This window comes from Camellia sinensis, chromosome 13, assembly GCF_055761805.1.
Source record: "Camellia sinensis isolate YWXY chromosome 13, ASM5576180v1, whole genome shotgun sequence".
NCBI classification, from domain to species: Eukaryota; Viridiplantae; Streptophyta; class Magnoliopsida; order Ericales; family Theaceae; genus Camellia; species Camellia sinensis.
Window position 1 is genome coordinate 55,591,311 of NC_138973.1, and position 60,948 is coordinate 55,652,258.

Genomic DNA, 60,948 nt, shown 5'->3' on the forward strand with positions numbered 1-60,948 from the left:
TGCTCGGTCGAGGCCCAAGTCCCACGTTTGGGCTGAGCTAACTTGGGCATGTCCAGGTTAGGTTTGCTCGATCGAGTCCCAGCTTCCAAGTTTGGGCCGAGCTAACTTGGCCGAGGTGATTGTCGGCTAACCCGGGTTACGTAGTTCACACATTTAGCTCGGTGGGAAGAGTCTTCTGAATGCTGGCTTAATCTGTTTGGAGCTCAGTCGTATCGGAATGCTACTGAGCTCGGTTGTGATAGAGCTCGGTGAATGGCGTTGTCGGGCTCGTTACATAGCACGGTCATAGGAGGCCGAGGTGAGGTCGCTGGCCTGCCTCATTCTCGCTAATGTTGTCTGGCGGTTTGAGTAGATGGTGTTTAGCTGGATTTGCGCTGACGGATGGGAGAGTAGCTCCACGTGTCAATAAGCGAATAGATGCAGAGATGAGCGCAGAAAGTATATAAGCATGACTGCACCCCCCATGCTGGGGATGGAACATCACTTGGTGAGAGAAAACTTAGCATTCATTCAGCTCTCTCTCTCTCCCTCTCTCTGTGTGTGTGCTAACTAGACCGTCGAAGGGGTTTTTCGGCGACACACCGCCGGGTAACTCACCACCGTTGTGTTTTCAGGTTGATCGGATAGACTCGGAGCTTGGACGAAAGGAGTACGGATAGCGACGAATATCTCCTCCCCATACATGTATATTTCCAACAAATATACCAATTTATATTTTTTTTTGCTTCCACAAATTACCAGATTGTTGTGCATGTTCCTTATTAGGGATAGGAATGGCAACGGGGCGGGGCGGGGTCGGGGATCACCCTCCTCGTCCCCGATCCCCGAAGGCACAAAAGTCCCCGATCCCCGTCCCCGATCCCCGGCGGGGAATCCATAATCCTCCCCACCCCCGCTCCCAACGGGGATCGGGGATCCCCGATCCCGAAAAATCCCCGTAAAAAATAACATCCACAACAAACAACCCTCCCAACAGAACAGATCAGCAAAACAACATTACAACCAAAAAAATATAGACAGATCTGATACACACACACATACATGTATACATATACAATAAATGAACCAAAAAAAAAATGATACTGATACACAACACACACACACATACATGTATACATATACACAGATCTGTGTGGATCGCGCACGGATCCATGTCGATCGACTCAGATTTACGCCGAAACATGGCTGAAACCGCGGTGCTACGGCGAGAGAGAAGAGAGAGAGGGGGTGCTACGGCCTACGGCGGTGCTGCGAATCTGCGATGGAGGATGGTAGAGGAAGTGTGGCGACGGAGAACGGCGGAGCGGCTGTTCTTGAGACTGGATCTGGTCTAGATCGACATGGCTTTGAGAGTTGACAGAGAGAGAAGAACCAGAGAGTGAGAGAGTGAGAGAGAGATGAGAGTCAGTTGAGAGAGTGAGTTGAGAGATGAGAGTATGAGAGAGAGAGAGAGAAAGAGTTATATAAATATAATAATACAACAATAATATAACTAAATATATAAATAGGATATGTAGGGATCTTTCGGGGAAATGTCGGGCCGGGGCCGGGGCCGGGCCAGGGCCGAGAAATTTATCCCCGTCCCCGGCCCGAAAATCATCGGGGATGCATTTTTTAATACTAGCCCCGGCCCTACGGGGAATAATTTTCGGGGAAAAACCTATTTATCGGGACGGGGTGGTCCGAGTCCCCGTCGGGCCGGGTTCATATTGCCATCCCTAATTAGGGATACATACAAATTGATACAAAGACTTTTTCGAAAGTAATGAGGAGGAAGTTTGGGCAAACACATGTTTGAAAATATGTTATTGACACATCTTCTGTAAAGCATACATATTCTGGAAAGCTTCAACCCACTTTTTTTTTTTATTTATAAAGATTTAACCCACTCTTTTGGTGTATGACAATATGATGTTTATTTTTTTTTATGTAGTTATAATTTGATTGGCAGCAGTAACACTAACTGGTGTGCATTATTTGATATATATATATATATATATATTTATATTTGATTTGTTTGGAATTGTAAAGTATAGTCATATTAAATATATTTTTATAATTACATTTTAATCTTAAATTTAAATAGTGTTCGATTATAATTATATTATAATCCTAACATTATTTACACCGTACCGTCAGGTACGGACATACGCTAGTAAATAAATAAACTACAACAAAACATTATTTACACATTACTCTTGTCACATTTTTTGCTCTAAAATTGCTAATTAAGTTTACATATTCTACCATATATTTTTTAAAATAGCTAATTCATTCAAACTTTTTTACAATGTGATTGACTGAAGACAAAGATTTGAATAGTTTCAATTTTGAAATGATTATTTCTCTCAAGCTAACTGCAATTGACATAATCAATAATATTCTAAAAACTAGTCACGTATTTACGAAATAATCATCCATTCCTTTCAAATATATTACCACTTCAATTGGCATTTTTGTTTTCTTTCAGTAAAATTTCTTCTAAGACTTTTTGTGGGGATATATTTTCTGAATACCAACACGTGGCATGGTGACGCTGACGTGTCAGCCTAGGTGCCACGTGTCCTGGTCGTGACGCCGAGATGATCTCGGCGAGGCCGAGGTTAACTCCGAAGATATCGAAATCCGAGATAAACGAATAATGGACAAGAGTCCTAAGACGAAGAGGGGACTTAACCAAGATAAGGATAAAGCTCTTAGGGAGTTTATCTTTATGAGTCCAAAGTAAGCACTAAATTGGAGTTCATAGAAGTCATACTTCTAGTAGGACTTGGATTGAGTATATTATAAAAGAGAGGCACCCCCGTGGGTCTAAGGTATGCAATTTATGTTTTGAGTATTAAGTTTTGCACTTGATTATCTTTGAGAGATATACTGACTTGATCGTCGGAGTGCCCCCGGGTGGAAGAACCACCGCCGGAGCCTTTTTTTTCTGTCACAGGTTACTGAAGCCATCTATTCTGCCTGTGCTCTCCAGCTGGTTACTAAGCAGGCAGTGTGGTTAGATTTTCACCCACACAATTTGGCGCCGTCTGTGGGAACGAAGGAAGAATAAATGGCTAGTAACGGACAGCAGGAAAATATTGGGGATGACGCTCCCGCTGGGAGTGGCAGACCAATTGACCTTGACATTGAAGGAGACAACCACAATACAGAAGCCCGTGACCAGGGTCACAGAGAGAAAGACGTCATCCAGGAAGGCGACACGTCAAAAAGGACAGACCAAGGAAAGTACTACAATGAAGATAACCTCCAGATATGGAGGGACAGATGCCTACGGAGGGATGAGGAAGTAAAAGAATTGGCGAACAAGTTGGCAGACCTTCAGTCAGTCGTCAACTTCATGATGCAGAATAATGTTATGCAGCCACCATACCCGCTGCAAGATACGCCGATGCCAGCAACCAACGCCCAGAAGAATGGAAGAAAAACAATCCCCAACGTCCCTCAGCGTACCAGGAGCGGAAGGCATTCTCACCGGCCTTCCAGGGAAGTCGGACGAGAAGAACCGAGGCAAGAAGAGTCCCGAAGGACGCACCACATGAAGAATCCAGAGCCCAAAGAACATCGGCATGTTCAAAGGCAAGCACTCTGCTTTGACACAACCCATGGAGAAAGATCCAAACGGGCCCACCACGAGGACGAAAGCAGTGTACCAAAAAGACTAAAATCCATAGACAGCCGAGCTCCAAGAAGGAGCAAAGAAGACCTGAGGGACTACCTCAAAAGGAGGCAGCAGAATGTTGAAGCCGAGGTAAACTCCCCAGTAAAGCCGAAGACAGCCTTCTCGGTGGAACTGGACAAATTCGAACCACCAAAAAGATTCAGTATGCCGAGGTTTCAAATTTATGATGGCAAGTCAAATCCAAACTTTCATGTTGGACTATACTTGAATTCAATGGCGTTATATAGCGGGAACGAGCCGTTGCTCTGCAAAGTATTCCCCTCATCCTTTGGGGAAATTGCATCTGATTGGTTCCATAAATTACTAAAGGGAAGCATAAAGACATGGGAAGGCCTGGCCGAGATGTTTGTGGCCAGGTTCGTGACCAACAAGCTGCAACCCCTGAGGGTTGATGCTTTGATGGCTCTAAGAATCACCAAGGAAGAAGGCCTTAGGGCCTATGCGAAGAGGTACTACGAGGTGTTCAACCGAATACCCGAATGCAACCAAGAGGTAGCAGTCGTGTCTTTCAAGAACGGCTTGAAAGATGACTGCCCACTACGGAAGTCTTTGGCAAAAACATTGCCAAAAAGCATGGAAGAACTCATGGCAAGAATTGAGAAGTATGCCAGAGCCGAAGAAGATACATCGGGAAACAAAGAGGTAAAGCAAGAAAAGGGCAATGGCTCGCCGAAGCGAGGCCGAGGCAACAATGGACCGACCAAACAAGAAACAGAGTTGAGAAGTAAACAGGCGGTAACGACGGTATTCCGAATCCTAATCCATAAAGTCCTAGATCAAATTCGAAACCAACCTTATTTGAGGGCTCCGGCAAGAGCACCAGGGGAATTCATGGGAAGAAACGTTGGTAGACGTTGTGCCTACCACAATGAAGAAGGACACCCAACTCAAGGTTGCAGAGCCTTGAAAGCACACTTGGAGGACCTGGTGAGACAAGGCCTACTGAGGGACCTGGTCGATGAAGCCCGGACAAGGGAAGAACAGGCAGGGTTGCCTTAAGCACCAGCAGCGCCGCCTCCCCCAGCACAGCCACCACAAGCAGGAGGACCGAGGGTGGTTAATGTGATCCACTCAAGGGTCAACGAAAACGAAGTCAGAGGGGAGACCCAGAAGGTAAGACATTTACAGCATGTCTACCAAGTCGGGGAGAAGAGACATCGGCCAGAAGAATGCCAAGGGCCGATGATAGCCTTTACTGAAGCCAACCTGGAATTGGTCCAACATCCGCATAATGATGCCTTGGTAGTATCCCTCCAGGTTGGGGAGGGCCAAGTGAAACGCATCCTAATAGATCAAGGCAGCTCCTGTGACATCATGTATGTCAGATGTTACAAGGAGCTAGGCCTTCACCCTGATGACTTAGAACAATCCAGCGGCCCGATGGTCGGCTTTAATGGAACGCCGACATGGCCACTGGGCGCAACAAGCTTGGAAGTACAAGCCGGCACTAAGAAGATCCAGACGGAATTTCTGGTAATTGACACGCCCTCACCATACAACATCATCTTGGGAAGGCCGTGGTTGCATGCAATGGGGGCAGTTCCCTCAACGTTGCATCAACTACTGCGGTTCCCAACAGAGCATGGGATTGAAGAAGTCAGAGGGGATCAACTGCAAGCAAAAAACTGCTCCATGACAGTAATAAAGTCCACCTGTAGTATACGAGAGCCAAGGAACGTACAAGTTGAAGATGAGGACATGGAGGTGCTAGAAGACGTCGGGAAAGAGCCAGCCGAAAAAAGCAAAGAGGCGCTAAAAAAAATCTTCGTCCAGGAGGACGACGAAGAGCGTTTCTTTCTTCTCAGCTCAGGCTTAGCTAGAGAAGAAGAGAAAGAACTAGAAGATTTTTTAAGGGCAAACATAGAGGCGTTCGCCTGGACACCTTATGAAATGCCAGGCATTGACCCCGAGGTCACTTGCCACAGACTGAATGTCGACAGATCGGCAAAACCTGTGATTCAACGAGCCAGAAGACCGACGTTGATGCACATCGAAGCAGTAGAAGAAGAGGTAGACAGACTCCTGGAGGCCAGGGCCATCCGAGAAGTTCATTACCCAACATGGCTGTCCAACACAGTAGTAGTAAAAAAGAAGAATGACAAATGGAGGGTTTGTGTAGACTTTACCAGCCTCAACAAAGCTTGCCCCAAAGACAGCTTTCCTCTGCCCAAAATCGACCAACTGGTAGACGCCACTCCAGGACATGAAAGGATGAGTTTTTTGGATGCATATAGAGGGTACCACCAGATTGCCATGTACCCTCCAGACGAGGAGAAGACCGCGTTCATCACCCCTAAAGGCCTGTACTGTTACAAGGTAATGCCTTTTGGGTTGAAAAACGCAGGAGCAACCTATTAGAGGTTAGTGACAAAGATGTTTAAGCACCTGATTGGCAAAACAGTAGAAGTCTACATCGACGACATGGTCGTGAAGACCAAGGAATCAAAGGGTCATCTTGCCGACCTAAAAGAGGTCTTTGACATACTCAAAAGATATCGGCTCCGACTCAACGCCTCGAAGTGCGCCTTTGGAGTTGGATCAGGTAAATTTTTAGGATATCTGGTAACAAGAAAGGGCATTGAGGCCAGCCCAGACCAAATCAAGGCCATCTTGGACTTACAGAGCCCGACATCGGCAAAGCAAGTTCAAGTGCTTACTGGAAGGGCCGCAGCCCTAAACAGATTCATCAGCAGAAGCTCAGATAAGTGCAGACCCTTCTTCAACCTGGTAAAAAAAGCCACAGACTTCCTATGGACAGAAGAATGTGAAGCCGCCTTAACCGACCTAAAAAAGTACTTGACCACAACTCCGGTTCTTTCCAACCCAGTACCAGGGGAGGAACTGTTTTTGTACTTAACGGTCTCAGAACACGCAGTCAGTGCAGTGCTAATCCGAGAGGAAAAAGGAGAACAAAAGGCTGTTTATTATGTAAGTAAAACTTTGGCCGACGCAGAAACAAGATACCTACCACTGGAAAAATTAATGCTGGCCTTAGTAATGGCTTCAAAGAAGTTGAGCCATTACTTTTAGGCACACAAGATTGTGGTCCTAACAGAGCACCCACTGAAGTCCTTGTTGCAACAAGGAGACTTAACAGGAAGGATAGCAAAATGGGCAGTAACCCTGGGCCAGTTTGACCTGGAGTTTAGGCCGAGAACAGCAATAAAGGGCCAAGTTTTGGCCGACTTCGTCACAAAACTCACACCTGAAGCCATCGCACATCGGGCTCCGTCGAGCCAAGATGAGCATTGTCCCAACAAGCAAAAAGAATCCCAGCCAAAGATAAAAAAGTAAGAGAAAGAGAAGCTCAGACCCTGCAGCATCTACATCGGCGATTCATTCAGACTATTCGTCGATGGAAGTTCAAACCGCCAGGGAGCAGGGGCAGGAGTACTGCTGATATCTCTAGATGGAGAAATAGTAGAACAGTCCATCCATTTGGGGTTCAAAGCCTCCAACAATGAAGCAGAATATGAAGCATTAATTGCAGGGCTAAAGCTGACAGCAGCAGCAGAGGCAGATGAGGTAATTGTTTTTTGTGATTCACAACTCATTGTTAACCAGTCAACAAGAGAATTTGCAGCCAGAGACGAAAGAATGTCGGCATATGCAAAGGAAGTCATCAGATTGGCAGCCATATTTCAGAACTGCAGATTACTCCAAGTTAGCCGAGATGACAACACCCACGCCGACGCATTGGCTAACCTGGCCAGTTCAATTCAAACTGGAAGAACAAGGGCAATTATGATCGACTACATGTCGGCCCCGAGCATAGATAAACAGAGCACCGAACAAGAAGCAATGTGCGTGGACTTGGGACCAAGCTGGATGGATGCAATCATTGCATTCCTAAAAGAGGGGAAGCTGCCAGAAAACCATAAGGAAGCACATAAAATCAGACTGAAGTCGGCCAGATTCAGTCTAACAGCAGAAGGCCATCTCTACAAAAGGTCCTTCACTGGGCCACTTTTAAGGTGCGTACACCCTTTGCAGGTTGAAGATTTTCTTTACGAAATTCATGAAGGAATTTGTGGAAGCCATGCTGGGGGCAGATCATTAGCCCACAGGGCCATTACCCAGGGGTATTGGTGGCCCTACATGCAAAAGGATGCCGAAGCCTATGTGAAGAAGTGTGAACAATGCCAAAGGTTTGTACCTTTGATACATCAGCCAGCTGCCGACCTAAACCCAGTATCCAGCCCTTGGCCATTTGCCCAATGGGGGATGGATCTGGTTGGACAACTTCCCAGGCAACTGGGCAAAGAAAATACTTGCTGGTAACGACAAACTACTTTACAAAATGGATAGAGGCAGAACCTCTTGCCAAAATCCGAGATGTGGACGTCAAGAATTTTATATGGAGAAACATTATCACCAGATTTGGGATTCCAAGAGCAATAGTTGCCGACAACGGAACACAGTTTGACAGCAAACTCATCAAGAACTTTTGTGCAAAATTCAAGATCAAGCATTATTTCTCAACACCAAGTTTTCCTCAAAGCAATGGGCAAGCAGAGGCATCCAACAAAGTAATTCTGGATGGAATAAAGAAGAGGCTGCAGGCAGCAAAAGGAAAGTGGGTAGACGAGTTGCCCAACGTACTTTGGGCATATCGGACTACGCCGAGAAGATCAACAGGAGAATCCCCCTTTGCCATGACTTATGGCACAGAAGCAGTCATCCCATTGGAGATCGGCATCCAGGGATCAGAACCCAGGGAGTAGAGAATGGCACAAATGGCATACTCTTAGCCCAAAATCTGGATTTGTTGGAAGAACGAAGAGAGAAAGCTGCAATTCAGCTTGCAGTATACCAGCAACAGCTTGCCAGAGCTTACAACAAGAAGGTCAATCCAAGAGATTTTCAAGTCGGTGACCTAGTCCTGAGAAAGGTCGTCGGGAACAAGAAGGATCCCAAGGAAGGCAAGCTTGGCCCAAACTGGGAAGGACCCTACAGAATTACTTCAGTATTAGGCAATGGAGCTTATCGGCTTGAGGACAATGAGGGCAAAGCATTACCCAGACCTTGGAATACTTGTAATTTGAAATTTTTCTATCATTAGATATACATCATTTTTTGGCCGATATCATCAATAAAGTCTTTTCAGAATTCTTTCAACACATATGATTGATAAAGTTATACATTGATGTTTATTGAAGACATAATTAATGTGAACCCAAGTCAAACTCAGGTTCACATTGGGGGCAAAGAAAAAGCCGAGATTATTCCTTAATTCACTTGTTGAAATTTGTAGCAATTTACAAGTTGGAATTAAGTTGATTCCTTATCTTCACTTGTTGAAATTTGTAGCAATTTACAAGTTGTAGTTAAGCCGAGATTATTCCTTAATTCACTTGTTGAAATTTGTAGCAATTTACAAGTTGGAATTAAGCTGATTCCTTATCTTCACTTGTTGAAATTTGTAGCAATTTACAAGTTGAAGTTAAGCTGAGATTATTCCTTAATTCACTTGTTGAAATTTGTAGCAATTTACAAGTTGGAATTAAGCTGATTCCTTATCTTCACTTGTTGAAATTTGTAGCAATTTACAAGTTGAAGTTAAGCTGAGATTATTCCTTAATTCACTTGTTGAAATTTGTAGCAATTTACAAGTTGGAATTAAGCTGATTCCTTATCTTCACTTGTTGAAATTTGTAGCAATTTACAAGTTGAAGTTAAGCTGAGATTATTCCTTAATTCACTTGTTGAAATTTGTAGCAATTTACAAGTTGGAATTAAGCTGATTCCTTATCTTCACTTGTTGAAATTTGTAGCAATTTACAAGTTGAAGTTAAGCCGAGATTATTCCTTAATTCACTTGTTGAAATTTGTAGCAATTTACAAGTTGAAGTTAAGCCGAGGTTATTACTTAAGTTCTCATAGCAATATATGGGTTGCTTAAACCTAAGGAAGATGCTTAACACTTGTTGAAATTTGTAGCAATTTACAAGTTTATGTTAAGCCGACATATGATCACCCGCTGAGGTATACAGAAATTTACAGGTCAGTATCTTGCCGAAGTAAAAGTTTTGTAGTTATACCCGAGGTATGTAACCCCGAGAAGATTGCACAAAGGAAGCAAAATGGAAAAGCATGCAAAAATTTCTAAGTATAGGATTACGCAGAAGCAATCAACGGAACATCACAAGATTAAAAAACATCTATAGAAAGAGTAGTTGCAGTTACATAGAGAAAAAGCTACGTCAGCCATAAGAAGGAGATTTTCATTGTCCAGAAATTAAAAGAGAGTACAAATTGCAAAGTGCAGAAAAAGAAGAAAAAAGTTCAAAAGACATTTTTTCAAGACTCTTCAGTGTTAGCCGCTGCAGGGACTGGGACCTCGGACGATTCTGGTGGAACCTCCTCGGCAACCTTTTCTGCTTCAATCTCAGCATCAATCTCAGCCAGCGTATTGTCTAGATTTCTTTCAGCCAAAAGAAGGTCGGATGATAGTTTCCCGATGGCAATTTCCTTGGGTGCCCCCCCAACCTCATCACCCTCCTCATCCAAGGTTAAATCCATCACTTGCTCAGCAGGAGGAGGGGACTTAGCTTCAGCAGCATCCTTGGGTTTTCTCACCAAGGCCTCATCATCATTTTTTCCTTCATCCTCATCTTCGGCATCAGCCTCAGTCTCTGATTCAACCTGACTTGGAGGAGGAAATGGTAAAGGAATGGCATCGGCCTTACGAAAGGGCGAGTCAACAGGAAGATCAAGTTTTTTTATCAGGGACATCCAACCAAGGGAAAATCCCCTGTTGCATGCCTGCCTGACTTGAAGTTTATAATCCTCTGCGACGTCGGCCATACCCTGGGCATAGGCCTTTTCATCGGCCTCTTTGACTTCGGCCTCTTTGGTGGCAGAGCTTGCTGGAGCTCTTTCTCCGCTTGGGCCTTCTTAGCCTCGGCCTCTCTTTTCTCAGCCTCAGCAACTTTTTTAACGGCCTCAGCGGATTCGGCCTTCTCAAGAGCTAAAGTTTGGGCCTTAGTAGCCGCCTCGGCCTGATCTTCCAATTTTTTCATCCTTGATTCAAGAGATTTGATCTCTTTCTTCATGGAAGATGCTTCCCTCTTCATATCAACCAACCTTTGCCGATTTTCAAAAGATTGCATTGAAAATGAATGGGCGTGTTGGATGGCCTGAAGAAAAAACAGAAGTATTAGAAAATATTCTCAGTAAGAAACAAAAAGGAAGAATCACAAGTACAAACAGGAACACTTACTTGAACGGAGTGTTGAAGCATAAGAGCGTAATTCTCATACTCACTAAGCTCAGCATTTCGGTTCAAATCCTTCGGAAGAAGAAGAGCAGTACTGAGGGCGACACCAACGTTAATATCGTCGGCACTTTCACTGGCCATGATAGGCCTATCCTCCAGAGTTAGTTCAGGAGCCCATGGAACGTCGGGCTTCTTTGACGCCGAGGTCGTCGCAGACGATGACCTTGGCCTCTTTGATTGTGTGGACCCCGAGGGTTGGGTCTCGGCGGATCTTTTTGTAGAAGCAGAGGTAGCCTTTTTGCTCTGAGCCAGTTGAGAGATAGGCAAAGCATCCTCAGCCTCGGCGTCAGTGGCCTTGGCTTTGGGCTGAGCCTTTTTTACTCTCTTCGGCTTTGGTGGGGGCATCGCATGCGATGATACAACATCAGCGTCAGTTGGAAGGTCAGCAAGAAGATCTTGAACGACAGGCCTTGGATGAACCATCTCGGCAGTCTTCACAAGTCTTCGTCGACGTTTACGTTCTGGAATTGGTATTAAGTAGGGGGCCGAAGTGGATGGAAGATTGGCTGGGTCAGAGGTGGATCCTTGATCTGTTCGGGATGAAGAAGCGGTTACAATTGTAGCAGTAGGTGGAGAGAGACTCTTTTTCTTCCTTTTTGGGATGTCGGGTAAAATGGATTTATATGTAGGGATGAAGTTTAGTAACAGTGGGGCTTTTCGTTTATGGACTAGAAGGTCAAGGAGTTTTTTCAGATCTACTCCTGGGAAGAAGGATTGACGGAAGTTTTTCGGTGGCTGATGAAGATCTGCAGGACAAAGAAACAGACGTCAGAAACAGAAAGTATTAAAGACTTAAATAAAAACAACTAAGTGTTGGCTCAGGGCTCTTACCCTTGCCCTCTTTTACTGTTCGAGGAAGAGGGTAGAGGTGGACATCTTCATCTGGGCCAAATTCCCAATTTCCCGAAGCGATAATAAAGTCATCCCCAGCCCCCTTGTTGGAGTCTGGGAGGTCGGCTACAATTTTGTACTTGGTAGACCTCGGCTTAAGGTAATAAACAAAGCCCCTTTCCTTCAGGTTGAGGGGGCACATTGTATAACAGTACTGAAGGTCGGCCAGGGTGATCCTAAGATTCTCCTGCCTAGCTAAAGCTATAATACCGTTAATCACCCTATAGGAGTTGATGGTAAGTTGCATGGGGTTCTGCTTGTAGAAATAAAGAACTTCACGAAACAAGGGATCAAGTGGAAGGCGAAGTCCACATTCAGTAAAGGCAACTATAGGAAAGGGCATCGTATGGTCTGTGGGCATAATGGTATCATCGTCCCCAGCTAGCTTAAGGTGAACATCGGCTGGGATAGAGAATTCCTGCTTAAAGTATTCAAGTTTTGTTGGGGTATTTACCCTATGCCTCCACATACCCATTACGTCGGTTTAAACAAAAAGGAGTGTGTTTTAGAAGATGGGCGTTTTAGAAGGATTGCAAAAACCTCGCCAAAGGCCTAGGAAAGGACTGATAAGGCTTGTTTCGGTTTTTCCTAAAATTTGAAGGTTCTACACACAAATCCCAAGCTTAAGAACTATAAAGATCAAGATCGAAGGCACAGATCTGGGACAGATACAAAAAAGAGAAAACAAAGACGAAGTTTCAGATTCAAGAACAAAGATGGACTATCAGAAACGCGAAGAATACAAAGGGATAAAGGTCAAGAATTATGGCAAGAAAAATGTTGAAACAGTGCAAATGTTCAAAATATGAGAGAAATCGAGCAACAAAGTAGTAATGGTAAAAACACATAAAAAATTGGGAGTAAAGGAAACAGGGCCTTACCAGAACAAATGAAGTCGGAAAGAACGACGCCGAGAAATAGTAACGATTGCAGGCACAACGAAACAAAGGAAACTTTGCTAAGGTGAAGGGACAAAAAATCGCAAAACTTCGAGTTAGAACAATGGCAGATTCGAAAGAGCTTCTTCAGAGAGAAAGAGCAAGAAATCAGAATGAAAAAGTGAAGAAAGAAAGAGGCAAGGAAAAGTTTTGACAAAAACGTGAAACGGCGGCAAAAATAGGGCATTTATTACGCCTAGAGCAACGCACGCGTCAGACGGCACAGACAAATGACAGACGGCTTTCAGGCGCGTCACAGACACGCTCCAATGAAGACAATACACGTGAAAAGAACGGTTAGATATGCATGACAGCTCATGCGCGTGAGAGAGTACGTTCGAAACCTTGTCCTCCGAAGAGAATACATCGGCTCGAAGTGGATTATCTCGGCTAAACGGTTTTTTTAGCCATTACTCAGAAAAGAAACGTCGAAATATCGATATAGGTTCCATCACCTCAGAATGCCGAGGTAATAGAACCTAGGGGGCAGTTGTGGGCATATATTTTCTGAATACCAACACGTGGCATGGTGACGCCGACGTGTCAGCCGAGGTGCCACGTGTCCTGGTCGTGACGCCAAGATGATCTCGGCGAGGCCGAGGTTAACTCCGAAGATATCGGAATCCGAGATAAACGAATAATGGACAAGAGTCCTAAGACGAAGAGGGGACTTAACCAAGATAAGGATAAAGCTCTTAGGGAGTTTATCTTTATAAGTCCAAAGTAAGCACTAAATTGGAGTTCATAGAAGTCATACTTCTAGTAGGACTTGGATTGAGTATATTATAAAAGAGAGGCACCCCCCTGGGTCTAAGGTATGCAATTTATGTTTTGAGTATTAAGTTTTGCACTTGATTATCTTTGAGAGATATACTGACTTGATCGTCGGAGTGCCCCCGGGTGGAAGAACCACCGCCGGAGCCTTTTCTTTCTGTTATAGGTTACTGAAGCCATCTATTCTGCCTGTGCTCTCCAGCTGGTTACTAAGCAGGCAGTGTGGTCAGATTTTCACCCACACACTTTTAACTCCAGAGATCATATATTTGTTAACATAGCTAATCTATTCAAATTTTATTGTGACATGGTTAACTAAAGGTAAGGTTATTGAAAACCTTTTTTCCCAAGACAATTGCAACCATTATATTCAACAAATTTTTATAAACAATCTATGTTACTTTCAAGTAATTACCACTTCAATTGGTCTTTTGATTAATTTCAATACAACTTTTTTCAAAGACGTTAACTCAAAAAATAAATCACTCTCATAAACATAAGAAAGTCCTCCATGCTTTAGAAAATCTTCTTCCAAATTAGCATAGCAACTCTTCAAACAATCATCAACATATGAAAGTCCTCCATGTTTATAAAATCTTCTTCCAAATTAGTATATCAAGTCTTCAAACATTCATCACTACAAAATTTTCATCTTTATTATACTATAACGGTTTTACTAATTTGGGGCTTTATTTTTTTTCCCCTCAAATTTAGGAGCCTAAGGTGACTGTTGTCATGGTTTTCTCTCAAGGCAGAGCTTAAAATTCATAAATTTTTTGAAACAAACATAAACATACTACTCAACTTATTTAGTACCTACTTTGTATCCTTTTTTCCCTATGGGTGTCCCCAAGTTTGGTTCAAGTTGAGTGCTAAGTGTGTAGGATTGGGTTCCCACATTAATAGCTTCGCACCACTAACGCTGTGTTTGGTTTGAGAATTTAGGGAGGGATTTGGAAAGGGAAAGAAAAAAGGTGTATAAAACTAGGTGAAATATATATATGTTTTATTCACATTTCATCTACCATTTCCATTTCTCTTTCCAAATCCCTTAACCAAACACAACATAAGTGATTGGTTCAGTAGGTAAGTACTCAACTTTTCTCGCTAACTTTGGTTCTGATATAAATACGATAAATTGTTATAATACTTACAAGTATTATTTTATAAAAATTTATGTAACTTGGCCTGATGACATGGCTAATAGGACTTGTTGATGGTCCAAGAATACTATAGGGTAAAGTGGACATGTGTCTTGGTGCAAAATTGCATTAAATGGGACAGTGTGTGACGAAGAGGTAGTTGCAGATAGTTAAAATAAATGCGCAATTGGTCAAAGCAATGAAAGGAGAGCACTTGTAGAGATTAAGAAGGTATGTGTGGCTGCAACAACTCTGGCCAAGTGAAGGAACAAAACAAGGAGATCGAAGGAGAGGACATCATCAAACCCATTCACAGCCTTCTTGAAAAATATGAGTAGCAATTAGTTGTTGGGGAGTAGTATTTGTAGTAACTTAGTTTAGCAATTGGTTCCTTGTTTCTTGTTTTTATGCTTTTATGCTTATAACAAGTAACAATTTTAGTTGATGTTTATTTATTTCAATCGATTCACCCTAAAAAAGTTTTTTGAAATCTGATAAGGCATAGAACTTAGGCCACGTTTGAGATGAGTGTTTGGGCTAAAATGCTCATATAGGACAAAATAAGTTATTTTAGTCAAATATGACAAAATATTACATCAATCCCTTAATCATTTCGTTTTTCTATCACAAAAGTCAAAAAGCCTATTCCAAACGAGATTTTTTAGCCCTAGGCTAAAAGGAAAAAGTGTAGGACAATCTTCACTGTATTTAAAAAGATTAAATTCTGTTGTGTACAAAACAACAACAAGAATAAAAGAAATAGAGAAAATGAGAGAATTTGTTTGATTACAAAAATCAAACTCGAAATAAAAATAAATAAATAAAACCACAGATTTTATTTTGTTACAAAAACAAAAATAAAATCTGATTAAATAAACATAATAAAAAACAGAATAAAATTAAATAACTTACTTGGTTAATTTATTTGAATAACTTTTCTGATCAAGTCCAGTGTTTAACACTGTGTCCTTAAGACAGATTCGTTCTCTCCACGGTGCTTTTAGAATTTGGACGTCTATCTCCCAGGATGAAATGATCTTACCACAAACAATAGCAGCACTACAAATTGTTTACCTTACGAACACACTAAGTGTTTACACTCTTTCTTTCGGAAATAAAATGCAGCAAGATGAAGAATATAATTTGCAGAGGATGGAGTACGAAAAATTTGAGTAAAATCCAAATGGGAGGCTAGTCTATTTATAGATGTAAAGGTGGGTTTTGGTTTTGAATTGAACAGGTATGAAACCTGTTAGATTCAAATTTAAACAGATTTGAATCTGTTTATTCAAACAGATAGAAACGGGAAGGGCTCTGTTTGGATGTGCAATAAATCCAAAACAGTTTAATTCTGTTTGAAAACGGGAAGGGCTCTGTTTGGATGTGAAATAAATCCAAAACAGTTTAATTCTGTTTGAAAACGGGAAGGGCTCTGTTTGGATGAGTAATAAATCCAAAACAGTTTAATTCTGTTCCCAAAAAGATTAGAAGCCCAACCCCAGCCCAGCCCAGCCCGCCCGACCGGACGGCGGCGCGCGCGTGTGTGGTGATTTTTGGGTCCAATGGGTCTAGCCCATTTTGCCCATAACCTCTCCCTCTAAAACACTTGGGTACCCCTTGGGGCACACCCCAAGTATCTCACCCTAAGCCTTATAAACCCTTTCAAAACTTCCCACCAAATCAATGTGGGACAAGCCAATTTACAACTTTCAGGAATTTTCACCATAACTCCATTTCCATGGAGCACACTTTGGCTTCAATTTCCCATTCACTCGGTAATGGTTTTGAGCAACCAAATATACCACGTGAATCACAACGCGGCATAGAACGCGTTACCACTTTGACCCGAGTAAATCGACACTCGGGGCCCACCTAAAAAATAGACCGAACTTAGGAAAAAATTCTGGTTTTACCAAGAATTTATAGCCATTTCCAACAGTCCCCCACATGAATGGAATTTGATGACAACGGAAATGCAACAATATGCAGACTTTAACGAAAGAGTATAAGTCGAAAATATCTTGCATCAGGATAGGTAGTTTTCGGTCTTGAACCTTCCCTAGTGATAACCTATCGGACTTACTAGCTAACCAATGGACGCGATGCCTTGAATTGTTCAGCCGTTTGTGTAAGCCAAGACAATAGATTTCACACAAAATATCTTCTAACACATCGTGGTTCTCACTGTTGTGTTCATTTTGGCCTTGAACGCGCCTGGTTTTCATAAGTGTGTCTAGAAAATTTTAGCCTCTTCATTCTCATAGAACCGGCCCCAGTTCGACACTCATATAGGTGATTCTTATTGTGAGTATCTCCTTATACTCGTCTTGATTTTATACCTTAATCAAGATATAAGTAATCATTCAAAGCAAGGCTTATCCTTATACCCCTGCATACAACATATGTTGCAGATATCACTCTCACCATAGGAATGGGTAGGGAATTTTTAATCCCTTGGTGCTTTCTGGTGAGCCATACATAACTTAGTTGTCCCTTTGAACTTAGTTCTTGGGATCTCCAGTCATATAAGTAGGGTTATCATTATGACAACTCTTATGTAATAGGCTTTAATCCCATCCCCTTCGATGAACTATACACTAGCTATTTTGTCAAACCTTTTGTTAACGGATCCGCAATATTCTCTTTAGATTTTATATAATTTATTGAGATTATTCCGTTTGACAACAATTGCCTTACGGTATTATGTCGACGACGAATATGTCGTGACTTACCATTATACATATGATTCTGTGCCTTGCCTATTGCAGATTGACTATCACAATGAATGCAAATAGCTGGCACAGGTTTTGGCCACATTGGAATGTCTTCTAAGAAGTGACGAAGCCATTCTGCATCTTCTCCTGCTTTGTCCAAAGCAATGAACTCGGATTCCATTGTGGATCGTGCGATGCATGTTTGTTTGGTGGATTTCCAAGAAACAGCAGCGCCTCCTAAAGTAAAGACATATCCATTAGTGGATTTTGAATCTTTAGTATCCGATATCCAATTTGCATCACAATACCCTTCAAGTACTGCTGGATATCGAGTAAAGTTCAAACCATAATCACGGGTGAATCTTAGATATCTAAGAACCCGAATGATCGCTTTCCAATGGTCTTCTCCATGATTACTAGTGTACCTACTCAATTTACTGATAGCATAAAGCTATGTCAGGACGAGTACAATTCATTAGGTACATTAGGCTTCCAATGATTTGGGAGTATTTTAACTGAGACACTGCATCACCTTTATTTTTTGATAAATAAAGACTGATGTCTACAGGTGTTCTAGCTAAATTCAAATCATCCTTGATAAATTTATCAAGAATTTTCTCAATATAATGAGATTGAGATAATGCATATCCGTCAGATGTTTTAGTAATTTTCATTCCTAATATAACATCTGCGACCTCCATATCTTTCATATCAAATCTTTTGTTATTCTACACAAATTTCACATTTATGATTAGGATTAATTTCAAACTTTGGTATATGATCTAAACCAATTAATCTACGCAAAGCATCAAAATTCACATGTCCTAATCTACCATGCCATAAATTTGAGTCAAGAATATAAACAAAAGATGTGTTATTCTTATTCATAGCAACTTTCTGTACAACTGTCATTACATTCAACTTAAAGAGACCATCACTCATGTATCCCTTACCAACATACATACCACTCTTTGTTAATACAAATTTATCAGACTCAAATACAAGCCTAAAACCATTTTTACTTAACAAAGACCCAGAAACTAAATTCTTCCGGATGTCAGGTACATGCAGTACGTTGTTGAGGGTCAGTTCTTTCTCTGATGTCATCTTCAAGATCACTTTCCCTTGTCCAGCCACAGTAGAAGTAGAAGAATTTCCCATGAAAAGTTGTTCACCATTTGCAGCCTCATTGTAGGTAGTGAACATCTTCTTGTCCGCACAAATGTGACGAGTTGCTCCAGTGTCAACCCACCACTCTTTGGGATTTCCAAGCATCTACAGCGGCAACAACTTGCCGATCACTTTCACCCTCTTTAAGTGCTGGAGCCTCTTCATGGAGAAATCGGACCAAATTAAGAGTTGTAAGATAGAACAGCATCTTCTGCTGCCATCTCTTAAACTCGGTACCGTTAAATTTTTCCAGTTTTTCTCCATGATTGATCGGTACATGAACATGGTTCTGGATAGGGACCGATGTAGGTGTAACAATAGGAGTACCACTGCCAGATGCAGTTTCAGTTGTAGTAGCCATAATCTCTGATTACAAAAATCAGAAAAAATTAAAACACAAATTAATTTTCTAGTTACTAAAACCAGAAAATAAATTATAACAACAAAATAATTTTATTTTCCTTGTTACTAAAACTAGAAAAATAAAATATCACAAGAATTTTCTGTAATACCAAATAATATTCTGAATTGTTAATGACACCAGTATCGTACTACTAGTTGTTGTCAAAGAAAAGAGACAGTATATTACTCCTATCTGTCAAATAGCATAAATCACTATTTGTTTTTCCAACCAGAATATTAATTTGAAAACACAGAAAGTTAAATACAATGAAGATACCCAAAAAGGAATCTGTCTTAAGATTGTAGGACAATCTTCACTGTATTTAAAAAAATTAAATTATGTTGTGTACAAAACAACAACAAGAATAAAAGAAATAGAGAAAATGAGAGAATTTGTTTGATTACAAAAATCAAACTCGAAATAAAAATAAATAAATAAAACCACAGATTTTATTTTGTTACAAAAACAAAAAAAAATCTGATTAAATAAACATAATAAAAAACAGAATAAAATTAAACAACTTACTTGGTTAATTTATTTGAATAACTTTTCTGATCAAGTCCAGTGTTTAACACTGTGTCCTTAAGACAGATTCGTCCTCTCCACGGTGCTTTCAGAATTTAGACGTCTATCTCCCAGGATGAAATGATCTTACCACAAACAATAGCAGCACTACAAATTGTTTGCCTTACGAACACACTAAGTGTTTACACTCTTTCTTTCGGAAATAAAATGCAGCAAGATGAAGAATATAATTTGCAGAGGATGGAGTACGAAAAATTTGAGTAAAATTCAAATGGGAGGCTAGTCTATTTATAGATGTAAAGGTGGGTTTTGGTTTTGAATTGAACAGGTATGAAACCTGTTAGATTCAAATTTAAACAGATTTGAATCTGTTTATTCAAGCAGATAGAAACGGGAAGGGCTCTGTTTGGATGAGCAATAAATCCAAAACAGTTTAATTCTGTTTGAAAACGGGAAGGGCCCTGTTTGGATGAACAATAAATCTGGATTTTATTTTAATAAAAAATAAAATTAAATTCAAATGTTTTTGGCCCAAAAAGATTAGAAGCCCAACCGACCGGATGGACGGCGGCGGCGGTGCGCGTGTGGTGATTTTTGGGTCCAATGGGTCTAGCCCATTTTGCCCATAACCTCTCCCTCTAAAACACTTGGGTACACCTTGGGGCACACCCCAAGTATCTCACCCTAAGCCTTATAAACCCTTTCAAAACTTTCCACCAAATCAATGTGGGACAAGCCAATTTACAACTTTAAGGAATTTCCACCATAACTCCATTTCCGTGGAGCATACTTTGGCTTCAATTTCCCATTCACTCGGTAATGGTTTTGAGCAACCAAATATACCACGTGAATCACAACGCGGCATAGAACGCGTTACCACTTTGACCCGAGTAAATCGACACTCGGGGCCCACCTAAAAAATAGACCGACCTTAGGAAAAAATTCTGGTTTTACCCAGAATTTATAACCATTTCCAACAAAAAGATCCGGACCCCCTTTGCCTTTGATTGGTCAATTTTTTATTTTATTTTATTTTATTTTTCTTCTCCCCCTATCACCAACCCCCACGTGTGTGTGGGAGTGGTGGGGGTGGAGAGCTTGAGGGGGTCTCAATCATATCCCCAAAATAGTAAAAAAGCCAACTAACATCCCAAACAAACCCTTATTACATTACTTGATCTTTTACTATTTTGTGCAAAATTTGCAATTTTCGGCCGATTGATTTCAATTAGGGGTGGACGTGGGTCGATTGTGGCTATGGAACCTCCAATCCACCATTCGTTCGCTAGATTGGCGGATTGGAGAAAATCAATCCACATTCGTCTGCCAATCTGGTGGATATGGATTGAGCGGATTGGTGGATTGACGAATAGATGCGAGTCGGTGTGGTGGTTTAAAATTTTATAAATTTTCAACATAATTCAACTTATGTACTTCTTCAAAAAAAAAAATTGTATTACAATCAATGACTTAAAAAAGTATCACAATCACTGTATGCCTCATTCAAAGGACGAAAGTTTGAAACTTTAAAGGCACTGCATGTCTCATCGACATATTACAATCATAGTATGCCTCATCCATATAAAGTATTACAAACAATTCAAACCACCAAAATCATGAATAGAGCAGTAGTAGAGATTGTATGACTCTGTATTGTTACATCTATATCTATTTTTGAAAATAAAAATCAACCAGCATATATCATTTTATTTATTTATTATTTTTAGAGTAAGATTTAAAAACTAAAAAATATAGATAAATAATATATTTATTTTTTTAATTTAAAAAATATATTCAAGTTGAAAAATTTTTTTTAACAGAATATTTTATTTTTTTTCAATTGAAAATACAAAATCTTACAAATTACTAGGGATATTTGCGGTTTGGTGGTTCGGTTACGGCCAAATGAACCTCAAATTCGTTATCCGCCCAAAACTAGATGGATTGAAAAAAATCAATCCACAACTATCTGCTCATCATTACACATCCATCTAAAATGTGATGAATCAGTTTGATTCGATAAGTTTAGACGGATCGATTTATCTACTCCTCACTCTAATTTTAATTGGTCTGCCTCAAACCAAAATTTTATTAACAGACTTATAAATGAAATAGTTTATCCGTGTATAAGGAAATTAACATATTTTATTAAATTATAAATGAAATAGTTTATCCGTGTATAAGGAAATTAACATATTTTATTAAATTATATAATAATAATAATAATAATAAATTTAAAAAAATGAAAATAAAAACAAAAGAAAAGAACAATCCCGAGGGTGGACTAGGATGCAAAAAATTGCCGGTGGGATGGGGGTACGGTTGCAATAAATACAGTTAATAGCGTGGCGCCTAAGCACAGGGACGCAACCATTTCAAAATATTCGCACGCTGCCACGTTCATCTTCCTCCCTTCTTTTTATCTCACCACTTTCCTCTCCCGCCAACCTCTCTCGCCCTCTCCTCTCTCTCTCTCTCTCTCTGTGCCTCCCTAGACTTCTTTCTTGTCTTGTTTATCAGAGCTAAACTCTCTCTCTCGCTCTCCAAACCTACTCTTCCTTTCTCTCCAGAAGCTGAGACCTTTCTACATCGCTCGGGTCGCTCGATCGATCACACTCGCCTTCTTGTCCAAACCCTAGCGCTCATTATGACAAATTCAACTAAATCATCCAACCCAGACGGGTTCTTCGCTAATCCCAATCCTCCACAGTTGTAGAAGGCCAATAATTCGAGTCTTGGGGGCTCAAGATATGTAATTTTGATTACCTGAACCGGTAAATGTTTATAATTTGAGATCTTGAAATTGTTCAATTATGTTAATTATGAAGTGCTTGAATTTCAATTTTGATGACTGATATGAATCTTGTCTGTCATTGTTGAAAGAAAAAGAAAGGAAAAAAAAACGATATTGTTTATTAGGATTTGATTGATGATGCCTCGGGTTTTTGATGCAATGAGGGGGACTCCACCTGGAATTTCGCTTATAAGAAGAATTAGAGGCAAGGAGTGGAGTCTAACAACCTATAGATATGTTGTTTTGTTGGTTACTTTTATAGCATATACTTGTTACCATGCTTCTAGAAAACCCAGTAGCATTGTCAAGAGTGTTTTGGATCCTGACCCTAAGAAGGTTAATGGGGCACATCCCTGGCCAATGGGTGAATTCTTTGTTAGGAGGGAAATGGTGGGTATTGACATGAATAGATTGAGAAATGGTGGTTGGGCACCATTCAATGGAACGGACGGGACCTCAAAATTGGGAGAGATTGATGTTGCATTTCTTGCGTGTTACTCGCTAGGGATGTATGTTGCTGGGCATCTGGGGGATACGTTGGATCTCCGCTTGTTTTTAAGTACTGGGATGATTGGGAGTGGTATTTTTGTTGGGCTTTTTGGAATGGGTTATTTTTGGAATGTTCATGCGTTCTCATTTTATTTGGTCATGCAAATGGTGGCTGGGTTGTTTCAGGCCACAGGTTGGCCATCGGTTGTTGCTGTTATAGGTAATTGGTTTGGAAAGAGGAAGAGAGGTTTGATAATGGGTGTTTGGAATGCTCATACATCTGTGGGGAATATTAGTGGCTCGCTTCTTGCTGCTAGTGTTCTGGACTATGGTTGGGGCTGGTCTTTTATACTTCCAGGTGCTTTTATCTTTTTGGGAGGGATACTTGTGTACCTGTTATTGGCTGCTTATCCTGAGGATGTTGGGTTTCCTTGCCCACATGGTTTGGCTGCAAATGCAGAGACAGTGCCAGATGATGAAGAAGCTCTGATTAGAAAAGGAGACTTGGTGGAAGCTGAAAAGAACACTGTTCCTCGGTTGGCATCAATGAATAGGAAAAGTGTCGGGCTTCTTGAAGCTTGCCTAATACCAGGAGTGATACCCTTTGCGTTGTGCCTCTTGTTTGCAAAGCTTGTGGCCTACACATTTTTGTATTGGTTACCATTTTATCTAAGTCAAACAGGTAATTTCGAGCTATCCAACCCCTTTTGCCATTAGTTAATTGATGAAAGACAATCTGAATAACAGGTTATACAAATTTAATAACTTTTGCATTAGCGCTTTCAACCTGTTTTTTTTATGTAGCTTCAAATTTTAGTTGATCGTATTTGCTATCTTGATTTTGGTCGGAAAAGGGTCAAGCTAAAAGAAATTGCAATTGGGTGGTTGTTATCATGATGTATATAATTGACAATATGATGGCATGAGAAAATGTATAGGTCTGAATTTTGCATTATGCGTGCTGCTCTTTTTGTGTTTCTTAGCCCAAGAGAAACTGCTTGGCTGAAGCTTAATTATCTTCGTTTATTAGATAAGCAAAGATACACAATTTGTCTTCTAATCAAATGTCGAGGTTTGTGCATTTGAGCAGTACTTTTGAATTAATGTTTTGCTTGATGTTATTACAAATGTTTTTGCAGTGTGTTCATGGCCCTATAATACTAGTCAAGTTGGCAAATAAGACAATTTTTTGGCTTGATATTAAAAATTCTCTCTCTCTCTCTCTCTCTCTCTCTCTCTCTCTCTCCAGATTAATAAAATAATCTTTGTTGAAAGAGTCTAGAAAAGAAAGAAAGACAAAAGAAGGATGGAAAACAAAATAAGGTTCATCCATATCTTTTTTTTAACTTGGACTTTTTGGTTCAGAATTATGGGGTTTGTATTTGGCATGATGTTCTCTGGATTTTAAATCTGTGTTGGATATATGTAGATGATGAAGTGATTGGGGAATCCATTTTTGTTGACGTGTAGAAAGAATATGATCATTTCCACGTGGCCATGTCTGTGGAGCCAGAATATCATATTGCTTCCTTAATTTTTCACCTAAGGACTTGTCAGAACTCAGAATTACTTAGAGTAAAGCTAAGGTTTATGTAATTGCACTAGGAGTGCAAAAAGACCTGAGTAAAAAAGCAATTTCTGGTTTATTTTTTGGATCTACAACTGTTTTGGTGGGTTTTATGGATTTATTTATTTATTTATTTTTTCTGAAGGGATGTTTAGTACTTTCTTCTTATTTGTCGAAAATTTGAAGTCAATCCACAGAATAAGAAGTGCAGTCCGTAGGCCTAAGAAAATTTCCAATTCACCAAAATAATACTCTTGAGAGAATTTCTATGAAGACAAATGCATTACATTCTGTAATTGATGCCTGAATATTTCAGAATTATTGTGCATGTCATGTCATGCAATCGTACAAGGCTATTAAGATGAGCATGAGCTGTCATGCCCAAGCAAGTAACATTTGGTATTACATGTGTTCATCCAAAATTTGAGATTTTGTTTTTTTGTACCAAGCTTCATATGGTCAAGTTCTGCTGCTGTCATAAATCCTTACTTGATTGGATGATGTCACAGGAATCTATTCTGCATTAAAGATTCCTCAATGTTTTCAATATAATTTGTTTCAAGTTTCTCATCTTGTTCACATTCATAATTTTACAGAAATTGGTGGAGAATATGTATCTGTAAAATCAGCTGGAAATCTTTCTACTCTTTTTGATGTTGGGGGTATTTTTGGCGGGATTTTAGCTGGCTACATATCTGATAAACTCAAAGCTCGGGCAACCACTGCAGCCAGCTTCTTGTATGCGGCAATCCCTGCAATGATTCTATACCGCACATATGGGAATATTTCAAAGACGCTTAATATTGTACTTATGATGATTGCTGGTTTGTTCGTAAATGGACCCTATGCTCTTATCACTACTGCAGTCTCTGCAGATCTTGGTACACACAGCTCTCTCAGAGGGGATGCTCGAGCATTGGCAACAGTCACTGCCATTATTGATGGTACTGGATCGGTTGGTGCAGCTCTTGGCCCTCTTCTTACTGGATTCCTTTCCACGAAGGGATGGGATGCAGTGTTTGTGATGCTAATGGTTTGTGCTTTTATTGCTGGTCTTCTTTTATCTCGTTTGGTCATAATTGAACTTACCGAAAGAAATAGCAAACATAAATCTTTAACCAGTGGGCAGCACACTCCTGGAGGTAATGTGGTTCTAGTATTTTTTTTAAGCACATGCTTTAGTTTCTTTTCATTTTAAGATAAAAATACAACATAAACAAAGGGGCATGCATGCATCTGTATTATTTATTTATTTATATTTACCTACTATAAAAGACCCATCACTGAAGATCTGTTTTGTACAATGCCACAGTAGTTGATTAGTCCATTTGATGCTCATAGAATGAAGGTGTATATATGATACCTTCAAAATGAAGTTGTAAAGCTCTGTGATGTATGGCAAGTAGGTGAAGATTCTCATAGGAACCCAAACTCAATGTACGGCAGCAGGGAACCTAGGCTATGGAGATGGTTTTAATTGATTTTGTGGTTGAAAAGATGGTAAAAATATAGGGTTTCATAGCTTTGTGTTAGGGTAACAAAAGTGTAGGATTTGGAGAATGAAAACAAAAGGTTTTATGTGCTGTTTTGGGCACTGTGAATAATATCAGTGAAAAGTAACTTGGTTGGTTTTGTATTCTTTTGCAAGTGGGGTGTTAGAGTTGGGGGAGTTATAAGTGAAATAATTGTGTTGGATCAAATCTATGGCGAGTCTTAATTTTTGTTTATGGGCTTGTTATATGATAACTCAAGTGCCTTGGACATGTAAACTCAAAACACGACAATATATATGGGAATAGGATTTTTAGTCTGCACTTGTAATTTCATAGCCAATATTAATAAAAACAAAAGGAAAAAAAAAAATTCTAAGTAGCCTGCCAGTCTCTATGGATTATGCTGAAGGGAAGACCTAGAAATTTACATGCAATATATTTAATATTTATTCATTTGGAGGGTGTATTTTCATGCATACATATAACTATGATTATGAATATATCAGGTAATCTTTGGGCCTTCCATTTTGGTTATTTGTCTATTTTTTCGAGTTTTACCGCATTACTTGTGGAAGGTTTATCTTGTGGATGAGATGAGTGTAGTTTGAGGGGTTTCCTAAAAATTGCACCAGTTTATTGATTGTCAAATATGGGTAAAGCTTGCAACTATTTGGGGAACATCAATTTTTCTTAGGGCAGAGGGCCAAGGGGTTTTCACAATTGCATGTTTGTTAAGTTTAACTGTGAATGTCTTAGTGTTAAAACCTACCATCACCTACTCCACCTACTACACCTACCACCACCTACTACCACCTACTACACACCTACCACTACCACCTACCACCTACTACCACCTACTCCACTACATCTCCTATATAAGGAGCCCCTCACCATTGGTAATATATAACATACATCAATCAATAATACATCAATTTTAACATGGTATCAGAGCAGGTTTAGAACCTAGTATTTTTTCGCTTCACCGGCGGGCGGCAACCTCGCCTTGGCCGCCCGCCGGACCTCAACCTAGTCCGCTAAAATTCTCTACACATACCTTCATTCTTCTTCACCACCTCGGGGCGAGCAAAACCCAGAATTTGAAAACCAAAAGCAGGCTGACTCATGTTTATATTCACCTTCCCAATCTGCAGACTCCTCATAGAAGCAGCGAGTTCACTCACCGAGTTCGGCGACATGGGTGGTGAGACAGACTCGGCGGCGACACTGCGTACCGTCCTTACAAGGCTGCGTACGATAGTGAGCAGGGTGGAGCCAGCACTCAAATACGCCGTGAGCGAACTCGCACGAGTCGCCCTTGACACACTGACCTTTGCGAAACTCGGTGCAGGCGGTGCCGGAGTAGTGAAACTTCCGGGGGTCTCTGCGGCGAGCCTTCTCACCGGGATGTGCGTACGGACACTCCGTCCAGTTGTGGGACCTACCTCGAGCACACTTCCTCACCTTGAACTCGAACATACGGAAGTGATCGCTTGCGAACGCGTCCACCGGAATGTCACAGTCCTCGCCGTGAAAATCGGCGGTGTTCGACGGAGTTGGGTTTTGAAGATTGATTATGGCTGGCGAGAAGAAAATTGATAAGTCCGAGCCATTTGCTGCAGTATTGAAGTCAGATCCCTCTACTAAAGTGGCTGGGCAAGATGTGGCTTCTGCAAAAGGTGGAACACCAACTGTTTTGTCCTCTTCTATATTCTCTTCAAAAGTCCAAAATCCACCTCTAGCACAGTTTTTCACACTTTTATGCAAACCCAGCTAACCCAGCTGTAGCACAATCTTTCACACCATTATAATATATTATCATACACCAGAACCACCTTACTCATCTCCGAAACTCTCTCTCTCTAGCTTTTCAAACCCATTTTCCTTTTCTTCTTTTATTTCTTTATTTTTTTCTTTTTATCCATTTTACACCACCAAACACTTTCCAACCCACCAGCGCACATGCTTTCACCATTAATATATTATTATTATTATTATTAAAAAAAAAAAAATAAAAAAAAAAAAAAATATCACACCGATGTTTTTCATATCATCCATCCACAAATATTTTTATTTATCCATTGCTTTATTTTATTTTATTTTTATTATTATACAAAACAACAACACCAAATAACACCAACAACATTCCACAACCTTGTCATTTTATTCATCTCGGGGATCAACCTCGAGCACAATTCTACAACCAAAAAAAAAAAAAAAAAAAAAAACCCACACACAACAACCACACCCACAGTGGGATTTTTCTTCTCTACTCTGCTACGGGTCTCTTCTTCTTACTTTTATCTTGGGTGTCCCGTGCCAGTCCGGCCTCCGTGCTTCCTAGGCCACCAAGCAAGTTGCCTCCCCCCTGCTCCTCCACTACAGCATATGGCGGACTTCCAAATCGGAACATAACGGTGGCCTTCCGCTTCAGCTCCTTATTTTCTGCTTTCAGCACACTTATCTCTGCTCGCGCATCCTTATACATGCGTTGGAGCAGAGCCAGTTGGGCGTTTAAATGCTGCACCTCTGCAGCCGGTGCGACAAGTTTGTGACCGCAGTCATGGTCTCCACACATGACTTCAAAGTATACTGATTGGCCTCAATATCAGTTTGCACCGCCATTTTTTGCTCCACAGACCGCATCGGAAAGTTCAACGGAGCAAACCCAGCGGCACTTGGTTGAGGTTCCAGGGCCACCGCACCAGTTATTTCTCTTGTGGACTCGTTGAGGTCGGGAAAGAGAGTGAGTAGACTACGGGACGACGAGGCCATTTTCTGGACAACAGAGTGTTACAGAGTATTACAGAGTTTCTCTCTCAACGAAGAGGTTTCAACTAGTTTGTTATGCTTCCAAGCACAGCCTCCGCCTTAGTTTATAAAGACCCTAACGAAGAGGCAGACACGCGCATCGCGCGTCACTTGACGCCAAACGACAAAACGGGCGCGCAAGCCAATGTGGTGACGCGCTTCGCCATAATGTCCGGCACATCTTTTTATGACTTGGGCTCGCCTTTTGATGGCACGCCTTTTTATGGATTGGGCATGCCTTTTGATGGCACGCCTTTTGATAGATTGGGAACACCTTTTGAGGGTGCGACTTTTTTGGGGTCCGACAAGACTCTGTAAACTGTCCCAACATTGATTCCGGTTAGCTCCTTTATGGGTCCGACAAGACTCTGTAAACTGTCCCGACATTAATTCCGGTTAGCTCCTTCATGGGTCCGACAAGACTCTGTAAACTGTCCCGACATTGATTCCGGTTAGCTCCTTTATGGGTCCGACAAGACTCTGTAAACTGTCCCGACGTTGATTCCGGTTAGTTTCTATAAGGGTCCAGCAAGACTCCGTAAACTGTCACAACAACTGTCACAACATTGTCTGCTACAACGGTCCGACATGACCCCATAAACTGTCTTCTACATCGGTCTGACACAATCATCAAGTGTCCTCTACAACGTTATGACACCACCATACAGTGTCTTCACCATCGGTCTGACACGACCATACAGTGTCTCCTATCCTCTTTTATTTTTATGTATTTTCTTATTTTGTTACTCTCTCCAAACTCAAGTTGGTTAGTTCCTATCCCCCTTGAGTTTGCGGGGGGCTGTTAAAACCTACCATCACCTACTCCACCTACTACACCTACCACCACCTACTACCACCTACTACACACCTACCACTACCACCTACTACCACCTACTCCACTACATCTCCTATATAAGGAGCCCCTCACCATTTGTAATATATAACATACATCAATCAATAATACATCAATTTTAACACTTAGTTATCACAACTGTGTTCTTTTTTGTTAGCACATTGTCACGGCCTTATTATTTTCAAGCTATCCGTGCAGTATTTAGACAATCACAAGTCTTACTTGGTGATACTAAGTCAACCTAACTCATAAGTTTGCAAGAAAGACAAGTAAGAAAACAAAGAGAGTTTGAGAGAATGTCTTTGTATTCACTTTAGAGGAACTTGTACAACTCTTGGATGGATTGGAGCAAATGAGTCGCTCTCCTATTTATAGGCTCTTATGGTATGTAGAAGTCTTCTTACAAGTTACAAGAACATTCTAGAATGCCTTTTAGAAATATCTATACAAATATCTACAAGTCTAGTTATATGTACAAGTGTGTATGTATTTGAATTCTCTAGGGCTTTCTAGAATTCTCCATAGTCTTATTTTTGCTAGAGTTTGCTAAGTTCTAATTCTTCCGTTGGCTCCCATTCTTCCAAGCTCCCATTTGGATATATTGGAGAATTCAGCAGGGATGTGACAACATGGTCTTATGTGTATGTGTGCATGTAATAGAGTTCTAAACTACTGTTTTTTTTTTTTTTTTTTGATGCCATTTATAGATTTTATAATTGTAATTTTTATCTGTACTTAATTGAAAATTGAATTTTTTTTAGCAGCGACTCAGATCCTTACCTTTGTTTATCATTGCTTTGTTTTGGGCTTACCTGGAAAATCTTCTTAATTGCAGCTCCAGCATCTCAACCCCTTCTAAGTGATCAGAGGTGATATCAGGAATGGCCTCATGAAGTATAGTGGTATTCAGAAAACAAGACCAAATGGTAAACACAAAAGTGGTTAGTTAATTGTCTGTAGTAACCTATAGAACCTTTTGTATTTGTGAAATCTTGATATCCTCAGATGCTGCTTATAGTGAAACCTTTGTTGTTTGCTGTTCTGTAATATAAGCTGATAAGCAATACGTAGAATTTTTTGGATTGGATTTTTTGGACTTTTCAAACACATTTTACCTTGTCTCGAGTCTGGACTATTGAGAACCAATTTGAGTTGTGCAGAGAACTACTGCTGAGACCTGGACAAAGATGAGATTTGATATCTTGATAAGCTAATTTGTATTTTAGAGAAGTTAGTGGGCTATGCCTAATAATCATGATAATTGTGTGAGTTCAAAATGTTCTCCTCGTGATTTTTCTGCTTGCTTTGGCGCTTGTTTGCAAATCTGTGAACTGTGTTGGCTGCAAGTCAGATTAGAGGTTATATATGAACAATAAGTTCCAAAAGAATACCTACCCCCCCCCCCCCCCCCCCCCAAAAAAAAAAAAGTTCCAAAAGAATGGCCTGTGAACATGGTGATACCTTTCCAAAACATGGATCTAATTATTATTGAAAAGCCACCAGACATGCATGTCCCCTTCGAAATCTCCAAAGTCAACAACTTACCATCAATCTCTATTATGAGATCTTTTGGCATAGAAAGCAATTCTTATTTTTTCCAACTCAGAATTGGCTTCTCCAATCATTCGAATGTTACATTATAGAATATATAATGATATATAAATAGAAAATGTACACATAGAATACATATCGAAGTGTGCCCGTCATTTTAAAACAAAAATCCCTCAAAATGTTTTGTAGTATTAAAATTGCCATTGACACAAATAAATAGAAAATGCATACATAGAATACATATTGAAGTGTGCCTGTCACTTTAAAACAAAAATCCCTTAAAATGCTTCGTAGTATTAAAATTGCCATTGACACATCATTTTGGTGAAGGGTTTTGTATGAAAATTTTAGAAAATTATCATTTTCCTACATTGTATTAGGATAGAAAAAGTTGAACATTAGTTGTGGAGTCTTCTAGTATACCCAAATAGAAAACTTGAGAAGTCCTCAAAATCGTACAATGAGAGAAACAAATCGAAAGAAACTAAAGACTTCAATTATGCAAGATGAAGATATGAGAAACAAAAGCCTACAAAGCTCCAAATTTCGAATCATATTTGATGTTCACACATTATTTGGGAAACTCACTCTGTGCAAAGTCTCAACAGAAAAAAACATTTTACACCAATTATACACACAATTCACACACACACACACACACATAACTTGTAATATATGAGACTGAAAGAGACTGGTCAGTGAATATGGAGGGAGTCTGTCAGGGTTAGGGCATTACTACAGAGTACTATCCTTTTCTTATCCTTGCAACAGTTGGCAACCCCAAGAGGGGCTAAGGTTGGCACAAACAAGGATGTAAAATAGATATGGAAAGCCAAAAGGACTATAATACTCTGATAGGTGCAGTGAATTTTCCAATTTCACAACCGATGATCTCGGGGGTGTGGGGGCAAGATTGACCACAGAAAATCAAATAGGGTGACCCTTCAGTCTTCCCCAAGTGCTGGGCAGCCTTATTTTGTACCTGCTTTTTGCTAAATGCCGCCAGTTGGCACTCCTTAGCACCAGAGGAACAGAGAGAGTGACTGTAACATTTTTGCAAGCTAGGTGGGGCTCTTTGTAAAATGTATGGTTAGGTTCCCATTGCTATCAACATGGTTGGTAGATCCTTCTAGAAATGAAAATCGAAAGAAACTCGAGAAAAAGATTTGGTAGTATAGTTGTTCTAGAAATGAAAATCGAAAGAAACTCAAGAAAAAGATGCGCAAGCTTGCTAGAACAACGAGATGGAGCTAATTTAATTTTTGGTTTTGCGTCTTTGGTTATATTGCAAGATGATGTTCTTATTTTTTATTTAGTTGGATTAACCTTGGACTTATGAGTAGTTATTCTCCAAGTGATGTTCGTTTTGTGTTGTCTTTTTGTAAGGTTGTGAGCCTTTGGGTAATAAAACGCTTACTTTGGTATAAGATTCCTAAGGTGATGTTTGGATCTGTCACAATATTGAAGTTTTTGTATTTTTTTGGGTGTGTACATGCAAGAACATTTGATAACATTTCTAAATAGCAATATTGTTAGACGACTAAATAGCAACTTATCGAGAGAGGGAGAGAGAGAGTAAGTGTGTGTACGTGGAGGCAAGAAAGTTGGATGGGGTGTGTGTTATGTGTTGGACCACCAATTAGCACAACGCAAAACGCGCAAAGGAAAAAAAAAAAAAAAGTCCTCTCTTCGCTTCCCATGACTTCAAATTTTACAAAAGTCAATTCCAAAAAGCAAAAGACACGCAAATCACCCCCATATTTATAACCAAAAAAATAAAATAAAATAAATTTTCATTTGTGAATTTGCTCCTACAATAAGCTTAGAGACATTCAAGTTTTTGTACTCCTTGGACAAATTACATCATATTTGTTTTAAAAAATAGTCAATCTATTTTTAAAATTATATGTAAACGTCTATTTTGCATATATATATATATTTGAAAATAATTGTGATTCAATTATATGATTATCGAAGGAAAAAAAACTAACAAAGATTCACCTAAAAACGCTAAGTGAACTGGAAAGTGCCCAACTTGAAAATTGAGCAATCCCGTTATTTGAATTGGAGTCTGGAGAAGCGTCCTCAGCGGACCAAGCCCAAGTCCCTTGAAAAGGGGCGCCGGAGAGGGTGAGAGTCCCGTCGTGTCCGGATCCTGTCGAAGCGACATCCATTTTTGAGGCTAGTTGATTCGATAGAGAAGTTGTTACACATTCCTTAGTGGATGTTTGATCAAATTAATTTTTTGTTTGAATAATTTACTTAGAAACCATTAAAAGATGAGCCCTTAGAAATCACCAAAGTGAGCTCGGAATGGCTCACAACTCATCCAGTCCAATTAGTGGACTCGAGGGAAGCTAATTATAAAATTTATGCCAAACCACTTCTTAATTAGTGTGGCAGACAATGGTGTCAACTTACCAACCAACCTTAACAAAATAGAGTGCTCAGCCACTATCTTGCCAATTTTCTTCTTACACGTGGCACGTTTGCATTTGATTCCATGAGAATTCAATGCATTCTTATGTAAGAATAGAGGCATAATTCTCGAAACTATCATCTCCTCTATATATCAGACCTTAACCTCACTCTCTCCAATTCCTCACAAAACAACATCTATACTACCTCTCTTCATCATACTCACAAGAGTCATGGCTGTAAAACATGCCATCCTCATGCTAACCATGTTGCTTGCTAATATTGTGGCTTTGTCCATGGCTCAATCTCCAGCTTCTTCTCCCACTACCATGGCAGCACCACCCACCATGGTTGCAAGCCCACCGCCCATGGCAGCATCACCACCACCAATGATGGCTCCTCCCCCAAGTGTCCCACCACCAATGATGTCTCCTCCAATGTCTTCCCCTCCAACCATGAACCCTAGCCCTACCACGAGCTCACCACCGGCTCCCACCGCCCCAACCACTCCACCCACCGCGCCAACCTCTCCACTTGCACCTGGCAGCAGGGGATCGCCTTCTTCTATTGCAAACACACCGGCCATCACACCAGCCACCTCCACCCCGGGCTCAGGAGCTTTCATGCATCGATGCAACATGGCCATGTTAGCATTGTTTGGAGGGGTTGCACTCCTTGTTTAATCAACTGGTGATCATTGATTTAAAACTGATATTTATTTGTGTATTCTTTTTATTTTCTGGTTTTCTTTCCCTCCATGTTCATTTTCTTTGTATGCAAGGTCCTCTATCCTAAATCCCTCAATTCCCATCCTAAAACTCTTGCAGCTGTTTATATTTCAAGATTTTCAAGTCTAGAGAATTTCACATAATTTAATAATTTTGAGTTTTCTGAGACGGAAAAATAAAAGTGTTTGGGGACAGAAGATCCTTGACTGATATTTGGAGTTGTATTTGTGATTTGTGAGAAGGGGGATGAGGATGGTTTCGAGATTTATCGGATGTTACAGCCCTTTTTGTAGCATTTTGACTTTTAGATGAATAAGAAAGACTTTGCAATTCTTCTTGTGTTTGTAGTGTCAATTTTATGATTGATAATAATTTCTTTGTCATATAATTTCATGTATGAGCTTTTTGCTTGGCCAACAAAAATCCATTCCTTTAATTGAAGAGAAGGAAAAAGAAAAGAAAAGAAAATTATTATAGGTTGTTTTGATGTTCAATTTTAATCTCTAAAACTTTAGTAATGTTAGTTGCACATAATTAAAATACAAAAAATACATTATGCGATTGAAATCCATCTTGAATGCGATATAGGTCATATTTAAAATAAATATCAACCACACAATATATTTTCCATATTCTAATTCTATGCATCTAATATTGTTGCTTACACTTATTGTGGGTTCAAAACCTTACATTGCTTGGCTCACGAGAAAATCCATGTTGCTAGCTTTCTATGGACTCGCTATAAATGCAACTGCAATATGCTTTCTGAAGTAATATTTTGATAGAAGTCATTTTGAGCTCCAATCAAAATTGCAACTGAACAAAAACAGTTGCATAGGTCCCTTCCCAAGAGTAATGCTAGGTAAATATATATATATATATATAACAAGTGTTAATTTTATTATTTTAAGGTGAAAAGTCCATCAAAATGACTTAACAAATTTTAAAAATAAAATTGTTTTATCATTCTTGCCAAATATTTTTGTATAAAAATGAAAATGATATATAAGTTTATTTCTAGATTTAGTTAGAAAAGATATGAGAAAAAAAAATTACTTTAAATATTCTAATAAAAGTTTCATAAAAATAGACCTTTTCCTATTGCTTAGGGTAGTTGGCACTTAAGGGTGTTAGATGGAGGAGTGATGAAAGGAGCAATTGTTGGTGGGAATGGGATGGAGAAGAAAAAAAATTAGGTGCTAGCTAGAATTATATACGTGTAGGAAAAAAAAAAAAAAAAGAAAAAGAAAAAGAAAAAGAAAAAAAAGAAAAAGAAAAAGAAAGGGAAAGTGTGAGTCTGCTTTTTGGAAGTTGGGAGGTGTGTCCTTGGACTCTCTTTTTGAGTGTGTGATGCGAGGAAAAGGGATTAAAGGAGAATGGGCATTTAGTGGTGGAAGCCTAAGGGGTATGAAGAGTATGGTTGATGGTGGGGCTAGCAACATAGTGAAGTGCACATGATTTGTTAAGCCCCACATATGAGAGGTAAAGAGTTCAAACACACAATATATAAATGTAACATAATATGTTTGAATCTATTTATAATTATGTGAATATTTTTTTTTAATCTCAAATTTATGCATTTTGTATTTAAAAATTTCTGTACATGTAACACTGTTACAAAAGTAATATTAGAAACATTAGCAAGCGTATCAATACAAATGCCAACTAAATACAATGTGAAATATATTTGTTAAGAATAGTGATACAAAAAAGAAAAAGAAGAAAAGAAAGAACATAAATTAATATAAAATTATATAACCAATCATGATTTTGTTATTTTAAAATAGAATAATTGTCAATGTGATTTATATTTAAAAAAATATCAATACCACATCATTTTTGTCAAAAATTAGATATAAACATTCTACACAAATATCATTTTTTTTTTTATTAATATATATATATATTGAGAACTGAGTGTTCAGACCAGCTTATGCATAGCTCAATTAATCTCGAGACCCACACAAAATGCCCCTTCCATGTGAATCGAGCAAATCTCAAATAGAGTTTGCGAGTGTGAACCCAAGAGCGGATTACTCCTCAATGGGAGTTAAACCTGAAACCTAAAGGAAACACACCCTTAGACCCCAAGTTCTACTTACTAAGCCAATCCCTTAGAATTTATTTACTAATAATTTTAGTATCACTCAATGTGACCAGTTGAGGATAAAATCTAAGGTTCCTAGTTCAAGTTATCCTAAGAGATCACTAGAAGTTTGCTTGGTCATTAATTCAATGTTCTGAGTTTAGTTGAGGTGTGCTCAAGCTGACCGAATAATCGATTATCAACCAAAAAAAAAAAAAAAAAAGGGGAAAAAAAGGGAAAAGAAAAGAGAAAAAAGAGTCCAGTCATATATTGAGACATGACAATGATCTCAAAACCATTTTCCAAGACCGCCTAAGAAGCTTCATCGTGGTACACCAAAATGGACAACCACCCATATTGATTGTTAGCATTGATATCTTAACATAGTCGAAAATGCTGACTTTACAACATTAATGAGTATAGGCACAATAGTCATGATGTTGTGCACAATCATTCAACATACCCTATACCAATCAACCTAACATGGCATTATATTTTGCCTGCACACATCAATTGCATATAACAGTTCTTGTAGGACAAATATCAGATAAATGAAAATCAAAAAAATAATTACATACTAAATTCGGTGCAAATGAAAATTAAATTTTGAAATTTGCAATTACTTTATCTATTTCTTATTTATCTGATAGTCTCTCATTCTTGTAAGAGACATAAGGGATCTAGACCCTAAAATGAGGTTGCCTTCTCATGAAAAGCATTGGATTCCATTTTAAAGACCAAATCAGAGTCATCAATCCCCCTTTTCTATCTTTGCCTGTTCCTATCAAATGCCTGACAAAAGCTGTCTTATAGAATTCACCATCCTAGAAAAGACTTTTGTTTATCTGAAATTTTGTTATAAATTAACCTAAACTGATATTACTATTGAAAAAGGTACCCTAAATTACTTGCCATTCAATGGAAAGAAAATATGTATTGAACATTTTTTACATCTCAAAAAGAAAATAAATCACATATGATAGTGCCAGATCAATGACATAGGCGAGCTCACAAATTGCCCAACATATTTATTACTTCAATTCTTGTATAGTTCTCTACAATCCCCTCAAAAACCAAAACAAATAAATAATTCTAACCAATCCCAAAAGAGAACATGCTAAAAATTTAAAGAAGGTCGAGATTATGAACACTACACCGAAGGTCCAACAAATTTATGGCCTGGATTATGGAGGCCTAACCATTTAGATGAAGAACTATCTTAAATGGGTTTGGTTCTTAGTCAAATCAGGGTTGAGAAGGCAGAATTTAAACAATCAATCCAACAGAAAAGAGTAATAGACAACTCAAAATGCAAGGTGACGGGGGGAGAAAGAAAAGAAAGGAAAAGTAGCCCTAAACTAAAAGGTATATATCTCATGGACCTATTTTAGTAATCTCTCAACTGATTATAGCACAAACACTTCTTTTGTTTAACAAATTATTTGAATTAATAGTAATCTATGTTCCTAGTATGGTGCCTCAAATTATGATTCTTCAAAGTTGGGTTGCAGAACAAAAGTCCAAACCCAAGTAAAAAAGGAGCATGAGGTAAGATTTTTGTAGTCGAGCACTAAAAACGTGCATGTGTTTAGGTACTATATTTGTTTTGATTTATTTTTTTCTTTGTTTTCTACGGCACTCCAAACAATCAGCACATGATGATCTATTACTTGAGTAGCTGCCTTGGAGCTTGCTGGGTGGAATTTTCAGGTCTTCCACCAATATCTTGCGAAGCTTCTCATTTTCCTTCATAAGCTCCTCGATCACTTGCTGGTGTTTCAACACCTGCATACACAGGAAATTTCACCGTTTTCAATGCTTTTATTTTATTGCTGAGAAAGTTCCTCTTGGATGTTGCAAACAAACAGGGTCAAACAAAGACTAGATGCATAAAACTGGTTGTATATTGAGTGATTTATTAACTAAAACAAATGCAACTGAGCAAAAAAAATTAAAACAAATGCAATGAGCGATTTGTAATCTATTAATAAACTCCAGTACAAGGAGAGTCTAGCATATCCCTTCTCTCCTGATTAGAAACGTGGAGTTTTTCCACAGAATTAGCAAAATGCTGAGGCCACTACGATAATTAATATCTTCTCAAGAAATTGGCTCAAACATTGGTGAAATAATAATAGTAGAAGTAAAACATTACCATCTGAAGAATGTTGTTTTCTGATCGCAGATGCCCAGCCTACAAAGTTGAATTCCAGGGATTAGAAAAATATTCATTTCTCCTTCCTTTAGGTGACAATCTCAATTCAGATAAACATACACAAAAAGAAATAAATAACTTCAAGCCTCAAAGATTTTTATTTGTAGTAATGCCATGGCAAGTGATACTACAGTGAACAACTAAAACACATAGCAGGTGAGATGTTGCAAATATCCTCGGTCCTTCTTGTTTTAGGTTCTGCATTAGACACATGCATCCAGGTCTGCATTTTCAGCACAATTGTACAAATGAATATAAGAAAATTCTGAATGACCAAATCATATTGTCAAAGGGAACTATTTTGGCATAACCACATTCATGAAGAGGTAAAACTGGTGCTAATTTGAACGGGTTCAGATATTTGTTTTGGTTAAGGAACATAACAATATCCTAGTCAAGAAAAACTACAATTTAGCTGATTCCTAAAATAATTTAATATCTGCACTTTGTGAAGTAAAATACTACCAATCTCTCAGCTAAATGTAGGATAAGGAAAATCCAGTTTTGCAGTTTCCATGTCTGACACACTTAATTCTATTTTTCATATAGCAGTTTCTTACATCCAAAGGTACATACTCATAACAAAAGTAATTCCAACTTTCAGATAATATTAAAGCTAGCCAGCAGTTCTGCAAGGAGAGTTTGTCAAATGAGGATATGACAAACATCCAGGGCTTTATGTGAATTACTGGACAAGACACCATGGTTCTTCACTTCTGAAAACTAAAACCCTTACAGAACATTCCCTCTTTCAAAATTTTGATTCATACATTTCTTGCAAAAATTAAACAGAATTTTATTTAGATGGTTGTTAGAATTTACCACTCACCTACTACCTCCACTATCTTTCTCCACACCTACCACCTCCACTATCACACACTCCACTACCATCCACCTCCACTATCACACACTCCACTACCATCTTCTCCTCTATATATAGGAATTGTAATATACAGAATATATATCAATCTTGTAACAATCACTACATCAATCAATAATACATCAGTTTATTTTTTACATGGTATCAGAGCAAGGTTAACAACCTAGTCATTCTGCTTCACCGGCGGGCGGCAGCCTCGCCTTGGCCGCCCGCCGGACCTCTACACATACCTTCCATCCGCTGCCACGAATCCCATAACTGAATCATCGGAATAGTCGCCGTCGTCCACGGCTTCACCGGCGAGTCGAGCTGGCTCATTCAGCTCACCTCCGTCCTCTTCGCCAAGTCCGGCTTCGCCACTTGCGCCATCTTCTTCTTCCATGCACACAGCATGTTTGCCTGCTTTTTTTTTTTCTTAGGCCTCCTTTTTCTTCGGGGTTTGTGAGCATCAGAGTTGGAACTCAGGTTACTACTCTGACCCGTCCGTGAATCTGAGGATCCCCTGTTTCTGTAGGAAGATTCACTCATGCTATTTGATGTGTTGCTGGATGTGGACATTTCAGCCCTCCGCAAGGGTTGCTTTTTGCTTGATGAACCTCCAAACCTTGATTTAACATGAACTGAATTTGAAAATGAATTGGTTGATGACCGAGGAGGAGGCATTAAAGCTCGGGCAGAGATATGCCTCTGATTCCTTTCATCGCTGGACATGCCAGATGCTGCTTTGCCAGAAGCACTAGAAGCTTGCTCCTTTGGTCCTTTGCCAGATGCTGCTTTGCCAGAAGCACTAGAGCTATCTCTCACTTTACTTTTTCCTCACTCTCTTCTTTTTTTATTCTCTTTGTTCCCACTCAGGCCTTGAACTTTGCATTCAAGGATTACTTTAAGAGGCTTTTCAACTTTCACACCCACTATCCTTTTTCTTTCACTCACGTGGGTTGTCTGCATCACTTCCCCATTCAACTTTCTTTTTCTTTTTTTTTATATTTATTTTAATTCATCTTTTTTAAAAAGAAAACGAAACACACGGTTTGCACATTCATCATCTTACTTTTCCATTAGTGGTAGGATCCGTCCAAACAAATTTAAATCTCACATTTCCTTTTTATTTTTATTTTTTCTTACTTCAACTTTATTCACAAACTTCTCTCCAATTTTATTTTCTTTATTTTCTCGCACCAACGCACATGCTTTCCTCCTTAATATATTATTATTATTATTATTATTATTAATTCAAAAAAAAAAAAAAAAAAAAAAAAAAAAAAAAAAAACCACGTGAACCACTTTCCTTATTTCCCCCATCTTTCATTTTGATTTCAAATTTATTCTTATTATTTCTTTCTTTATTTTTCTTTCACATTATTTTTAATCTTTTTCAAATTCCATTCATACCATATAGCTTTGCACACCAAACCATCTTTTATTCATTTCAGGGATCAACCCCGATCACAATTTTACACACACAAAAAAAAAAAAAAAAAAAAAAAAAAAAAAAAAAAAAACTACAAACACACAACCACTTCCACAGGTGAGATTTTTTCTTCTCTACTCTGCCGTCGGCCTCTTCTTTTTGCCTCCAGTCTGCTCCTCCACTGCAGCATCTGGCGGTCCTCCAAATCGGAACATCACGGTGGCCTTCCGTTTCAGTTCCTTATTTTCCGCCTTCAGCACACTTATCTCTGCTCGCGCATCCTTATACATGCGTTGGAGCAGAGCCAGTTGGGAGTTTAACTGCTGCACCTCATTTGTCCTACTCTGCAGCCGGTTCGACAGGTTTGTGACCGCCGTCATGCTTTCCACACATACCTTCAAAGTATACTGATTGGCCTCCACATCCGACAGGACTGCCATTCTTTGCTCCACAGACCGCATCGGAAAGTTCAACGGAGTATACCCAGCGGTGTTTGGTTGAGGTTCCAGTGCCACCGCACCAGTTCTCTCTCTCGTTGACTCGTTGAGGTCGGGAAAGAGGGTGAGCAGTCCACGGGAAGACGAGGACGAGGCCATTTTTCTGGGCAACAGAGTGTTACAGCGTATTACAGAGTTTCTCTCTCAGCACAACAGTGTTACAGCCTCTCTCTCTCAGCACAACGAAGAGTTTTACAGAGGATTTCGCAGTTTTTTGTTTTTGCTTCTGCCTCGGCCTCAGGCTCTGTCATGGTTATATAGCCGAGGTAGCCACGCGTATCGCGCGCCACTTGCCGCCAGACGACAAACGGGCACGCCAACCAAGGCACTCACGTGCCTCGCCATCATGTCCGGCACACCTTTTGATGAATTGGGCACGCCTTTTGATGGCACGCCTTTTGACAAAATTGGGCACACCTTTTGAGGGTGCGACTTTTTAAGGGTCCGACAAGACTCTGTAAACTGTCCCGACATAGATTCCGGTTAGTTTCTACAAGGGTCCGACAAGACTCTGTAAACTGTCCCGACATTGTTTCCGGTTAATTTCTACAAGGGTCCGACAAGACTCTGTAAACTGTCCCGACATTGATTCCGGTTAGCTCCTTCATGGGTCCGACAAGACTCTGTAAACTGTCCCGACATTGATTCCGGTTAGTTTCTACAAGGGTCCAGCAAGACTCCGTAAACTGTCACAACAACTGTTGTCTTCTACAACGGTCCGACATGACCCCGTAAACTGTCTGCTACATCGGTCCGACATGACCTCGTAAACTGTTCAGCTACATCGGTCTGACACGACCATACCGTGTCTCCTATCCTGTTTTATTTTATTTATCAGTTTAATTTTCTTGTTTTGTTACTCTCTTCAAACTCAAGTTGGTTAGTTTCTATCCTCCTTGAGTTTGCGGGGGGCTGTTAGAATTTACCACTCACCTACTACCTCCACTATCTTTCTCCACACCTACCACCTCCACTATCACACACTCCACTACCATCCACCTCCACTATCACACACTCCACTACCATCTTCTCCTCTATATATAGGAATTGTAATATACAGAATATATATCAATCTTGTAACAATCACTACATCAATCAATAATACATCAGTTTATTTTTTACAATGGTCACACCTATCAACTGCATCCTACTTACCAAAATGATTTAACCTGGTGGCTGTGTACTCAAAAATGTTTCTACTGCTAAACATGCGGATCTCCTTTATGAAGTGCATGAATACAATAAAGAGACTTTTAAAAGTAGTTTTTTTTTTAAATATTTTTTTTTATATTATATATTTTTTATATTTGTCGGCAAAAAGAAAATATTATTAGCTCAAAAAATGATTACATCGAGAAAATAAGGATTAAGGAACTGAATAAAACTAAGCGACAGATTGAAAAAAACATTAACTTTGTGAGATACCATATTATTTTGTCCGCTGTCCTCATCTTTCAAAATTGGATTCTGCAGAAAACCACTGATGACCTTCTCTGTCCGACTGCCATATGATGTATCTGGTGAAGGCTGTTTTGATGCAAAAGTTTCATAAGAAGCACCTGAAATTAAGTTTCCATCTGTAGGCAAGCTTTGAGGTGTCTGGTCGGGTACTTTTGTTGCCAATTGCATGATACTCCCAATTGGACTTTGATTGGAGGGCATCATACCACTTTGTAGAGATGGTGGAATAAGGCCTCGACCGAGGGATAAATTAGGAGCTATTCCAAACTTCATCATCATCTTTGTCACTGCTTGCTAGCAAATTTGGAGGTTCAGTTTTAGATACTTAAAAAACAAGACTGTAGCAGGTTTTCCATAGATTGAGACAACGATACATACTACAAGAGAAGATTGAATTTGATTCACCACCCCAGGCTTCACAGCAAGCCCTGCCATGCAAACATCAACTTTTTTAGCTGGAAAAATAGAGAATGTTATTTTTTCTTACCACCAGTCTAGTAAGCAAATATGTTCTATGGAATTAAGGTAGTGTTTGGTTCACTAGAATGAAGGTGGCATGATAATGGAATGGTCATTCCTTACCATTCCTTTACAATGGTGAATGATGATTCCATTTGTAATGTATTTTTCATGATTTTTTATTTTTATGAACCAAATCTGAGAATAGACATTCTTGATGGAATAATCATTCCATTCCACTTCATTCCAACGAACCAAAACACTACCTATGTGACACTGCAGCTTCAAGAAGGATTACCAGATTATTACTCACTCATGATTTAAGTGGCAATAGAAAAGCACTGAAATTTGGTTTGTTTTTATCTCTCCAATAGCCTACTTCCCAACAATCTTAGCCTCAATCTGACAGTTTTAGTGGCTAAGATAGTGAGCTAAGAACCAAACTTGAGCAAAACAAATTTTGTGACTGAAACTCTAACAGGTTCCTGACTGCATGAGAATATTTCAGCAGACCAAAAAGGCAGAAGTACTTATTGACATAAAAGGTTAAATAAGAATTCAAGATAGAAATCACTAAATAAGAATAATAGGGCCAACCACAGGGATTGGAAAAGGTGTTAATGGGAGAGGCCAATAGCTTGATTTTATGATTAACAAAGTAAGGTGATACCCTTAATAACAATCCACATGCAAGGTAAAATTCATCTAACATTGGTGCATTACAAGACAAAAACTTGGAGGTAGGACGTAGCCTCCCAAGTGTGCAGCAGTGAACCACCCTCTAATGGGGGTATAATTTAATTGATGGGGAAGTTTTAGGAATCTATATAAGAACATATCCAGATATCAGTTCGTCAACATCATGCATAAAACACAAATAGTGCACATTTCTTCCTCATACATACCGACTCCGAAACCATGTCCAAAACCAACTCCACATCCAATGCCTGCTTCAATGTTCTTTGCTCCCAACTTCCTCAACTAATAGTAAAGAATACAAAAATTACAGAAGGTTCATGGAAAGTTATAGTTAAGAGAAAAATAACAAAAACAAATGATTCCAAAATAAGAGGCAAGGAAACAGATAATTAACATACAGAGTCGTTAACATGTCTGCCAACACCAGAAAAAGCATCTGTTGCTCCTCTGGTTGCACCCATCACTTGGTTCACTACAGGTATTGCACCTAATACACAAATTAAATCCGAAAAAATGGTGAACATCTAATTTTTCGTACAAATAATTTAGTTACAGGTACGTAGTTACTACTACTAACTATTTTGTGTAACTATGGAATGATATATCTGTGAAATTTGCAATTTACCCATCAATATGTTAGTGCTTTCAAAAACCTTTTAATATATTATTGTACATTGTAATCAACATTTTTGGGATATCTGTATTCTCAATATTTGCATTGTCCCTAATCATATATAACCAAATGTCATCTGGACTTGCAGTTCAATTTTCAAGTTTTGGCCCAAAAATATAAATCTGATACACTAATATGGAACCAATTAAGGCCATAAATAAGTTGCCCACGGCAGAAGTTATTAAATGGGAAGACTTGCAACTTATTATGATTATACCACATGTAAACAGATACATATAATAGTTTTACATATTTGATAATACATTCCGATATGTATTAAAACTTCATAAAATGGATGCTTAAATCTGTTGATTAACATGCTAAGATTTAGTGCACATGCATACACATTTATCAAAAGAAACACCACAAATAAAATGTCAATTCTCTTTATTACTATCAACGGTGGCGGCAATGACTTCCATTTTCTCGAATAACCTATGCCCCACAATAAAAAATAAAAAAAATGCTTAGGAACGTGGCAAAGCAGCTTTAAAGATTCAAATGACATGGAAATTGCGTGTTAGAGCAACTCTAATGGTGTGCTTCAGTTTCATGCGAAAGCCAAAAATTGGCAACAACACTTCCAATTCATGTGCTATTTTTTCGTGCCAAATTATAACAATGCCAAAATTTGGCAAGAGCTCATCTTTCTATCCTCTAATGACAGAACCCTATTTGTCAACAAATCCATTGTGATATAAGCTAATTGTTATTGTTGTTGTAGTTCTTTTTCAACGCTAATTGTTGAAGTGTAAGGAAAATTCACCTAAATACAGCTGAGCAAACATTAATTAACATGAATTTCAACACATTCAATTCAAACAACATGAAAATGATACCACAATTTCAACTCAAATTAGACAGTAAAATAATAAAGAAGTGAGAGAAAACAATGTACATGGCAATTTAGCAGCTGAAGAATTTTGATGGGTGTTTCCATCTTTGGGTTTGAAGAACCCTCCCAAATCCATCTTCCTCAACAATTTTTAGAGAGAGAGAGAGAAGGGAGAGAGAGTAGAGGGAAGAAAATACCTAAATTTAAAGGGCGACCAACGCCGATACCAAGACCACAGCCGATTCCAAAGCCTGTAAATACTTGACCTACCTTCAAAGTAAATGGATTCTCTATTCTCATTCTCTCTCTTCTCACAACAATTATATCACTATTACCACTACCAATTCCACTACTACTACTACTACTACTCTCCATTCTTCAACTTCACTACTCTCTCTCTCTCTCTCTCTCTCCAAAAAGCTCAAAATTCTCTCTTTCTCTTTCTATACCAGAAATTGATGCTTCAGATTCGAGGTCGCGCTCTGTAAGAATCTCTCTCTCTCTCTCTAGATATCTACAGATTGCATACATATATGGTTGGAGTGTAGGTTCTCTGCTTGTTAGAGGAAAGGGAAATTTTGCAGCTGGGAAGGTGTCGGATTGAATGAGCGACACGTAATCCATGTGAAGAGTTTGATGTACTATAAAACCCTTTGACTTTTGTGAAATGACATAAATGTACATATTATTACTGGTAACTACCAAACGGTCGTTGGACGAACCGGCCCGAGAAGATGTACCTAACCGAGGAGTTGACAGAGGATGAGTTATACTTTTGTGGGCCGGCCCGATTTAGTATTCCAAACCCAGTTGGGCCTAATAGTCTGGCTTAGTTTAAGATCCAAGCTCGTTTAAGGAGAAACTATGTTGTTATTTTAGTGGACTTTTTGATTATTTTAATTTAAGAAAATACTTGAGACTCTTACTATTTTTGACCCCCATAACCCCCAATTGATTGGTCACCAAGGATCCTCTAGAGTTTTTTTTCCTAAAGTTTCCTAAAGTGGTGTGTTGTATGGGTGAGATTTAATGCTAAAAAATTGATGTGACTTGTCATTAAATCTCAACCATACAACACACCACTCTAGGAAACTTTAAGAAAAAAAAACTCTAGAGGATCCTTGCTCTTGATTGGTAGTCACACATTATATATATTTTTTTCTTTTTTTTTCCTCCACTCTCTCTCCTCTCTCTCTCTCACAAATGTGTGGGGTGTTGGGGTCTGGATCATTTCTCTTTAATTTAATTAAAAAAGTTGTATTTAGAAAATTAGTTGAATTTTTTTTGTAATTAATTTGATAGTTGTGAGAAAAAAAATAAAATAATTATATTTTGGATATAACATTTCATCTTATTTATTATTTTAATTTATTTTGTCTTTATTAATTATTTTAGCTCAAAACCTTCTTCCCAAAATGTCAACTCTGGTCAATACTTCGTTGCTCGAAAACGGTGGCTCGAAAATTGGCTCGAATATACAAAACGACGTCGTTTTGTATTTTTTATTTATTTTCTTTTTCTTGCTTTCAAACACAGACAGACAGAGAGAAGAGAAAAGAAGAGAAGAGGCAAGAGAGAGAGAAGAGGAAGAGAGAAGAGACGGTGGTGGTGATGGCGGAGGAGGAAGAGAAGGAAGACCGACGGTGATGCCGGTGGATATCGCCGATCGCCTCCTCTGTTTTCTCTACTTTTTTTTTTTTTTTCCTTTCTAGTAGATTTGGATCTGGATCTTGTTGTTGATGATGATGATATGTTGTTATTGATGATGTTGATGATGATGATGATGTTGATGAAGATGTTGTTGTTGATGATGATGATGTGTTAATGAAGATGTTGATTCTCTTTCTCTGTATTGATGTCTCTCTCTCTCTCTGTTGATGTTTGTTGAAGATGATGATGTGTTGATTCTCTCTCTTTCTTGTCTCTTCTTCTTCTTGTTCTTCTTCTTCACCTTCATCTTCTTTATCTTCAGTAAAACGAGAAAGAAAAGCAAAAAAAAAAAGAATCCAAAACAACGTCGTTTTTGGCTCGGGCCATTCGAGCCAACCCTTTTTCAAGCTACCAATCGGAGTTGTTAATTTAATTAAAAAAGTTATATTTAGAAAGTTAGTTGAATTTTTTGTAATTAATTTGATAGTTGTGAGAGAAAAAATGAAATAATTATAATTTGGATATAACATTTCATCTTATTTATTATTTTAATTTATTTTATCTTTATTAATTATTTTAGCTCAAAACCTTCTTCCCAAACTGTCAACTCTGGTCATATTATTAACTAATTATATGTTTATGCCATAACTTAAATGCAAATAATATTAGTAATTTAATAGTTTTTTTTTATTTAATAAGATAATGCACAAGTATTTTAACTAATTTATTTTTAAGTTATTTTCATCTCTAATAAAAAAAATTAAATAATATAAAATATAAATATATATAACATGTATGTTATGTATATGCATTATATAAATGGACCTTAAAAATTATCCATTCCTGCTTTACGAGCTTAAAATATAATCTTAAATATTATAAATTATGAACAGATTTATTTCGAGTTGACCTGGTCATCGATCAATATCTACCCCCAATTCTTATCCTTTATTTTACTATTTTTGGGAAGAATAATTATTTATGGAGAGGGAAGCTCTCGAAATAAAATTCAAGCTTTTTCTATTTTTATTTCTTGGAAATGATTTAAATCAATTTTTTTTTAATCATTTCTAAGTCCAAGATGTCTAGAATTTGAAAACTTTGATGAATGAATATAGAAGTAAAATGTCCTAATTTGATGACTGTTTATAATATTTTTTATTTTAAAAATTTGTGTATTATAATTTTCAACTTACAGAAAGATACACCAAATCAATTGAATATATCCCGTCGTTTGATAGGAGGATAAATATATCCTTTAATGCTATGTTTGGTTGGGGGATTTGGAGAGAGATTTGGAAAGGGAAATGGAAAAGGTAGGTGAAATGTGAATGAATCATGCCTATATTTCACATAGTTTCACATACCTTTTCCCTTTCCCTTTCCAAATCCCTCCCCAAATCCCCCAACCAAACACAACATAAATATTTCAATATAGAGATTAATTGGATGACTTGATGCACTTAAGTTTATGATTCATGGCACATGGCCTAGAACAATAATTCTAGTTATTATGAATTAGTTTAATCCATATATCTAAAACAATGTAAATGAATCGAAGGCATAGGTTATATATATCTAAGTATATGAATCACATAAATTATATCTTGAATATTCATAAGGGATCGTTCATGATTTTAGACCTCATTTGCACCATATAATAAGGGGGGAGAGAGAGAGGAAACAGAGAAAAAGTTCATTGTAAGCATTTGAATCAACAACTTAATATAATTAATTAGGTTAGTGATGACTGGTGAGGAGGGTATACCTACATATCCCTCCATGGAACATGTATAATATAATTAATTAGCTTTCCATTGATGTTTCTAACTTCAGTTAGGGTAGTTTGGTAATTTTGCATTTTATATGCTGGAGCCTATCTTTAAACTTCCTACTCATGGAATCAACAACTTAATTAACCTTGTTTTTTTTTTTAAAAAAATTATTATTATAATTTGAATACATATTTTAAACTTGACTCTTACCTACGGGTGTGCGCGGTGCGGTTCATGCAGTTTGAGAGTAAAATTATAAATTGAATAACGGATTAGCGAATTGACAAATTGACAAATTACGGTTTGAGCAATTTTAGGCAGATGGACAGATTGAAGAATATTTTAACAAATTGTCAACCATTTGAATAATATATACTCCTACTAATTTGAATAATGTTTTTTATATATATAATACAAACTAACTTTACATAATATTCTTTATATATATAACTACTAATTTGTAACAAATTTCACATTTTAAATCTCTCAAACTCATTTTTACTTTGATATTTTATTAGACTTTAAAAAATATATATGTATTAAATATAGCGGAGCGGTTTTGAAGGCGGATTATAAAATTTAAAATTCAATTAGCAGTTTACGGATAGAATAGTCCAAATTGACGCAAATTGATGTGATTTTAACAGATTGAGCGGTATTTTTCACAATCTCACTCTTACCTCAAGAAAGAGAGAAAGTTGACACATTGCCTAATTCGTACTATACTATCTTGACTTCACTAGGTGATTATTGCCATTCTAATATTATTACTTATATGTCTAGTTTGCTTGACTTGGCTGCTTACATTCGTAAAGCTAATAAAGTCATGTATAACTTAAATGAATAGGTAATTTAGCTTGCACGAAATAGTATAATCCAATCCAAATAAGAGATATGCTAACTTTTCTTGAGAATTGTCGAAGCCTCCCACAAAATGATGCAAGCGATCACAAACAAGTTCATGTGTGATTCAACTTAGCTCGAACTCATTTGATTATGTAATCTCATTAGATCTTGCATTAATCAATAAAAACCAACTAACAGTATGCGTGCATTTACCTTTACTTTGTTGTAATTTCTGAAATCTATTGTGTATAGTTGGTTTCTTCTATTAACAAAATGCTATTTTTGCTTTAAAAAAAATAAAAAAATACACCTCAATCAAGAACTTTGAATGGTGACAAATCTCTGATCTTGTGTTTTGTGATGTTGAAATACTTCTTAGGTGACTATAAAATGCAAAATTACCAAACTACCCTACCTGAAGTTAGGAACATCATTGGAAAGCTAATTAATTATATTAGGTATACCCTCCTCACCAGCCATCACTAATAAGTCTCACCTCTCTCATACCACAAATTTCCCATCTTCTTCATTTCGTTATTCCTCACACCCACAGACCAACTATCCCTTCTACAAAAACTTGATAGCAAATGTTTTATTTAAATTTGAAAGATTAGTTTGAGAGAGTGAGAGAAGCTATAGAGTGAGAGAGAGACTCTGAAATGTTTGTATTATGTTGTGTGATTTACAAAGAGATGAAGGCTCTCTTTATAGAGAGAGAAAGGGGCATTGGATACCACCATTATCACCGAAAGCAAACACTATACAATTAATAATATAAAGTTAAAGCTAGTCTATCATAAAGCTATACAAATAATAATGAAGTCTGCTAAAGCTATGCTAAAGCTATTCTAACAGCCCCCCGCAAACTCAAGGAGGGAAAGCATCAACCAAGTTGAGTTTGGAAACAAGATCATTGAAGCGGCCAGGAGGATGAGCCTTAGTGAAGATATCAGCGGGTTGATCGACTGAAGCAATAGGAAGAAGATGAACAGTTCCACAGGTGACATGCTGGCGAATAAAATGACAATCAATCTCAATATGTTTGGTGCGATCATGAAAAACATCATTGTGAGCAATCTGAATGGCACTCTGATTGTCACAGTAGAGAGGCGTAGGAGCAGATGAAGAAACACCCATATCAGCAAGGAGCCAGCGAAGCTAGAGAAGTTCTTGAGTAGTAGCCGCAAGAGCTCGGTATTCAGCTTCGGTGCTAGAGCGGGCAGTGAGGGATTGTTTTTTGCTACGCCAAGCAAGAAGAGAATCCCCTAAGAAGAAACAGAAGCCCGTGGTGGAGCGTCGATCCGTAGGATCCCCAGCCCAATCAGCATCAGAAAAGGCACGTAGGTCAAGAGAGGAAGAAGCCGAGAAGTGAAGACCATGGAACATAGTGCCTTTGAGGTAGCGAAGGATACAGAGTAGAGCAGTATAGTGGGGAGTGCGAGGAGCCGACATGTACTGACTGACAATGTGAACAGCATAGGCAATGTCAGGACGAGTGACTGTGAGATAGACAAGACTGCCGACGAGCTGGCGATAAAGAGTAGCATCAGAGAGAAGAGTCCCATCGAGAGGAGTGAGACGAATCTGGGGATCAACCGGAGTAGAGGCAGTTTTGCAATCAGTAAGACCAGCTCGAGCCAGAAGATCGGATGCATATTTGGCCTGGGACAAATAGGAACCAGTAGAATCATGAGAGACTTCAAGGCCTAAGAAGTAGTTAAGAGTACCAAGGTCCTTCATCTCAAACTGTTGGTGGAGAAATTGTTTGAGGTGGAGAATACCAGCTTGATCATCACCAGTGATAATCATATCATCCATATACAGAAGAAGAAGAGTAGTACCATGAGAAGTAGTCCGTATAAAAAGAGCAGAGTCATAGGAGCTAGAGGTGAATCCGAAGTCATGAATGGTAGAACTGAACTTAGCAAACCAAGCACGAGGCGCTTGCTTGAGACCATAGAGAGCACGCTGTAGTTTGCAAACCTGATGAGGTTGAAAAGTGAACCCAGGTGGGGGTTGCATGTAGACCTCTTCAAGAAGATGACCATTGAGGAAAGCATTTTTGACATCCATCTGAAAGAGCCCCCAGTGGCGAGCAGTAGCAACAGCAAGTAAACTGCGAACAGAGGTAAGCCGAGCAACAGGAGAGAATGTCTCCTCATAATCAATGCCATATTCTTGGTTGAAACCCTTGGCAACAAGACGAGCTTTGTAGCGTTCAATAGAGCCATCAGAATGTGTTTTGATTTTGTAAACCCATTTGCAGCCAATCGCAGTCTTGCCAGGAGGAAGATCAACAAGATCCCAAGTATGAGCTTTGTCCAAGGCATGGAGTTCATCAGTCATAGCTTGCTGCCAAAGAGGATTAGTACAAGCCTCACGATAGGAGGTAGGTTCATAAGTAGAGAAGGCAGCAGATCCAACAATATAATCACGAAGATGAATAGGAGGTTGAGGTACCCGGCGGGGTCGACCCGTAGGAGGATCGGTGGGAGGAAGAGTCGGTGGAGAAGGAGGTGTGGCAACCAGAGGTAGACCTTCAGGTAGAGCAGGCTGGACAGGATCAGGGGTGAGCAAGGGCGTCTCGATGGAGGAGGAACCTGTATCAAATTCAGCAGAGAAAAGATCGATGGAAGGATTAGTAAACAGTGCAGTAGTGGAAAGTCCGGGTAAGTGAAAGGAGGATAGCGAGGAAAACATTTGGTGTTCCCAGAAAACGACATGGCGGGAGATACGAAGACGTTTAGAGAGAGGATCCCAACAGCGAAAACCTTTATGTTCAATTCCATACCCAAGAAAGCAACAAAGACGAGAGCGAGGTTCAAGCTTGGTGTGTTCATGGGATTGAAGTAAAACAAAACAAGCAGAGCCAAAAACCCGGAGATTGGCGTAAGGAGGGGGAGTGCCATGCAGACGTTCAAAGGGAGTTTGATTATGGATGACAGGGGTAGGAGCACAGTTGATAGTGTAAACAGCAGTGAGAGCAGCTTCTCCCCAAAAGTTTTCAGGACAGGAAGAAGAGAGAAGGAGAGCGCGAGTAGTGTCAAGAATATGCCTATGTTTCCGTTCAGCGCGGCCATTTTGCTGGGACGTGCCAGCACAGGAACGATGAGGCAGTGTACCATGATGCTGAAGAAAGGAAAGAAAATCTGAATCCCGATATTCCATAGCATTGTCAGAGCGAAAAATTTTGATGGTTTTGGAGAATTGGGTGTGAACCATTTGTGCAAAGCGATAATAAATGTGTTTAAGTTCAGACCTATTTTTCATGAGAAAAAGCCAAGTAAACCGGGAAAAATCATCAATAAAAACAACAAAATAGCGGGATCCCCCCATAGTAGTAGTAGGGGAGGGCCCCCAAATATCCGAATGTATAAGATCAAAAGGGGCAAGAGAAACAGAAGTACTCTTATTAAATGATAAAGCAGGTTGTTTGGCAAGTTGACAGGGTATACAATCGAAATTATCGGGAATTACATGACCCAACTGTCCACTAGAAACCAAAGACCTTAAACGAGTAACAGAAATATGCCCTAAGCGACAATGCCAAAGATGAAAGGGAGATAATAAGGAAGTAGATGTAGGAGCAGCAATCTGAGGAGAGGCAGGAACATGAAGGTGAATGAGTTCATAGAGACGTCCACGCTTACGGCCGATCCCAATAGTCTGCCCTGTCTGAGGGTCCTGTACCAAACAATCAATAGCAGAAAAGGTGACAGTTAGACCAAGTTCACATAATTGACCAATGGAAATAAGGTTTAAGGTAAGAGCAGGGATATGATAAACGTGAGGTAGAGATAAAGAAGAGGTGGAAACAGTACCAACATGACGAACAGTCATGAGGGAACCATCAGCAGTATGTATTGAGGGAATATGAGGAGATGAAGATAAGGAAGAAAAGATAGTAGAACTGGAGGTCATATGATTACAACAGGCAGAGTCAAAATACCAAGAAGAGTTACCTGGGATGACAGACAAAGCAGTAGGAGGAGGTGTACCAGATGAGGAGAGAAGTTGTTTGAGCATGGCCTCTACATCCGTTGGAGAAAAGTGAGGGGTAGATGGAGCAGGTGACTCAGAGAACCCTACAGAGGGGGCAGTGTCAGGGTGATGAGACTGATTCCCGGAAGCAGCAGCAGCAGTGTGATAAGACTGATTCCCGGAAGCAGAAGTAGCAGTGTGATGAGACTGGTTGCCGGAACGATGAAAACTTCCCCGGGAAGAGCCACCGCGAGAGGAGTGGCTATTGGAGGATGAGCGAGATGGATTGCGAAAACAATCCTGTTGCAGATGACCAGGACCAAGTTTGTTGCAGTAGCGGCAGGATCTGACGGGGCAATTGACCAGGAGATGGGTTGAAGGAAGGCCCCGATTCTGACAATAGATGCAAGCAGTTGTCCGCTGGGTAAATGATGGCCGGGACGGAGGAGTGGCAAGAACAGAGTCCACATGATGAGTTTGAAGAGTACCTAGACGAGTCTCCTCTGATAGCAACTCAGAAATGGCTTGTTCAAGAGTGGGCAAGGGATGGCGATGAAGCAGAGAGGCACGTACGGGCTCAAAAGAGGGGGTAAGAGCCATGAGAAATTGCACCAACCTCTGCTGGTTGCGATGGTTAGTAAATAAAACTGCATCTTCGGGGTCATGCCAGGTTGGTTCTGAAAGAGCAAGCTGATCCCAAACAGAGTATATTTGAGAAAGGAAGTCATTAATGGACTGAGTGGATTCTTGACGCATGCGGTGAAGTTGGTTCTGAAGTTGATATTGATGGGCAAGACCAGTAGTCTGGTATCGTTCTTTCAAAAAATCCCAGATGTCTTTCGCAGGAGTAGTTACAGAGTCAAGCTGAAACCGGCCAAATTGAAGACTGATAGAGGTAACAGAGGTATTACGAAACCAGGTAATGATTTGGTAATTCTTACTGTCCCATTCCTCAAGTCGGTCTTCATATGTAGCAGTAAGAACAGGAGTTTCAGTAGTGGCACTGTCTTTGACTGGTTTAGTCACATCCCCGGTGACAATTCGCCAGAGCTTCTTGCCTTTAAGAAAGGAAGACATGGCTTGGGCCCACAGAACATAGTTTGAACCATTCAGAATAACGGAAATGGGATGGGAGGTGTCAAGACGATCCATAATACTAGTTAAGTAGGATTAAAGCAACAGGAAGAGACCTGTAGGAGCAAAATTTGGTAAAACAGAGTGTACCAGTGAGTCCGGAAGGTCGAAAATAGCCAGAAAAGGCTGCTGGACAGAGATGATGTCAGCGATGATGTCAGCGGCGCACGTTAGCAGAGTGCAGGGAGGAGCACGTTAGCAGAAAGGCGGCGGCGCACTGTAGTGAAACAGGCGCAGGCGCGGCGCACAATAGCCGTTTTGGCGCACGCGGGTGCAATGTAGTGAAGCGGCGCACGAAAGGCGCACGATAGCAGGCGCGGCGTACGGGAGTGGCAGGGCTGACGTCAGCCGCGGTTGTGTGGGCGCGTGGAGGCGCGTGGCGGAGGTGAGTGGCAACAGATGGCGCGTGCGGGCGCGTGTGAGAGTGGTGGCGGAGCTGGTGACGCGCAGAAGGTAAAGGCGGCGCGTGTGGGCGCGTGGAGGGTGTTCTGAGAACGGGCTAGGTGCCGTTGGAATCGTGAGAAAATTCCGAGCGTTTTGATGTATGCCACTGTGTACGGGACTAAACACAAAAAATTGAAAATTGCCAGAAATGTAACACTGGGCTCTGATACCATGAAAGATTAGTTTGAGAGAGTGAGAGAAGCTATAGAGTGAGAGAGAGACTCTGAAATGTTTGTATTATGTTGTGTGATTTACAAAGAGATGAAGGCTCTCTTTATAGAGAGAGAAAGGGGCATTGGATACCACCATTATCACTGAAAGCAAACACTATACAATTAATAATATAAAGTTAAAGCTAGTCTATCATAAAGCTATACAAATAATAATGAAGTCTGCTAAAGCTATGCTAAAGCTATTCTAACAAAATTATTAATATTATTTTATTTGTTGAATTGAACCTTAGAACATGACCTCTAATGTTGGAAAATAAATAAAAAATAAGCAAAATAAATAAGATAGAAGCTATACCCCGACATAGCAACCAGTTTGTGTATATCGCAATAGGAGTTGCTCTCCTTCATTAAAGCTCATGAGAGAGAGAGATGTAATTTGAAAGTTGCAACCATTGCCTTTCTATGCTCTTCAAACTTTTGAAATTATTTTACTCAAATTTCATCATCTGTTTTTCTTAAATATTTGCGAGTTCCAAGCGAAGATGACACTAGTATTTAGTCAGATAAAAATATTAGCAAATGTCTTTGTTTGTGGAAGAATTTGTAGACTGAAACAAGAATTGAAAATTTTCTTTTACATATATATATTTTACAAATCATTCTCAAATCTGAAATTCAAATGCAAGTTAAATGACATTACAAATATCATTTTTTCTTGTTTTTAAAGTGATACATTCCAACAACTGGTGTGGTTGTCAATATTACTCTTGTATGACATGTGAGTATGAAAATATACAAAATTTAAACCATTTCGTAGTCAAATGCCAGTTGTCTCATGCGAAAATGACTAATTTAGATATGAAAAACATTATTCTTTCAATTTATTATTATGTTTACATTATAATTTTTGTAATAAATAAATGACATGTTAATGAAGTTTTCATTTTAAAATGATAGACTTCACAATTTAACACTCATCTCTATAATTTTTTTATTTTATTATTTTTTTTTTGTATATTATTACTTCATTGTGAAGTGCTAACTTGTTTATGATCTAATTTCAAACCTAAGATTGAGAAGTAACCCATTTTTATTTGCGATGTTGATGTTGCCATTACAAGTTTTGATAGTTAATTAATTGTGTGTTTTCTTACGAAAAGGCATAATCTAAAAAGATTGAAGTAATCTAATTACTAGTTGCTTTTATGGGTAAGGTAGGTTGTTTTCTTGTTACCTAAAAACTCAGCTATGTTGCTTTCATTAATTATTGAGCAAATTGCAACTATTACTCAATACCATTTTATCTCTTTAACTAAAAAATGTAATATTTTACAATTTTAAATTATCAATTTAAATCAATGTGAACATTCTATAAAAAAATTCATTACATCAATTGATAATAATTTTACATCTCACTTGTATATGATTTAAAAAATTACAATTGTTTACATTTACCTTCTTCTCTTTTTCCTTTATTTCTCCTATCCACGACAACCGTGTGGAAGTCAAAGTGTAAGAAGCCTTGGATATTGGTGTGGTGGGTAGGAGAAATAGGGAAATGAGAAAGAGGAAGAGAAAGAGAAGAATATAATTACTTGAACCATTTTACAATATTTGAGATGTCATATATAAGTCATGTGTTAAATTTTTATCTATTTATATAACAGACTTTTAATGAAAGGTTCACATTGATACAAATCAATAGTTCCAAGGGAGGAAGGAATAAGTTATGCAAACTACAAGTCCATTTTTTTTTCTTTTTCCTTTCATAATCAATACAAGAGGAATAAAGGAAGGGAACGCTGCATCCTTCTACAATAAAGTTTGGATATATTTACAACTATTATGGGGTTTACGTTTAACTAAACATTTAGGTCTCGCTTGGGAATGTTAATTTTTAGTAAAATAGTCTCTACAAAATGTCAAGTCATTATCTCTAATATTTTGCACGTCTTTTTTATTTATTTATAAAATGTCAAAAAATCATTAAAAAAATAAATTCCCAAACGACACCTTAACTGCTGAAGAAAATCCAACAATATATTACCACACACATAAAATGTTCTGAGATTTACATTTGACTAAACATTTAACTATGTAAGAAAATCCACCGTCTTATTACCTCAAACATATAACAAACCCAACAATTACACAAGAAATGTTCTACAAGTAGGTGGAAAGAATCGAGCTCCTGATCTCTTAATAAGGTACAAGGCCTTTAGACCGCCAGACAGATTATTCACTTGTACAAGAATTCTTAATACCACACGCTGAAACTAGAAAGAAATCTAAAACCAAAAGGTCTATGGATCATCCAAGTAAAGGGGTGGTTACATCTCAGTCTCACTAGGAACTGTGACAAAGATGTTCATTTCAGAGACACCCTCATCAACAGATGGAATTAGGATCACAAATCCTTCACCAGGGACAGAATTAATCCAATAAGAAACACAAACAGGCCTGTTCCCTTCAAAGAAATTTACTTCACTAGCCCCTAAATCTTCCCAATTTGCACAACTGAGTCCACTCCCACACCCCTTTGGCTTCTGCACAAGCCCTTCTCTTGCAAATTTCTCTACCTTTATGACTTCCTCTGAGAGTTCTTTCACAAACAAAGACAAATCTGAAGCCATTTTGACACCAAACTTGCTCTCTGCCTCCTCGACACACTGCAATGCGAGTGCCTTGCATGCCTCATCATTCAAATTCAAATCTTTGGTGGTGGAAGATTTGAAGATCATAATTTTGCCGCGGTGTTTAGTCTGGTTTGAGCCAATTGGGTTGGTGAGAAAAGTGCCATTTGGTTTGAAATTAGGGAGGTAGAAGAGGGGTGGTTTGGCCTCATCAGCTTCAGAGACCATACGGTTGTGAATATTGACCCATCTCCTTAGAAAGCTTATGATGGCCAAAGGGTCTGCTAGAACAAGGCTGCAGCTAATCCCAATTGAGTATCCTCCACACTGGAAGTTAGTCACCTGAGAAAAAAAAAAAAAAAAAAAAAACTCAAAATACACTTCTTGGTCACATTAAAAGGAAAATGCAAGAATCATACGGTTTCAATTCATAGAACAGTAATTGTGTTTGGTTAGGGAGTTGGAAAGGGAAAGGGAAAGAAAAAAGAGAAGTGAAATACGAATAAAACATACTTATATTTCACTTAATTTCACATGTCTTTTCCCTTTCTCTTTCCAAATCCATTCCCAAATCTTTTAACTAAACACAATGTAAGATGGCTATAAGTGGGTATATGGGTATGGTCCCCACCTTATTGACAAGGGTTGGATTCCCTTTCCGTTTGTCTGGTTCACTTGCTTAGGGGTAGTCTTTGAACCTTGAATTTTTCATTTTAGGATGGGTCCATAGGCATGTGTTCTTGATTATTAAAAAAAATTATATATATTACAAAGTTTGCTTAAATTTACCCCATAAAGACTATAGTACATACATGTGTTACTGTCACTTACCTGGATATAGAACAATGGAGAAAACTGAGGATTTTGATCATCAACATCATTCCAAAACACAAGCTCAGCCTCTGCATCTTCCCTCTCCTTCAAATCAAGAAACTCTGCCAAGGTTGTGGAGATCCGCGCTTCGATCACTCTGACACCACTATCATTTGACACAATCTCCAATTCCCCTTTGCCTCCTTCCCCTCTCCGGAGCCTCCCAGCAAGGATAGGTTGCTCCTCCAAAGCCTTCCCTAGCGACAACTTCATCCACCCCACCAACAACCACCCTGACTCCTCACTCAACGCCTTCTTGTAGTACAGAATGGCTTGGAATCGCCTCCGGAAAATGGCTGAGGTGGCAGAGTCTGTGATAGCCACTTGGCGTGACAGTCTTGGATCGGTTGCCTTGGTTGGTGTCACAGACTGGGCAGCTTCAATGTGTGAGTTGGGGAGGATGTTGGTGGGGGTGCCATTGAGCTTTGCCATGTTGATAGTACTTTGAGCACGATTTGATGAATACTGGTTTTGAAATTTATAGGAGAGGAAAAAAAGAAAAAGAAAAAGAGTACATCTCCAGGAGGTACTGTAGTTGGTTTACTGATGTACCTAACTTCATTAAGGTGTTGTACAAATAAATGGAAAATATTGGCTCATAATTTGGTGCTCCGTTATTTATTATTCTAATAAATACACACACACAAACAAAAAAAAAAATTAGAGAGGCATGGTGTGCACTATTGTAAATTTTAAAGTGTTAATGGTCAATTTGGTAATTAGACCTATTTAATTAGAGAAATTCTATTCACTCACCATAAGAAATCTTAGTAAACACCATTTGTTTTGTTTGGATATAAATGTTTAAACAAAAGACAAATGTTCAGACATAGACTGGTGAATAAAAATAAATTGTTCAAATATATATTCCGTTCAACCGTTTTATATCCAAACAATTACTTTTTGTTCATCAATTTGTATCCGAACATTAAATTTTTGTTCATAAATTTAAATCTAAATTATATAAATAATGTGTACTAAGATTTTTGTGTGGTGTTAAATAGACTCACCCACCTAATTATTGTGAAATTCTATGTCCCTACTTTAACTAAAACCAGGTGCATTAAAATAAGAAAAATGATTGGAAGCTCTAATAAGCTTTAATGGGAGTAGACTATGTGATGATTTGGCCTTGGTTTTATTTATTTTTATTTTTTCTTATCCTCTGTCACATCATTAGAGCTCAATTAAAATTTCAAAATTAGAGGGATATATCATTGCTCTTAAAATAAATGGTAATTCGATATAAATTATCCTTTGTTTTATCTTTTCAAGGATCATCTCAACTGCCATCCATCACCTACACCAAAGGACAATACTCGTTTTTTTGCATATGGTTAGAACTTGGAACTGTCTGAACATATTTCCTTTTATGGTCATGAATATAGCCACGAGGTTTTTTGTATCAAATCTCTCTATATGCACCTCTAACTATTAGGTTATGTCTTAAAATTCACATATTTCGAAATTTTTATGTAATTCAAAGATTAGAATATATCGGAATAGAGAGATAGAAAAATTTAAAGACAGATAATTCTTGGCTATGAATTGATTTGGATTTATCAAGCATCCTTGAGCATATCTACTACAGTATAGTTCCACTAATTTTCCAATCACGGTGTCTATGCTACAAGAAGGTGCCACCTAAATCCCACAAATTGCCTAAAAGTGAAATTTTGGAGTTTTCTCCATTTAATATTTCCATTTTTATAATTAAATCAGAGTCAGATGGTTGGTGGCTCATGAATTAGTTCAGTAGGCTTTGGGCATGGGGTGGACCACCTCTGTGATCTATGAATCAATTTGCTGGTTCTAGTTAGGCCTACTAGATATAAGTATACAGATATAATTGCAATTGTTAGGAATGGTTATAAAATTTTGGATAAAATTAAATTTTTTTTTTTAAGTTTGGTCTATTTTTTAGGTGGGTTCCGTGCGTCGATTTTCATGGGTCAAAGTGGTAACGCGTTCTATGCCGCGTTGTGATTCACGTGGTATATT

At 38.8% G+C, this 60,948-nt stretch overlaps 4 protein-coding genes across 8 annotated transcripts; 1 reads left to right on the top strand and 3 right to left on the bottom strand.

Annotated features, from left to right (window-relative positions):
* Positions 1 to 21,818: 21,818 nt before the first annotated feature.
* LOC114261983 (putative glycerol-3-phosphate transporter 4) lies at positions 21,819 to 30,612 on the top strand. Of its 2 annotated transcripts, XM_028202306.2 has the most exons (4): positions 21,819 to 22,295; positions 22,405 to 23,486; positions 24,968 to 25,513; positions 30,361 to 30,612. In XM_028202306.2, the coding sequence occupies exons 2-4, from the start codon at positions 22,451 to 22,453 to the stop codon at positions 30,396 to 30,398; spliced, it is 1,620 nt and encodes a 539-aa protein (XP_028058107.2). In that variant the 5' UTR covers positions 21,819 to 22,295; positions 22,405 to 22,450; the 3' UTR covers positions 30,399 to 30,612. The 2 variants fall into 2 exon arrangements, with proteins under 2 accessions (XP_028058107.2, XP_028058108.2); XM_028202307.2 differs by having other exon boundaries at positions 21,943 to 23,486; positions 24,968 to 25,404.
* A 6,690-nt stretch (positions 30,613 to 37,302) lies between these two features.
* LOC114261984 (dynamin) lies at positions 37,303 to 46,053 on the bottom strand. 4 transcript variants are annotated; one of them, XM_028202310.2, is made up of 7 exons: positions 45,636 to 46,053; positions 44,329 to 44,417; positions 44,137 to 44,212; positions 43,151 to 43,200; positions 42,737 to 43,066; positions 38,464 to 38,502; positions 37,303 to 38,093 (listed from the first exon to the last, which is right to left on the bottom strand). In XM_028202310.2, exons 1-7 carry the CDS (start codon positions 45,811 to 45,813, stop codon positions 37,920 to 37,922), a joined length of 936 nt encoding a protein of 311 aa, XP_028058111.1. In that variant the 5' UTR covers positions 45,814 to 46,053; the 3' UTR covers positions 37,303 to 37,919. The 4 variants fall into 4 exon arrangements, with proteins under 4 accessions (XP_028058111.1, XP_028058110.1, XP_082758370.1 ...); XM_028202309.2 differs by having other exon boundaries at positions 42,725 to 43,066; positions 45,636 to 45,953; XM_082902244.1 differs by having other exon boundaries at positions 45,502 to 45,937.
* Positions 46,054 to 51,714: 5,661 nt separating this feature from the next.
* On the bottom strand, positions 51,715 to 55,685 carry LOC145806160 (uncharacterized). The gene is made up of 2 exons (XM_082902245.1): positions 53,672 to 55,685; positions 51,715 to 53,393 (listed from the first exon to the last, which is right to left on the bottom strand). Exons 1-2 carry the CDS (start codon positions 54,840 to 54,842, stop codon positions 53,356 to 53,358), a joined length of 1,209 nt encoding a protein of 402 aa, XP_082758371.1. The 5' UTR covers positions 54,843 to 55,685; the 3' UTR covers positions 51,715 to 53,355.
* A 1,775-nt stretch (positions 55,686 to 57,460) lies between these two features.
* On the bottom strand, positions 57,461 to 59,552 carry LOC114284841 (protein ECERIFERUM 2). The gene is made up of 2 exons (XM_082902246.1): positions 58,906 to 59,552; positions 57,461 to 58,416 (listed from the first exon to the last, which is right to left on the bottom strand). Exons 1-2 carry the CDS (start codon positions 59,377 to 59,379, stop codon positions 57,772 to 57,774), a joined length of 1,119 nt encoding a protein of 372 aa, XP_082758372.1. The 5' UTR covers positions 59,380 to 59,552; the 3' UTR covers positions 57,461 to 57,771.
* Positions 59,553 to 60,948: the final 1,396 nt, after the last annotated feature.

Excerpts from the sequence above, each read along its gene's own strand:
- LOC114261983 (XM_028202306.2), top strand. The coding sequence starts at position 22,451 with ATGATGCCTCGGGTTTTTGATGCAATGAGGGGGACTCCACCTGGAATT. Across the intron at positions 23,487-24,967 it reads ATTTTATCTAAGTCAAACAG|AAATTGGTGGAGAATATGTA; the intron begins GTAATTTCGAGC and ends ATAATTTTACAG. Across the intron at positions 25,514-30,360 it reads TGGGCAGCACACTCCTGGAG|CTCCAGCATCTCAACCCCTT; the intron begins GTAATGTGGTTC and ends TCTTAATTGCAG.
- LOC114284841 (XM_082902246.1), bottom strand. The coding sequence starts at position 59,379 with ATGGCAAAGCTCAATGGCACCCCCACCAACATCCTCCCCAACTCACAC. Across the intron at positions 58,417-58,905 it reads CTCCATTGTTCTATATCCAG|GTGACTAACTTCCAGTGTGG; the intron begins GTAAGTGACAGT and ends TTTTTTTCTCAG.
- LOC114261984 (XM_028202309.2), bottom strand. The coding sequence starts at position 45,813 with ATGGAGAGTAGTAGTAGTAGTAGTAGTGGAATTGGTAGTGGTAATAGT. Across the intron at positions 43,067-43,150 it reads AAATTCAATCTTCTCTTGTA|CAAGCAGTGACAAAGATGAT; the intron begins GTATGTATCGTT and ends CAAATTTGCTAG. Across the intron at positions 38,503-42,724 it reads ATAATATGGTATCTCACAAA|GCTGGGCATCTGCGATCAGA; the intron begins GTTAATGTTTTT and ends TCAACTTTGTAG.
- LOC145806160 (XM_082902245.1), bottom strand. The coding sequence starts at position 54,842 with ATGGATCGTCTTGACACCTCCCATCCCATTTCCGTTATTCTGAATGGT. Across the intron at positions 53,394-53,671 it reads TGCTTTGTCTGTCATCCCAG|GACCCTCAGACAGGGCAGAC; the intron begins GTAACTCTTCTT and ends TGTTTGGTACAG.